Here is a 72,089-nt window from a genome sequence, read left to right as displayed (position 1 = left end):
CCCTTCCCTCTCCCAATCACTGACCCCCTTCCCTCCCCCAATCACTGACCCCCTTCCCTCTCCCAATCACTGACCCCCTTCCCTCCCCCAATCACTGATCCCCTTCCCTCCCCCAATCACTGATCCCCTTCCCTCCCCCAATCACTGACCCCCTTCCCTCCCCCAATCACTGACCCCCTTCCCTCTCCCAATCACTGATCCCCTTCCCTCCCCCAATCACTGACCCCCTTCCCTCCCCCAATCACTGACCCCCTTCCCTCTCCCAATCACTGATCCCCTTCCCTCCCCCAATCACTGACCCCCTCCCCTCCCCCAATCACTAACCACCCCCCCCCAATCACTGACCCCCTTCCCTCCCCCAATCACTGACCCCCTCCCCTCCCCCAATCACTAACCCCCCCCCCTCCCCTTCCCCCTCACTCCTGACCCCATCCCACCCTCCAATCACTGACCTCCCTCCCCCAATCACTGACCTCCCTCCCCCAATCACTGACCCCCTCCCATCCCCAATCACTGATCCCCATCCCACCCCCCAATCACCGACCCCCCTCCCCCAATCACTGACCCCCCTCCCAAACCCCAATCACTGACTCCTCTCCCCCAATCACTGACCCCCTCCCACCCCCCCAATCACTGACTCCTCTCCCCCAATCACTGACCCCCCTCCCATCCCCCAATCACTGACTCCTCTCCCCCAATCACTGACCCCCTCCCACCCCCCCAATCACTGACCCCCTCCCATCCCCCAATCACTGACCCCCTCCCATCCCCCAATCACTGACCCCCTCCCCCACGCCACAAGACACCCCCTCCCCCCCCAACCACCTAATGCAGTGGAACCCACACACTTACTACCATCTTCCCCTAGAGGCCCCAGCCAATACTTTTCCCTCCCCCACAACCTTCCCCCGCAACACGTTTATACCTCCCATCCCCCCATGCTCCCACGGCACAATCATAGATCATAAAATCCCTACAGTGCGAAAGAAGGCCATTCGGCCCATTGAACCTGCACCTACAACAATCCCACTCAAGCCCTAACCCCATTACCCCTTGTATTTACCCTGCTAATCCCCCAACCCCCTTTTAAGGGTCAATTTAGCATGGCCAATCCATCTAATCAGCACATCTTTGGACTGTGGGAGGAGACCGGAGATTCTGGAGGAAACCCACGGCAACATTGGAAGAACATGCAAACTTCGCACAGATGGTGACCCAAGCCGGGAATCAAACCCAGATCCCTGGTCCTGTGAGACAGCAGTGCTGATCACTGTTCCACCATGCCACCCCCCTTTCTTGAGGCTTCAACCGACAATCCTAAGTCCCAATCTATCAGGAATCTTGTTCAAACACACAGACTGAGCAATGTTATGAGGGCCCAGTCTTACCCTGAGCCCAGCTTGGACAGATGCCCCATGAGTAGGCCATAACTGCCCAGAGGAGGAAATGAGTGAGGGCAAGTGCGGCCTAAAGTCGTCCATTTTCTTTCTTTTCCCACAGAGGACAGGAGGCACAAGAAGGCTTTGCCAGGCCTCACGTGCAAACTTCCTCCCAAGATCCACGTTCTTTCCACCCCTACCCACTGACCTCAGTACCAATCTCCCGCCCTCTGCTTCCTGGCAACTAGCTGCCATTTTACCAGCCAAGATTCTGATTACAATTTTAAAAATTAATTCCTGGGATATGGGCACCACTGGCTGGGTCAGCATTTATTTGCCCATCCCTAGTTGCCCTTGGAGGACAGTTGAGAGTCAACCACATTGCTGTGGCTCTGGAGTCACATGTAGGCCAGTCTGGGTAAGGACGGCAGATTTCCTTCCCTGAAGAGACACTAGTGAATCATAGAAGCATAGAAACCCTACAGCACAGAACGAGGCCATTCGGCCCATCAAGTCTACACTGACCACAATCCCACCCAGGCCCTACCCGCATATCCCTACACATTTACCCACTAATCCCTCTAACCTGCGCATCTCAGGACACCAAGGGCAATTTTAGCATGGCCAATCGACCTAACCCGCACATTTTTGGAATCAGATGAGTTTTTCCGACAACGATTTCACGGTCATCATTAGATTCTTAATTCCAGATTTTTTTTTATCAAATTCAAATTTCACCATCTGTCGCGGCGGGATTTGAACCCGGGTCCCCAGAACATGAGCCGATGTTCTGGATTAATAGGTAGTACCACTAGGCCATTGCCCCACCCTTGGGGGGGGGGGTGGAAAAAACTGACTTAAAATTTGCTTTTTGGAGCCCCTTCGTCAAAATGGCAGTCGGATCCAGACCGACAGGACGGATTGACATTGGGAAATTGAGGCTTCGGGCCTAGTTCGGGACGATTTTGGCAGCCCTCTGACGTGAGTGAGGCGGCTCTGAGGCTACGCCCACCCTCCCCCAGCCGTCAGCGCGCAGGGGCATTTTAAGGGTTGAATTCAAGCTTTTAGCAGAGAGGGGTCTGCTCGTTGGGGGAAATAATAATAAAAAAAATTAAAACAGAACAGGTGAGAGCGGAGGAAAGCAGTTTAAAAAAAACACACGTATGTAGAAAGGGACACACAAAAACACACGCACGCACACGCAGACGAATATTACATATGTAGCTGCGCTGTCGAAACTGGTGGAAGGGGAGAAAAAAAAACAAAAAAAAACAAGGTTTGCCATCTGTGTGGAATACATCCAGAATCTCCTAAAAAAAAAATCTGGATTCGACTGCCGTAACAAGGCAGTCCCTAAAAGTTTGGCAAATGCAAAGTAGTGCATTATTGCGATTAAATTAGTCCCATTTATCACTAACACAGCTGAGCCATTGTTCAAAAGCTTCACGGACGTTGCCCGCATCCCCCCTCCCTCCCTCATCTTAACTCCCCCCCTCCCCCCCGCTTCCCCATTCCCCTCCCCGCCATCCCCCCCCCCCACACAACCTCCTCCCCTCCAGCTTCCCCCACCCCCCCCCCCCCCCTCTCTTCCTCACTGCCTGCTATCTGCGCTGGTGTCGCTGATATAAATGCCAAACTCATAACTTTAACAAAGGGCGACAGGGTCACCTTCACAGCAGATGTTCTGGCACTGACAGATGGCACTGGCAAACCTGATTAGCTCCTGCATACCATCTCTCGTGCCACCTGCACCCACCATCAGATCAAATACATTAGTTACCCTACAGCGCCTTGGCAAACCTGTGCCAGCCAGGCCACTAAGGCTTGCGACGCACAAGAGTGGAAAGAAAACACACACACACACACACACACAAAAAAAATTGACGCACAAATGAAACGCTGCAGACTATAGCATTCGCTCGATGCCACCGGTGCCAAGATGGCAGACATTAAGAGGTGGCATCGCAAAGCAACTGCTGCTAACTGGATCCTCTGCCCGTCCCGCGGTAGGCTCCCAGATAAAGACGCCCCCAACGGGAGACAACTTGAAGGAACCAAGCGTTTAAAATTTTTAAAAAATAAGGTGGGTGAGAGTTTCTCTGCGTGGGATTGGGGCAGTGGTGGTGGTGGGGGGTGGGGGGTGGGGGTTGGTGGGGGGGGCAGCACACTCCAAACATAAAAAGACGTGTTATCCCCACACGGGAATCTTCAATCCTCCCTCCCTCCCTCCCGTCCTCCCACCCCATCCCGGTGCTGCAGTGCCCGGAGTGTGGTCTTTGGACAAGGTGTCCATGCGGAGGCCCTCCCCTCCGACCTCACCACCCCATCACCACCACCGCCCCCCCCCCCAACCCACCGACCCTGAGCTCCGAAAAGAAGCCTTATTTCGAGGAAGGACGATGGCGGTCTGCCCCACTGGTGATATTCGACACGAGCGGGTGCGGCCCGGCCTCTGTGGGATCTTGCTGTGCCTTGCACGAGCCGCCGCGTTTCCTCCCAGCGTGACGGCGACTGAGCTTCAGACGTACTTCACTGCTCAGGCCGGTGGGGGGGGGGGGGGGGGGGGGAGTGTAGGCAGAGTCAATCAACGGCTGGGAGGCTGGGTTTGTGTGATGGGACTGGGCTATGTTCACAACCCTTTGCACTTCCTTGCGGTCTTGGGCAGAGCAGGAGCCCGTACCAGGGAGGCTTCTCAGCCTCAGGTTTTGGAATTCTCCCCGTTAATGGTGGCACAGTGGCTAGCACTGCCACCTCACTGTGCCAGGGATCCGGGTTTGATCCCCAGCTTGGGTCACTGTCTGTGCGGAGTCTGCACGTTCTCCCCGTGTCTGCGTGGGTTTCCTCCAGTTTCCACCCACAGTCCGAAAAGACATGCTGGTTAGGGTGCATTGGCCACGCTAAATTGTACCCGAACAGGTGCTGAAATGTGGCCACTTGAGGATTTTCACAGTGACTTCATTGCAGTGTTAATGTCAGCCTACTTGTGACTAATAAATAAACTTTATTGAATTTGTGAGTCTCCCTTTGCTCCTTCCTCACTTGGGGTGGGTGCTGTCCAGCCTTTGGGAACAGGCCGAATACTGTCGAACAGCCTAAGGCCTGTCTTCGGAGGCTCACCGGGCTTTAAGAGCTTCTCCCCATGAGTGGTGAGTGAGGTGCGGAGTGGGGGAAGGTGAGGGGCTTTAAGAACCCATAGGACTCTCCCTGATCTACCAGGCAAAGAGAACGTTCAGTCCTGGCAATTCACAACAGACGTTAATTTGTCATAGAATCATACAGTGCAGAAGGAGGCCATTCGGCCCATCAAGACTGCACCAGTCACAATCCCAGCCAGGCCCTACCCCCACAACCCCATGCATTTACCCTGGCTAGTCCTCCTGACACTAAGGGATAATTTCACATGGCCAATCCACCCAACCTGCACATCTTTAGACACAAGAGGAAATTTAGCATGGCCAATCCACCTAACCTGCACATTTTTGGACACTAAGGGGCAATTTAGTATGGCCAATCCATCTAGCCCGCACATCTTTGGACTGTGGGAGGAAAACGGAGCACCAGGAGGAAACCTACGCAGACATGGGAAGAACGTTAGGCAGTGACCTAAGCCAGGAATCGAACCTGCGAGGCTGCAGTGCTAACCACTGTGCCACCGCGGCCCCTGCAGAGGACGCCTGGCCTGTGTAACAGTCCAGCAGGGGCAGCACTGAGGCCAGATGAAGGAACTTCTGCTTTGTAACTGGCTGAAGATATGTGTGGGCTCCGGGATTGCTCGATGCAGACCCTGGGTGCGAACATCTCCACAAATAGCTTCGCTGGAACTCTACTGCCCCACTCGCAACGGAGCGGGATGAGGGGCGGAAAATGGGAATGCCAGTTGACTTCCGGTGGGAATTTCTTGTCTCACTTGAGCCAGGCCTTAAAATCCTGCCTATTGGGTGGTCATTCATCCCATTGCCATTTGTATGTGCTTGCTGATATAACAACATGTTTGATTATGAGATCTTACTTACAAATCGATTGTACTGGGTTAGTGGAGATTAGTTATACGTGAACAACACACAATCCTGCTCCTGTGCCCACATGTCTGTCCTTGTCCTGCTGCAATGTTCCAGTGAAACGCACCGTAAACTGGAGGAACACCATCTCACCTTCTGCCTGAGCATTTTACAGCCTTCCAGTCCCGATATCGAATTCAGATGATTTGTTCTACCCCACCCTCACCCCTCTGTTTTCATCTAATTTTTAACTGCTCTCTACCTTTTGTTTCTCGATTGTCTTCCTTTAATTTTCTTTTCCCTCAACCCTTTCTCCCTATTTTGTCTCCTCTTTTCTTACCTTTTCTCCCCCTTTGCTTCCCTTTTCCCCACCCCTTCTTCTCAGTTTTACCTCTCTCTCCCACCCATCCCCCTCCTCCTCTTCATCCGTCACAGTTTACTCTCTAATTTTAGCTTCTCTGTCATTTGGTCATTCACATCCTTTATTGTCTCTCCGGGCTGCCATTAGCAGCCTTTCCCCTTGGTTTTGTGGCTATGTGTCATCTTCCATTCCCTCCCCCTACAGTATAAATATCTCCCACTTTCTATGCCTTTTAGCTTTGACAAAGGGTCACCTGGACTCGAAACGTCAGCTCTTTTCTCTCCTTACAGATGCTGCCCAGACCTGCTGAGATTTTCCAGCGTTTTCTCTTTTGGAAGCAGACAAAAGGATTGTTAGTTAAAGGTGCCCGTGTGCCTACATATCAGTAATCTCAGAATGCAAAGAAGATTCACCAGGACGTTGCCTGGTCTTGAGGGTGTTTGCTATGGGGAGAGGTCAGATAAACTAGGATTGTCTTCGCTGGAAAGACGGAGGCTGAGGAGAGACCTGATAGAGGTCTACAAAATGATGAGAGGTGTATACAGGATGGATAGCCAGAGGCCTTTCTTCCCCAGGGTGGAAGTGTCAATCACAAAGGAGCACAGATTCAAGGTGAGAGGTGGAAAGTTTAAGGGAGATGTGTGGGGGAAGGTTTTTCGTGCAGAAAGTGGTGGATGCCTGGAACGCGAGAAGGTGGTGGAAACAGACACATTAGCAACATTTAAGAGGCATCTGCAGGCGCCATACCAAAGCGCTTTCGCAATCTCAGGTTTTGGAATTCTCCCCATTGTGGATGGCATGGTGGCACAGTGATTAGTGCTGCTGCCTCACAGCACCAGGGACCCGGGTTCGATTCCCGGCTTGGGTCACTGTCTATGCAAAGTCTGCACCTTCTCCCCGTGTCTGCATGGGTTTCACCCGGATTCTCCGTTTCCTCCCACAGTCGGAAAGATGTACTGTTTAGGGTGCATTGGCTGTGCTAAATTCTCTCTCAGTGTGCCCGAGCAGGCGCCACAGCGTGGGAACTAGGGGATTTTCAAAGTAACTTCATTGCAGTAAGCCTACTTGTGACACTAATAAATAAACTTTAATCTTCCAAACATTATGCCAGCATCCTGACCTCCTGTCCCTGTTTTCCATAGCAGAGAGAACACCCAGTGGTGATCCAGCAGAAATCCCGGGATTACGTAAGCGGGGGTTTTCATAGGATAGAGAGGGGGAAGATGTTTCGACAACAGAAAATGCTGGAAAATCTCAGCGGATCTGACAGCATCGGTGGCGAGAGAATAGAGCCAACATTTCGAGTTTGGATGACCCTTCATCAGGTATCCCTGTGGGAGCGAGGACCACATTCTCCCTCTCTCTGGCTGAAGAGGTTTCCGCTGAATGGTTTTATTCCTGGCTATCTGGTGTTGATGGCACCTGGTTCGACTAACAATGAAAAACTGTTCTGGCGAGGGGCCACCCTTTCTTGAAGCGTTGGCTCTAATCTTTCACCACAGATTTGGGGCACGAGGCGGCACAGTGGTTAGCACTATATCAAAACCTTCTCCTGGACTGTGCTGGCGACAGTGGCCTTGGAAGGTTGACCTTAACTTATGAGGTAGCTTCTGATATCGCAATTGGTTGAGAGGCCAAGAGTGGGAGGTAAAGGGAATGCTCTCTCCTTGGCAAGATCGGCAAATCATAGAATCATAGAGTGCAGAAGAAGCCTTTCGGCCCATCAAGTCTGCACTGAAAAATCTCAGCAGGTCTGACAGCCCTAGTGGATGCCCATAATGTGGAGACGTTGGCGTTGGATTGGGGTGGGTACAGTAAGAAGTCTCACAACACCAGGTTAAAGTCCAACAGGATCTATTTGGAATCACGAGCTTTCGGAGTGCTGCTCCTTCATCAAGTGAGTGGAGAGTTGGGTTCATAAACAGGGCATATATTATATATATATATATATGAGAGACACAATTGCAAGATAATGGTTGGAATGCGAGTCTTTACAGGTAATCAAGTTCCATGGATTGGAAACAAGAACTAGAGGGAACAGCCTCAATATACGGGGGAGTCAATTTAGGACAGAGTTGAGGAGGAACTTCTTCTCCCAGAGGGTAGCAAATCTTTGGAATTCTCTGCCCCTTGAAGCAGAAGCGGCTCTCGTTAAATGTGTTTAAGTCACAGATAGATAGATTTTTAACCAATAAGGGAATTAAGGGTTATGGGGAGCGGGTGGGTAAGTGGAACTGAACCACTATCAAATCAGCCATTATCTTACAGAATGGCGGGGCAGGCTCGAGGGGCTAGATGGCCTACTCCTGCTCCTATTTCTTACGTTCTTATGTTCTTTCCAGGTACAGACAGTGCAAGTGGAGAGAGGGATAATCTCTGGTTAAAGAGGTGTGAATTGTCTGAAGTCAGGATAGTTAGTCAGATTTTGAAAGCCCAGGCAAGCTATGGGGGGATGACATGAACCCAAGATCCTGGTTGAGGCCGTCCTCATGTGTGCGGGACTTGACTATCAGTTTCTGCTCGGCAATTCTGCGTTGTTGTGTGTCTTGAAGGCCGCTTATCTGAAGATCGGAGCTCCGAAAGCTCGTGATTCCAAATAAACCTGTTAGATTTTGAAACCGAATGCTGGAAAATCTCAGCAGGTCTGGCAGCATCTGTAAGGAGAGAGAAGAGCTGGTGTTTCGCGTCCAGACAGCCCTTTGTCAAAGCTATTGGATTTTAGCCTGGTGTTGTCAGACTTCTTACTCTACAGCATCCGTGGAGAGAGAATAGAGCCAATGTTTCGAGTCAGAAGAATGCAGGGACACTGACAAACTAAAGATGTGGGTGAAACTGTGGGGCAGATGGAATTCCTTTTGGCTGATACATAGTCATCCAGGTCAAAATTTTCCCCTCCCGCCCGTCACAGGAATTGTAGCAGGCGGGGCACGGACCGTGCAAAGGTTCATTGGCCTCGGGCAGGATCTCCTGGCCTTGAGAGTGAGCGCAGCTGGAAAATCCCACCCACCGGGGTTTTACACAAGGAATATTGCATTTGAGATCAAAGTTCCATCAACAAGCTACACATACACCACAGGAAAAGACTGGGATCGTCTAACTTAGACCCACGTGAAATAAATTGGACTAAATTTCTCAGTAGGGTGGGGCACAGGAAGAACATTCCCTTCTGTGGAGGAGGGAGACAGAGAAGGATCACAAGGACAATAGCAGAAACGTGTGGGTGTACAGATCGAGGAAGGGTTGACAGCCTGGGTCAGAGGGAGGGGCCTTAATTGAGGTGTTAAATTCGGAGAGGTTTTGATAAGGGTGGATACGGAGAGAATGTTTCCTCTTATGGAGAAACATAGAGAACAGGAGCAGGAGGAGGCCATTTGGCCCTTCGAACCTGCTCCGCCATTCATCACAATCATAGCTGATCATCCAACTCAATAGCCTAATTCTGCTTTCTCCCCATAACCTTTGGTCCCTAAGTGCTATATCCAGCCACCTCTTGAATACATTCAATGTTTTGGCATCAACTCCTTCCTGTGGCAATGAATTCCACAGGCTCACCATTCTTTGGGTGAAGAAACATCTCCCTATCTCTGTCCTGAATGGTCTATCCCAAATCCTCAGACTGTGGGGAAAGACTAACTAGGAGCCATCAATTTAAGAAATCTAAAGGGGAATTTCGAAGGAATTTCTTCACCAAACAGTGATGAGAATGTGGAACTTTATACCCCAGGGAATGGTCAAAGTGATTAGTATGGACATGTTTAAGGTGAGACTATACAGGCGTACGACGGAGAGGTGAATAGATGGCAGGGTGGAGGATTATATTGAAAAACTTGGGCCTGAACCTTCTAGCCTTTCATGCCAGCGGGATCTTCCGGGCTGGGTGTAGGAGGTCAGTGCCATGCAGATTGGTCAGAAATAGAATGAGATTTAAAAGACGGCACAGTGACCCAGTGGTTAGCATTGGTGCCTCATGGGGCCAGCAGCCAGTGTTTGACTCCAGTCTCGGATAACTGTCTGTGTGGAGTTTGTAATTTTCCCTCTCTTGACTGCTTGGGTTTCCTCTGGGTGCTCTGGTTTCCTTCCCAGTCCAAAAAATGCACAGGTTAGGTGGATTGGCCATGCTAAATTGCCCTTTAGTGTCCAAAGATGTGCAGGTTAGGTGGATTGGCCATGCTAAATTGCCCCTTAGTGTCCAAAGATGTGCAGGTTAGGTGGATTGGCCATGCTAAATTGCCCCTTAGTGTCCAAAGATGTGCAGGTTAGGTGGATTGGCCATGCTAAATTGCCCCTTAGTGTCCAAAGATGTGCAGGTTAGGTGGACTGGCCATGCTAAATTGCCCTTTAGTGTCCAAGCATGTGTAGGGTAAGGTGGATTGACCATGCTAAATTGTCTCCTAATCTCCAAAGATGTGAAGGTTAAGTGGATTGGCCATGCCAAATTGCCCCTTAGTATCCAAAGATGTGAAGGTTAGGTGGATTGGCCATGCCAAATTGCCCCTTAGTATCCAAAGACGTGAAGGTTAGGTGGATTGGCCATGCCAAATTGCCCCTTAGTATCCAAAGACGTGAAGGTTAGGTGGATTGGCCATACCAAATTGCCCCTTAGTATCCAAAGACGTGAAGGTTAGGTGGATTGGCCATGATAAATTGCCCTTAGTGTTCCGAGGTGTGATCCCAGGGGCCTCTGCCTCAGAGGCGAGATTGCTGCTCACTGTTCCAGGGCTGGCATCAAAAAAAAAAGCAGACGCAGAGAAATTATTTCTTCTGGTTGAGGCTTCCAGAGCGAGGTGCCATAATGCTGTTAAAACGGGAATCGGGCCAACAGGAGTGAGTGAAATCAGGAAGCATTTGGGTAGCAATAGATCTCAAACTCCATCGCACGAAAGGTTGTCGAGGTTGGGTGTCAACTGAAATTTCAAACATCGTGTTTGTCAGATTTTTGTCGAATATTAAAATATTTGGAGCGAAGGTGGCTGAAGTTGGAGTTGAAGTACAAATCAGCGCGGATGAATGGATCAGCAAGCAGCAGAAGGCCTTAAAATGGCTGCCTCCTCTTGCTGCTTTCCAATGATTTCATAGAACCCCCACAGTGCAGAAGGAGGCCAATCGGCCCATCGAGTCTGCACCTAACACAGTCCCACTCATCCCTATCCCCGTAGCCCCATATATTTACCCTGATAATCCCCCAGATGCTAGGCTCAATTTAGCATAGCTAATCCATCGAACCTGAACTTCTTTGGACACTAAAGGACAATTTAGCATGGCCAACCTATCTAACCTGCACATCTTTGGACACTAAGGGGCAATTTAGCATGGCCAATCCACCTAACCTGCACATCTTTGCATACTAAATGACAATTTAGCATGGCCAACCCATCTAACCTGCACATCATTTGGACTGTGGGAAGATACTGGAGCACCCGGAGGAAACCCACGCAGACACAGGGAGAACATGCAAACTCCACACAGACAATGACTCGAGCAGGGGATCGAAGCCAGGTTCCTGGCGCTATGAGGCAGCAGTGCTAACCACTGTGCCACCATGCCAACCTTTGATTTGATTCATTACTGTCACATGTATTAGGATACCGTGCAAAGTGTTGTTTCTTGCGCGCTATACAGACAAAACATACCAGTCATCGAGAAGGAAAGGAGAGGGTGCAGAATGTAGTGTTACAGTCATAGCTAGGGTGTAGAGAAAGATCAACTTAATGTGAGGTAGGTCCATTCAAAAGTCTGACAGCAGCAGGGAAGAAGCTGTTCTTGAGTCGGTTGGTACGTGACCTCAGACTTTTGTATCTCTTACCCGACGGAAGAATGAGGCCAAGTTGAGAAATAGGCGACATTGAGAAAGAAATAGAGAGAGAGAGGGAGAAGGAGAGAGCAAACAAACAGAGAGAAAATGGCAGGCAGAGATCAATATCATCGCTTAGCAGCCAGCCTGCTGGCGTCCTGAAGGGTGGACATTCATGAAGGCATGGCAACCACTGAACTGCTAACACTCTTGGATGTTGTCAGCACAATGTGAGCCAAGCAAGGTGAGATAATCTATCCACTCACTCACAACGTGAGAAAGCTGTTCACCTCAAATTCTCTTTCAAAGCAGACTTGTTTACTGACTTCCCTTCCTTGCAGGCCACCTCGCCCACTCGGTTACAGACTAATGCTTTGATTTGATTATTTAAATCCTTTGCTGGGATGTAGGCACCCATGCACCTTCATTGTCACCGGGCAGCACGGTGGCACAGTGGTTAGCACTCCTGCCTCACGGCGCCAGGGACCCGGGTTCGATTCCTGGCTTGGGTCACTGTCTGTGCGGAGTTTGCACGTTCTCCCCGTGTCTGCGTGGGTTTCCTCCGGGTGCTCCGGTTTCCATCCACAGTCCAAAGATGTGCAGGTTAGGTGGATTGGCTATGCTAAATTGCCCCTTCATGTCTAATATCTTGACCACAGTGAGATGAGAAGACCACTTATTAAAGAGAAACATCAGATGAATGCAGAATTCCCCTGATAGGTGGGAAGCTCATGTCTTGATTATTGGAATATTCTGATACTCGCTGCCCCTTTCATACCATTATTTTGTAAATTCTAGCTTTGGGTCCCTGAATGGCACAGCTATGCATCAGAACCATGAGCAATGCCACCGGGGATTTGCTAAAACACAGCTCTTTGATGTAGTTAGTCAGGTGAACCCAACTGATGTGCAGATTAGGTGGATTGGCCAAGCTAAATTGCCCCTTAGTGTTCAAAAATGTGCATGTCAGTTGGGTTGGCCACGCTAAATTGCCCCTTAGTGTCCAAAGATGTGTAGATTAGGTGGATTGGCCATGCTAAATTGCCCCTTAGTGTCCCCTTATATCTACCTCGCTAAATAGTAGATAGGTTTTTGGTAGACAAGGGAATTAAGGGTTATGGGGAGAAAGCGGGAAAGTGGAACTGATCCACTTCAGATCAGCCATGATCTTATTGAATGGCGGGGCAGGCTCGAAGGGCTAGATGGCCTACTCCTGCTCCTATTTCTTATGTTCTTATGTCCAAAGAGGTGCGGGTTAACTGGATTAGCGGGGTAAATGTGTGGGGTCACGTTGATGGGGGTGAGTAAAATGATGGTTCGCAGAGTCGGTGCAGACCCGATGGGCCGGATGCGGCCTCCTTCTGCACTGTAGGCAACTCTACGACCCTGCTTAGCGCCTCAGAGCTGGCTGCAGGCAGCGAGGTGCCAGGCGAAAGGAAGGAAAGTGGGCTATTCGTTGAAACACTCCCCACAAAAGTTGACTGGGAAGGGAATCAACTGAAAGAGGAAGGATTCAATGGCGGGGTTGTGAGGTGGGAGTTTGGAGTGGCAGTGGTTGTGGGGGGGTGGTGGGGAGCAGGGTGGATAGATAAATAGCTGCCCAGACGATAAAGAGCTGGCAGCAGAAAACGCACGATACCTTTCCCCGATTGTTGCAGTTTCGTTCTGCTGGCTGCAACTGAAAGCTTTTTCTTTCTTTCGCTTTTTCTACGTGCCTTCCCCCTATTGGTAACAGGGATGACATCTGTTATGTGAAGTGGTGTTTCAAGTACGCACCATTTAATAGCACTCAGCAGATAATGAGAAAACGCTTCATATTTTTTCAAATGTTTTGTCCTGTGATGTTTACTGGTGCCTCCTGTTTTTAGCAAGTGCCAGAACCTGCAACAACATTCTCTCCGCCGCCACTAACCAAACCCACCACCAGCCATTCCACCTCCACCCCCCCCCCCACCAGACCCCCCACCCCCACCTCCGTCTCCCCTTCCCCTTCACTACCCTCCTCCCTGTCCCAAATGCTGGTTAGATGCAGCTCCAGATGATTCAATAAATGAGTTCCCTTGGCATTGCTTGCCGCTCCTTTCCAAATGACAATTTGCGCATTGCAATCTGTCTGTTATTTTTACAAGGCAAACAGGCAGTTCTGTTGATGTGCTCGACATATTAAACCCTAGCCAAGCTAAATTGCTCTCTGCCTTGCTGAACAGACCTCAGAATTAAAACAGTGCGCGTCGTCTCGAAACCGTGGTGGCCCCCCGCCGGGGCACCCTTTGGGTTAAGTGGGCGACGGTCAGGGTGTGGACACTTGCTCAGGAGAAGTATTGTGCTCTTGATTGTGGCGGGAAGGTCAGCCATCATCACCTCCAGAGAAATGTAGCAAAACTATTTTGCAGCAAAGGATTCAAGGGCTAATCCAGCAGTACCATTTATTGAATAGAATAGAACAGAATCCCTGCAGTGCAGAAGGAGGCCATTCAGCCCATCAAGGTCTGCACTGACCACAATTCCACCCAAGCCCTATCCTCATAACTCCATGCATTTACCCTAGCTAGTGTGGGCGGCATGCTGGTACTGTAGTTAGCACTGCTGTCTCACAGCACCAGAGACCAGGGTTTGTTTTCCAGCCTAGGTCACTGTCTGTGTGGAGTTTGCACGTTCTCCCCGTATCTACATGGGTTTCCTTCGGGTGCTCCAGTTTCCTCTGAAAGATGTGCTGGTTAGGTACATTGACCCGAACAGGCGCGGGAGTGTGGCGACAAGGGGAATTTTCACAGTAAATTCATTGCAGTGTTAATATAAGTCTACTTGTGACTAATAAAATAAGCTTTAAGTGTCCTCCTGACACTAAGGGGCAATTTAGCATGGCCAATCAACCTAACCTGTATATCTGTGGACACTAAGGGGCAATTTACCATGGCCAATCCACTCAGCCTGCGCATCTTTTCCAAAGGTGTGAGAGAAAACCGGAGGAAACCCACGCAGACATGGGGAGAATGTGCAGATTCCACACAGTCACCCAAGGCCAGAATCAAATCCGGAAATATGGCACTGTGAGGCAGCAGGGCTAAACCACTGTACCAGCGTGCCACAGTGCTGTGAGGGTTTGACATAGGTCTCCGCTACACTTGCCATTCTCTTCAGTCTCATATTGCCCCAGAACATGCTCGGCTTGGAATTTTCTGATATCGCCCACAACCGGGCTTTTCCAGTCCCCAGTCGATTTTTGGCGGCCTCTCCAAATTTTCTGCTCCTGCTCAAGTCAGTCCCCGTCGCAGGCACAAGTGAAAATATCTAACATATATGCGTGGAGTTTGCACATTCTCCCCGTGTCTGTGTGGGTTTCCTCGGGGTGCTCCAGTTTCCTCCCACAGTCCAAAGATGTGCAGGTTAGATGGATTGGCCATGCTAAATTGCCCCTTAGTGTCCAAAGGTGTGTAGGTTAGGTGGATTGGCCATGCTAAATTGCCCCTTAGTGTCCAAAGATGTGCAGGTTTTTTTATTCATTCGTGAGACATGGGCATCGCTGGCTGGCCAGCATTTATTGCTCATCTTGAGTTGCCTGAGGGTAGTTCTGGAGTCACAAGTAGGCCAGACTAGGTAAGGATTGCAGATTTCCTCCCCTTAAGGACATTAGTGAGCCAGATGGGTTTTTCTAACAATCCACAATGGTTTCATGGTCATCTGTAGATTTTTAATTCCAGACATTTTTTTATTGAATTCAAATTCCACCGTTGGCCATGCTAAATCCATAGAACCCTACAGTGCAGAAAGAGGCCCTTCAGCCCATCGAGTCTGCACCGAACACAATCCCAGCCTGGCCCTACCCCCATATCCCTACATATTATACCCACTACTCCCTCTAACCTACACATCCCTGGACACTAAGGGGCAATTTCTTAGAAATGATTTCTTTGAAATTATCCCTTAATGTCCAAAGATGTGTAGGTTAGGTGGATTGGCCATGCTAAATTGCCTCTTGGTGAATTTCATTATGATTTTCTAACAAAGTTCCACAAAATAGCATCAGTTTTAGCACTTTTTAGCCGATAAGAGAGAACATGCCAGTTAAAGCACCTTAGAGTTTGGCATGCACTTGCAACCAATAACATCGTTTCAATCCCTTGCATACAAGATGATCGAAGGAGTGGATAGGGTGGACAGTGAGAGCCTTTTACCTCAGATGGTGATGGCTAACACAAGGGGACATAGCTTTAAATTAAGGGGTGGTAATTATAGGACGGATGTCAGAGGTAGGTTCTTTACTCAGAGGGTAGTAAGGGCGTGGAATGCCCTGCCTGCAGCAGTCGTGGACTCGCCAACTTTAAGGGCGTTCAAATGGTCAGTGGATAGGCTTATGAATAACATTGGAATAACCTAAAGAGGGTCATTAGATTGGTTCCACTGGTTGGCGCAACATTGAGGGCCGAAGGGCCTGTACTGCGCTCTAATGTTCTATGTTCTATGTTTGTGTGCATCCTTATTACCTATATACACAGTTGTGCAGAATCCTTGACATCTTTAGCAGGCAATGTTCAGTAAACATCCTGATCTCCCTTAACCACAGTCAGCACTTGGAATGGCTATTTTCCCATGGACCCAGTCATGCTGCTAAACAGAACTCAGTCCCTTCACCTGCTGACGGCTGGTTCCAACTTCCACAAGTGTCCAAAAATGTACAGCTTGGGTTGATTGGCCATGACAAATCACCCCTTCCTGTCAGGGGGATGAGCTAGGGGTAAATTACGTGAGGTTACGCAGGTAGGGCCTGAGTGGGATTGTGGTCGGCGCAGGCTCGATGGGCCAAATGGCCTCCCGCGGGGACTCTACGATTCAATGCAAAGGTCAGGTTGCTTTAAAAAAAAATTACTCGGATTAATTTTTTTTTTGCCATCTTTCCTCATCGGGTCATTAATTAGACACCAAAGATGATCGGGGGCAAGCTGGCTAAGGCAAAACAAACAAGCAGAGAAAAAAAACCATGGCTTCGCCCATTGCGAATGAGGATTCAATGGTTCCGTTCCAGCGGAATCGTTTAAACAAGGTTGATGGTGTCGTAGTTTAATAACCTGATCTTTAAAATGATTGATGCATTGCCTATAATCTACGGTGAAGGCAGCAGAGCTCCGAACTCACGAGGTGACTTTGAACGCTCGCGTTCTATCGTGACATTATTTTATTTTAAATTGAAGATTTTGTGAAGGCCTCATCTGAACGAGCGGACAGGTCACCACAATGGAATGAGCACTTCCCTTCTCCGTCCCCACCCACACTCACCGGTAAATCGTAGAATTTGGGCGGCGCGGCTGAAGTGGAAATTTTCCTGCTTCTTGACTGCGGCAGAAAGACCCAACAAAGTGCGTTCCAACAAAATAACTCGTCTTTATTCACAAAACGCTGCATGCAGTGTTGGCAAAAACTTGAGCCCAGAGAGCTGTCGTTACGACTTGCTAATTCTTCCTCAAGTCCGCCCTAACATAAAAAAAAGCTCAGTATTCAGTACATAATCATTATTAGTTTGTGTGACCAGACCTTACTGAGGAATTCGATAAGTAATAGCGTCATAAATCATGGTACAACTTGCAGACCTCCTAAAACTCTTTGCCTCATCAGTCATACCTTTATCTTGTCCTTTGATAGAACAGAGGAAGGTCGGTGACTCCTTCATCCCTGACCTTATCTCGTCTTACTCATACAGCACTAGGTTATGCGGAGTCAGCTTTGTCAGGTCTTGACCTTCTCCGGTCTTATTCATGTCTCAGGTTGTGCAGTTTTCCTTATTTTGTACCAGATACTTGACCAATTTTCCCATCATGCCACTAGTTCATTCGTATAACTTCACAGCAAGGTGGTCAACACCGCTGCCTCACAGCGCCAGGGGACCCAGATTCCCGGCTTGGGTCACAGTCTGTGCTGGAGCCCTGAATGTTCTCTGCGTGGGTTTTCTCCCACAGTCTGAAAGACGTGCTGACACCCCCACACCGACACTATAGTTAAGAAAACCAACCAACGCCTCTACTTTCTCAGAAGGCTAAGGAAATTTGGCATGTCAGCTATGACTCTCGCCAACTTTTACAGACACACCATAGAAAGCATTCTTTCTGGTTGTATCACAGCTTGGTATGGGCTCCTGCTCTGCCCAAGACTGCAAGGAACTACAAAAGACAGGCCAATCCAACATGCAACCAGTCTCCGATCCACTGACTCTGTCTACACTTCCCACTGCCTCGGCAAAGCAGCCAGCATAATTAAGGATCCCCACGCACCCCGGGCATTCTCCCTTCCACCTTCTTCCTTTGGGAAAAAGATACAAAAATCTGACGTCACGTACCAACCGACCCAAGAACAGCTTCTCCCCTGCTGCCATCAGACTTTTCAATGGACCTACCTTGTATTAAATTGATCTTTCTCTACACCCTAGCTATGACTGTAACATTACATTTTGCCCTCTCTCCTTTCCTTCTCTATGAACGATTTGCTTTGTCTGTATAACATGCAAGAAACAACAATAATAAATCAAATCAAATCAAATCTGGTTAGGTGCATTCTAAACTCTTCCTCAGTGTACCCAAGTAGGCATCAGAGTGTGGCGACTAGGGGATTTTCACAATAATGTCATTGCAGTGTTAATGTGAATCTAACTGTGACACGAATAAATAAACTTAAACTAGAATCATAGAATCCTTACAGGGCAGAAGGAGGCCATTTGGCCCATTGAGTCTGCACTGACCGCAATCCCACAATCCCTACCCCCGTAACCTATGCATTTACCCTAGCTAGTCCGCCTGACACGAAGAGGAAATTTAGTGCGGCCAATCCACCTAAGCTGCACATCTTTGGAAGTGTGGGAGGAAACCGGAGCACGCGGATGAAATCCACAGGGAGAATGTGCAAACTCCACACAGACAGTGACCCAAACGGGAATCGAACCCGGGTCCCTGACGCTGTGATGTAGCAGTGCTAACCACTGTGCTACCGTCATGCATCTTTTAACTTTGTGAAGTTTTGTGGTGAGATTCTCCGGCCTCTCTGCTGTGTGTCTCCCATTAGCAGGAGGTGGCACATTGTTTGCCAGCGGTGGCGTTCTCCAGTCCCGCCGCTGTCAATGCGAATTCCCGCCGGTGTGAAACCCATGGGCGGAGGCGCCTTGCCGGCAGGACTGGAGAACCCCGCTGGCGTGAACGACTGGAGGATTCCAACCTTGGGGCAGAACTACACTGCCTCGTTCGTCCCGAAACCGTGAAATCCCTCCTGAGTTCAATGGACCTTTCCACGTTGGTCTGGGTCTGGAGTCACATGAAGGCTCGGCCAAGGAAAGGGCATTAGTGAACCAGATGGGTTTTTGCTACAATCATAGAATCTACAGTGCAGAAGGAGGCCATTCGGCCCATCGAGTCTGCACCGACCACAATCTCACCCAGGCCCTATCCCTATAACGCCATGCATCTACCCTAGCTAGTCCCCCTGACACTAAGGGTCAATTTAACATGGCCAATCCACCTAACCAGCATGTCTTTTGGACAGTGGGAGGAAACTGGAGCACCCGGAGGAAACCCACGCAGACACAGCGGGAATGTGCAAATCCAAGACAGTGACCCAGACAGTGACCCAAGCTGGGAATTGAACCCGGGTCCCTGGCGCTGTGAGGCCACAGTGTTGACCACTGTGCCACCGTGCAGTGGTTCTCACTGGACTTTTTCCCAGATTTTTATTGAACTGAAATGTCACCGTGATGGGATTCGAATGGATACCCAGAGCATTATCCTGTCTCTCTGGACTAATAGTCCAAGTGACAATGCCACTCTGCCACCGCCTCTCACTCTCTCTTCCTCTCTCTCTCTCTCTCTATCTATCTCTCTGACTCTCTCTCTCTCTTTCTCTCTTTCTCATTCGCTCTCTCTCTCCTCCTTAGAACCCTCCTTTTTCTACCAAAACATCGCTCTCTTGCCCGTCACATTGAGAGGAATTTTCCCATCCCACCTGCCACGGGAAGGGGGCTGGGCGGACTAACTATGCAAATGTCCGTTGACCGCAGAAGGGGTTTTGGAGCGAGCTCGGTTGGAAAATCCACCCACTGTGTCTGATGAAACTGAAGCATCTTGGGATATTCCTACCTCGGGAAGGGCGCTATATAAATTCAAGTTAATGTTTTCGTTGAATTTTTATCACTTGATGCAAAATCCAGGGTGTGTAATTACTGGGTACTTCTTCTGGGTAGTTATTGCCCCTTGTAAATCTGTCACTATCCAGTCCATGTCCGATTCCCTTCGAAAGCACTTATTAAGTCTGCTTCTATCTCCCTGTTAGTCAATGCACACCAGATAACAACTTGCTGCATAACATCGCTCTGTCCTCAATGGAACCATTCCTTCATTCATGGGACATGGGCGTTCCTGGCTAGGTCAGCATTTATTGCCTGCCCCTAGTTGCCCTTGGAGGGCAGTTGAGAGTCAACCACATTGCTGTGGCTCTGGAGTCACATGTAGACCAGACCGGGTAAGGACGGCAGATTTCCTTCCCAAAAGGACATTAGTGAACCAGATGGGTTTTCCGACAATGGTTTCATGATCATCAGTAGATTCTTAATTCCAGATTTTTTAAATTGAGTTCAAATTCCACCATCTGCCGTGGCGGGATTCGAACCCAGGTCCCCAGAATATTAACCAAGTTTCTGGATTGATAGTCTAGCAATAATACTAGCAGACCATTGCCTCCTCCTGACCGTACTATAAAGCGGTTGGCTTTCTACACTTCTGTCTGGGGCTCAGTGCATGGTGGCACAGTGGTTAGCACCACTGCCTCACAGCGCCAGGGATCCGGGTTCGATTCCCAGTTTGGGTGACTGTCTGTGCAGAGCTTACACGTTTACCCCGTGTCTGCGTGGGTTCTTCCGGGTGCTCCGATTTCCTCCGACAGTCGGAAAGGTGTGCAGGTTAGATGGATCGGCCATGGTAAATTGCCCCCTTAGCGTCCAAAGACGTGCTGGTTAGGCCGTGCTAAATTCTCCCCCAGCGTACCCAAACAGGCGCCGGAGTGTGGGGGGGGGGTGGGATCCAGGGGATTTTCCACGTTGCAGTGTTAATGTAAGCCTACTTGCGGAACTCACAATAAATAAATAAAACGAAACGCGAGTCAGCCGCGAGTTAAAAAGGGCGAGAGGTGCAGTGTGACTCAGCTCCCTCACTGTAGGAACCGTGTGAAAATTCTGCTTCAATACCCCCCCACCCACCCACCACGCACCCCCCCCTCCCCCTCCCCACCTTCCCCCACATCCCCCCCCCGCACACCGCCACAGCATTACTGCGAGCGGGTTAGTGAGGGAGCCTGAATCACTGTGAATCCACTCGATCTTGCCCACACACAACAGGCTGGGGAGACGGGCGTTTAGCTTCCTGCTAATTACCCCCAGTGTGCATGCAAAGCGTCTGGCAGGCGCAAAGGGCAACAGGCGAGCGGCTGCTTTCTGCGAGGCAGGTACACCGCGCGCTCACAGAGCCCATTTGTTCCTTCAGGTTAATTGACCCGTCACCCTCCTAATGAGGACAAATTCATCAGTGGGACTATAAGGGAGCCTTCAGCAGTTACAGCTGTGTCACAAACACTCCGCTCACCCGTCAACTGGCTCCGAGACAGGGACGGAACCAGGCAAAACACTTCACTGACTCCCTTCCCCACCTCTGACGCCGGCAATTTTCTTTCATTCATTCACAAGATGCGGACGTTTCTGGCAGCTTTCAGTGCTTAGCCCTAATTGTAACTCTTGCTGAGTTTCCCCTCCTGAGCCGTTCTCCGGTACAAGCATATCCGCGATGCTCTTACTCATTCGGGAGAGAGCTCCGGGGTTTTGACCCGCCGATAGTGACACCGATGTTGTTCCAAGTCAGGATGGCGTGTGGCTCGGAGAGGAACTTACAGGGGCTGGTGTCCCCGTGCGTCCACTACCCTTGTCCTTCGAGGAGGGAGAGACCACCTAGAATCTGCGAGAAGGGAAAATCTGGCGTTCGGACCAAAACTCCTTTCACTTCCACTGGCATCCCAGCTGTGATCGAGAAGGAAGGATTTAGGCGCAGGGGTTTGGAAGGTGGTGTTGAAGGACCTTCCCTAACAGCACTGTGGATGCACCTACACCACATGGACAGCAGGCGCACCTATACCACATGGACTGTGGGCGCACCTATACCACATGGACTGTGGGCGCACCTATACCACATGGACTGTGGGCATACATACACCACATGGACTGTGGGCGCACCTATACCACATGGACTGTGGGCATACATACACCACATGGACTGTGGGCGCACCTATACCACATGGACTGTGGGCATACATACACCACATGGACTGTGGGCACACCTATACCACATGGACTGTGGGCATACATACACCACATGGACTGTGGGCGCACCTATACCACATGGACTGTGGGCATACATACACCACATGGACTGTGGGCACACCTATACCACATGGATTGTGGGCATACATACACCACATGGACTGTGGGCGCACCTATACCACATGGACTGTGGGCGTTCATACACCACATGGACTGTGGGCACACCTATACCACATGGACTGTGGGCGTACATACACCACACGGACTTTGGGCACACCTATACCACATGGACTGTGGGCACACCTATACCACATGGACTGTGGGCGTACATACACCACATGGACTGTGGGCACACCTATACCACATGGACTGTGGGCGTACATACACCGCATGGACTGTGGGCACACCTATACCGCATGGACTGTGGGCGTACATACACCGCATGGACTGTGGGCACACCTATACCGCATGGACTGTGGGCGTACATACACCGCATGGACTGCAGGCGCACCTATACCACATGGACTGTGGGCATACATACACCGCATGGACTGCAGGCGCACCTATACCACATGGACTGTGGGCGTACATACACCGCATGGACTGTGGGCACACCTATACCACATGGACTGTGGGCGTACATACACCGCATGGACTGTGGGCACACCTATACCACATGGACTGCGGGCGTACATACACCACATGGACTGCGGGCGCACATACACCACATGGACTGTGGGCACACCTACACTACAACAGTTCATGATGCCCGCCCACCACCACCTTCTCAAGGGCTACTAGAATCATAGAATCCCTGCTGTGCACAAGGAGGCCATTCAGCCCATTGAGTCTGCACCCACCCAGGCCCTATTCCCATAATGCCACATATTTACCCTGTTAATTCCCTAACACTAGCACGGCCAATCAAACTAACCCGCGCATCTTTCCAACTCTGGGGGGAAACTGGAGCACCCGGAGGAAACCCACGCAGACACGGGGAGAATGTACAATCTCCATGCAGACAGGGACCAGAGGCTGGATTTGAGCCCAGGTCCTTAGTGCTGTGAGGCAGCAGTGCTAACCACTGTGCCACCGTGCGCATCAACTAGGTACAGTCAACAAAACAAAAGGGAAAATGCTGGAAAATCTCAGCAGGTCTGGCATCATCTGTAAGGAGAGAAAAGAGCTGACATTTCAAGTCCAAATGAGCTTTGACAAAGGGTCGCCTGGACTCGAAACATCAGCTCTTTTCTCTCCTTACGGATGCTGCCAGACCTGCTGAGTTTTTCCAGCGTTTTCTCTTTTGGTTTCAGATTCCACAGTAATTTGCTTTTATATGGACAACCAGTGCTGGGCCTAGCCAGCAACACCCACATCCCATAAGTGAGAAACAAAAAAAAGGTCCAGAAGCTCTGCCATCCTTACCCGGTTTGGCCTACATGTGACTCCAGAGTCACAGCAATGTGATTCACTCTCAACTGCTCTTGGGCAACTAAGGTGGGCAATAAACACTGGCCCAGCCAGCCACACCCATGTCCTACAAATGAATAAAACAAAACTGGGGGAAAAAGACGGTCGCAAAAGGTGCAAGTGAGCACCATTTGAAAAGGACAACAAGAAAGGAAACTTAGTCTAGCATGAATTAGGCCCAAGATCCAGGAGGTCTCTTGGAAAGTCCTCACGTGACAGAGAGGTCTAGGTGCCCTCTGCTCTATTTCATGGGATCTCATGTCCCACCCCATCTCCTGAGAAGGGCTTAAGGTGCCCATCTCCACCTTGGTGCCATCCTGAATCATGCCCCCCCACCCACCTCTGACCTCTACTTCTCCCTGAAATTTAGACAGTTCATGATGTCTAATTAATATCCCAAGTAAATTCTGTACTTGTAAAAGCAAGCCCAAAATGGAACGATCCCAGATTCAATCCCCAGTCCAAGTCCAGATATAGAAACGTAGAAACTAAGACCATAAGACATAGGAGCAGAATTAGGCCACTCAGCCCTTCGAACCTGCTCCACCATTCATTTTGATCTTGGCTGATTATCAAATCCAATGCCCTGATCCCCTCCTTCCCTCCACATCCCTTCATCCCTTTATCCCCAAGAGCTATATCTAATTTCTTATGAAATCACACAACGTTTTGGCCTCAACTACTTTCTGTGGGAGTGAATTCCACACATTCTCCACCCTCTGGGTGAAGAGATTCCTCCTCACATCAGTTTTAAAAGGTTTACTCCTTATCCTCAAAAATGACCCCCTAGTTCTGGGCTCCCTCACCATCGGGAACATTCTTTCTGAATCTACCCTGTCTAATCCTGTTAGAATTTTATAAGTTTCTATGAGATCCCCTCTCACTCTTCTAAACTCCAGTAAATATAATTCTAACTGACTAAGTCTCCCCTCATGTGACAGACCTGCCACAAAGGAGAAGGAAAGGAGAGAGTGCAGATTGTAGTGTTATAGTCCTAGCTAGGGTGTAGAGAAAGATCAACTTAATATAAGGTAGATCCATTTAAAAGTCTGACAGCAGCAGGGAAGAAGCTATTGTTGAGTTGGTTGGTACGTGACCTCAGACTTTTGTATCTTTTTCCCAATGGAGGAAGGTGGAAGAGAGAATGTCCGGGGTGTGTGGGGTCCTTAATTATGCTGGCTGCTTTGCCAAGGCAGTGGGAAGTGTAGACAGAGTCAATGGATGGGAGGCTGGTTTGCGTGATGGATTAGACTACGTTCATGACCCCTTGTAGTTTCTTGCAGTCTTGGGCAGAGCAGGAGCCATACCAAGCTTTGATACAACCAGAAAGAATACTTTCTGTGGTACATGTGTTTGCAAAAGTCATTCAGCAACAATTTAACAGGTCATTTCTACAAACACCACTACAAGGAGAATTGCGCACAGTTCTGGTTGCCACACTACCAGAAGGAGTGCAAGATTTGGAGAGAGTGCAAAGAAGGTTCATGGCGATGTTGTCTGGTCTCGAGTGTGTCGGCTATGAGGAGAGGTTGAATAAACCAGGATTGCTTTCATTGGAAAGACGGAAGCTGAGGGGAGACCTGATAGAGGTACAAAATAATGGGAGTCAGACAGAGTGGGTAGTCAGAGACTTTTTCCCCAGAGTGGAAGTGTCAATTACAAGGTTCTAGGTGAGACGGGGAAAGTGTAAGGGAGATGGGTGGGGGGGAAGTTTTTCACGCAGAGACTGGTGGGTGCCTGGAACGCGCTGCCAGAGGAGGTGGTGGAAACAGGCACATTAGTAACATTTAACAGGCATCTGGATGGACACATGAATAGGGAGGGAGTAGAGGGATCGAGTAAAGGCAGAAGTTTGATTTTAGTTCAGTTAGGCCATCATGATCAGTGCAGGCTTGGAGGGCCGAAGGGCCTGTTCCTGTGCTATACTTTTCTTTGTACTTTGAGGAGTGATGGGTGATTGGTGAGACTGGGTGGGGGAAATGTTATGGAATCCCTACAGTGCAGAAGGAGGCCATTCAGCCCATCGGGTCTGCACCGATCACAATCCTACCCAGGCCCTATCCCCACAACCCCACGCATTTACCCTAGCTAATCCCCCTGAAACTAAGGGTCAATTTAGCACGGCCAATCCACCTAACTCGCACATCTTTCAGACTGTGGAAAGGAAACCGGAGCACCTGGAGGAAACCCACGCAGACACGGGGAGAACGTGCAAACTCCACACAGACAGTGACTCAAGCCGGGAATCGAACCTGGGTCCCTGGCGCTGTGAGGCAGCAGTGCTGACCCACTATGCCACCCTGCTGAAGCTTCACCGGTGTGTTTCAAAGGGCTTGGCTATGTCTCTTAAGGCATGAATGAAAAGTTGGTAAAAAGAATTGTAAGGCGGTATGATGCAAGGTGACTGTTATGAATGGCCAGGTGTGTGTGGGTGGGGTGTGTGTGTGTGTGTGTGTGTGCGTGCGTGAGGAAAAAAAGAAATCAAATTATTGGCAATTGAGGAAGCAGGGTTTGTTAGCAGTTGTGAATGAGAGCGAGATTTCTTGTGTGGGAGTTAACTTTCAGATGGAAAAATATTGGTTTAATCATTGAAATAATTAACGGGGGCACAGACAGAGAGAGAATGTTTGTTTTTTCCGAAGCCATTATTGTCCCCAAGAAATCCAATCGGGAATTCGGAAGAAAACTCATAACCCGGAGAGCCTGGAGCGAAGGAGGATTAGGAGGCGACCTTTACAGAGGTTTATAAAATCGTAAGGGGTGTAGATAAGGTGAATAGCCAAGGTCTTTTCCCCAGGGTAGGGGGAGTCCAAAACTGGAGGGCAGAGGGTTAAAGGTGAGAGGAGGAAAGATTTCAAAGGGCAAATTTTTCACACAGAAGGTGGTGGATGGAATGAACTGCCAGAGGAGGTGGTAGAGGCAGAGACAACTACAACATTTAAAAGACATTTGGACAGGTATGTGGATGGGAAAGGTTTAGAGGGATATGGGCCCAAACACAGGCAAATGGGACTAGTTCAGTTTAGGGATCTTGGTCAGCATGGACGGATTGGGCCGAAGGGCCTGTTTCCGGGCGGTAGGTCACTATGATTCTAACCCGTTGCCACAGGGAGAGTTTACTTATCTCAAGTGGGCATCTATCCCTCGTTGCCCTTGAACTGACCATCCTTCTCAGCCTTTTCAGAGGAGCAGTTAAGAGTCAACTACATTCGCTGTGGGCCTGTAGGCCAGACCTGGTAAGAATGGCAGATTTCCTCCCCTAACGGACACTAGAATCTTAACAGGAGGCTGTTAAGAGGCTGTTTGGCCCATCAAACCTGCACCGACAACAATCCCACCCAAGGCTTATCCCCATAGCCCCACGTATTTGCCCTGCTGATCCCCTGACACTTAGGGGCATGGCCAATCCATCTAACACGCACACCTTTGGATTGCAGGAGGGACGTGGACAGGGTGGAGAATGAACGGCTGTTCTCCCTAGTTGAAGGGTCAGTTACGAGGGGACACAAGTTAAAAGTGAGGGGTGGGAGGCTTTGGGGGGACGCTGCCTGGGAGGGTGGTGGAGACGGGATGCCACACATCGTTTAAAAAGGTACCTGGATGAGTACTTGGCACACCATAACATTCAGGGCTGTGGGCCAAGTGCTGGCAAGTGGGGTTAGGTGGGCCTTTTATGCATCGGTGCAGACTCGATGGGTTGAAGGGCCTCTTCTGCACTGTAAGAATCTGAAATTCTGTGAAACCAGAGGAAACCCACGCAGACACGGGGAGAGTGTGCAGACTCCACGCAGACAGTGACCCGAGCCGGGAATCGAACCCGGATCCCTGGTGCTGCGAGGTAGCAGTGCTAACCCACTGTGCCACTGTGCTGCCCAAACGTGAACCAGACGGGTATTTGACGATGGTCACCATTAGATTTTTAATTCCAGATTTGTATTCAAGTCAAATCGAATACAATTTGACTCAGATACAAGTCGAGTATGGTGAGGTTTTGAACCTGGGCCCCCAAAGCATTCCCCTGGTGCCTGGGCTACTAGCCCAGTGACAATACCACTGCGCCACTACCTCCCACATTGCATGAAGTGATACATCTAAGGGAAAGCATATGAAGAAGGGGATAGGTGAAGACAATAGAGATTATGATGAGAAAGGTTAGGAGGAGACTTGAGTGGCGCATGAACTCTGGCATGGATTGGTTGGGCCGAATGGCCTGTTTCTGTGCCATATATCCTTTGTAAGCCTAGGTAAGGGATGAGGAGATTCAGTGGACAAGGGGGATTGAGGAAGAACTTTTCCTGTTGTAATCTGTCTGATATCACGGGCAGTAGAGGCAGAGAAGATCAATGTTGAGTTCGAGAGGATATTGGATAGGAACTTTGTAATGATTAAGCAGGGGAACAGGGAGGACTAGATCGCTCTACCAAGCCAGCATGGACTCCTTGAGCCAAATGGCCTCCTCCTGTTCCACGATGACTCAATGAGTCCATGCTGTTAGCTGATTGAGTTGGACTCCACACAAAGTGCAAAAGAGAAGTCACTAATTGACAATAATGGAAAAGTTCACAACGGCCATATTGTTTGTGGGTTGTATTAAGTAACAACTAATCCAAAGGTTGTGATCCATGGAATCCTTCCAGACTCAACATTGAATTTAACAATTTCAGACAATAGCTTGCGTCTCCGTGTGTTTGATTAGCAATTGTCAGCGATGATTCCAGCTTATCCCAACTCCCACTAAGCCCGGAATTTGCCCCTTTACCATACGGTGGCACACTGGTTAGTGCAGCTGCCTCACAGCTCCTGGGACCCGGGTTCGATTCCAGGCTTGGGTCACTATCTGTGCAGAGTCTGCACATTCTTTCCGTGTCTGCATGGGTTCCCTCCAGGTGCTCCGGTTTCCTCCCACAGTCCGAAAGACTTGCCTGTTAGATGCATTGGCTGTGCTAAATTCTCCCTCAGTGTACCCGAACAGGCACTGGAGGATTTTCACAGTAACTTCATTACAGTGTTAAGTGGAGTGAAGGTATGAGATTGACAGGACATCACGATGGTTTGGCTGGACCAATACGACCTATTTAAATCTAAATGCACAAAATTAAAGTGTAGAAATTTAGGAGGTGTCTAGATGGAGTGGATAGAATCAAAGGATCAGGAGGAGGCCATTTGGCCCACCTGCACTGACTCTCTCTGACAAGGTATCTTATCCAGGCCCTTTCCCCCACCCTATCTCCATACCCAACACACTTACCATGGCCAATCTGCATAACTTGCACATCTTTGGAAAGTAAGGGGCAATTTAGCAGGACAAATCCACCTAACCTGCACATCTTTGGATACTAAGGGACAATTTACCATGGCCAAACTATCTAACCTGTACTACTTTGGACATTAAGGGACAATTTAGCAATTTCCAAACCACCTAATCTGCACATCTTTGGACACTAAAGCAATTTAGCATGGCCAATCCACCTTACCTGCACATCTTTGGACACCAAGGGGCAATTTAGCATGGCCACACCACCTAACTGCACATCTTTGGACACTAAGGGGCAATTTAGCATGGCCAAACCACCTAACCTGCACATCTTTGGACACTAAAGGACAAATTAGCATGGCCAATCCACCTAACCTGCACTACTTTGGACACTAAGGGACAAATTAGCATGGCCAATCCACCTAACCTGCACTACTTTGGACACTAAGGGACAAATTAGCATGGCCAATCCACCTAATCTGCGCAGCATTAGATCTAAGCGGCAATTTAGCATGGCAAAACCATCTAACCTGTACATCTTTGGACGTGGACTCAGAGGAAACCCATGCAGACATGGGAAGAATGTGCAAATTCTACGCAGACCATCTCCCAAGGCCAGAATCGAACCTGGGTGACTTGGCACTGAGGGGCAATTTTAGCATGGCCAATCTACCTAACCCGTACTTGCAGTAAAGGGGCGGAAACCCTCTCACATTTATACAGTACTTGGGTATACACTTGAAGCCTCTACCAAGGTTGCAAAGCAAGGGGCCGGAAAGTAAGATGAAGTTGGATGGCTACTTGTCAAACACGAGGTGCCAAATGGCCTTCTTCCGAGCTGTAAATTTCTCCCACGCAGTCTGTCATTTTTCACATGTCGGCACTTCCTGGGGAAAGGAAAGCATCCGCAACTTAAAGAACAACAGCAGACGACAGACAAAGTCGGCAATTTGAATATTTATTAGGCAGCTTCCGAGTGAAGTTACAGGCCCAAAAAGCCTGGGCGCACAGTAGCCCGTGTCCACCGCGCTAACACACTGAGAGCGTCCCGTTACGGACGGCGAGGAAATGAAGAAGGATTCCCGCACCCGGGAGGGAAAAAAAAGAAACTTTCCTTCACTCCAGCCAGACACAAAAAAAAGGGATTCTCAGCACGGCTTTGGAGAATTTATCAAGTAGGCCATCTCCCATTGAGAGATTAGTCAAGCTCATTTTCTGTGCAGTTCATTAATATGCGGCTGCTAGTTATACATTTTCTGGGCGAACTGCCCATCGTCGACAGAGACACACTTCTCAATAAACAGGCAGAACACAAACACTGCTTAAATCCCACTTCCTGGAACAATGCTGGGGAGGACGGAGAGGAGACCTCTGCAAACTCACCGAGGCCTGCTCCCACAAGCCGGGGGGAGGGGGTTGTCCAAATTCTGACCCCCCCCCCCCCCCCCAACGTTGTCTCCCTCCCTCTCAATCCTAGCAACCCAGCCCCCAGGCCGGGCAACCCAGTCCAACATGCCTTCGTATCTGCCAGGTATCGATTGTCGAATGATGATCCGCATCACAAAACCCACTCAAACCGAGAGGGGGTCCGCGATTTAACGTTCGTCCTGTGTCGCGCTCGGGGCCAACTATCGGCGTAAGTGCTTTCAGAAACAAAATGTGCAGGGGTTTAGGGGCCAAAAGGCAGGGGCAGGGGCACCAAGTCACGGTGCCCGTCCGGAGTTCCGGCGCAGACACGATGGGCCGAACGGCCTCGTCCTGTGCAGTGGCAATTTGACGAAGACCCTCTCAAGCTCGGCTACAAGAGGGCACAAAGTTTATCGGGAAGGTTTCAGGGAGATGCGTGGGGAACGTTCTCCACACAGAGGGTGGGGGGTGCCTGGAAGGCGCTGCCGGTGGAGTTGGTGGGAGCAGGCACGTCAACAACATTCAAGGTTTGTCTTGATGGGCTCACAAACAGGAGGCCAACAGAGGGATAGAAATCGCATATCAGTGCAGGCTTGGTGGATCGAAGGGCCAGTTCCTGTCCTGCATTGTTATAGAATCATAGAATCCCTACAGTGCAGAAAAAGGCCATTCAGCCCATCAAGTCTGCACCAACCACAATCCCACCCAGGCCCTATCCCCATAACCCCACGTAGTTACCTAGCCAGTCCCTCTAACCTATGCATCAGGGGACGCTAGGGAGCAATTTAGCATGGCCAATGCACACCTTTGAACTGCAGGAGGAACCAGAACACCCAGAGGAAACCCATGTAGACACGTGGAAGTCAATCACCCGATCTCTAAGGTCAGGTGGCACAGTGGTTAGCACTGCTGCCTTACAGCGCCAGGGACCTGGGTTCATATTCCGGCCTCAGGTGACCGTCTGTGTGGGGTTTGCACATTCTCCCCGTGTCTGCGTGGGTTTCCTCCGGGCGCTCCGGTTTCCTCCCACAGTCCAAAGATGCGCAGGTTAGGTGGATTGGCCGTGCTAAATTACCCCTTGGTGTCCCAAGATGGTTAGATTAGGTGGATTAGTGGGGTAAATACATAGGGATTGGACCTGAGTAAGATGCTCTGTCAGAGAATTGATGCAGTCTAGACGGGCCAAAAGGCCTCCTTCTACACTGTAGGGATTCCTCCCCAATCGCTCCACGTCCCAACTCATCCTTCTCCTTTCCGGCCTTCCTTTGACCAAGCATCTGACCTAACTCCTCCCCGTACGGCTGCCTATACTTTGCTACCTAAGGCTCCGGTGATGCACCCTGGGAGGTTTCATTACGTGAGACGTGTTATATCGATGTAAGCTGCTGCAGTTGTGATAATCTCCAGGACGTACAGGGTTGGGTACGGTGCAGAAATCCCCAGCCCTACATCTTTATCTCATTAAATGAGCAAGCATTATAGCGATGGCCCACCTCCAAACAGCGACACCTGAGACGTTCCATTATTCAGGAGCAGGGAGGTGCGTTTCCTCTGCGGGCTTTTCCAGGTGTGCTGAAATGCCAACCTGGCAGAGGAACAATAGCCAGACAAGCCAATTCCTCATCTCCACCAGGGCCCAGAGCTGTGAGCACGGGACATATGTAGTGAGGCATGTTAGGCAGTCTGTCACTAAGCTTCTCCCAGATAAATCGTTATTCAGGTGAGTGTCAAAAGATGGCTGAAGGAGCTTAATTCATTTAGCACTGGGCAAAAGTCAAAAGCGACTTGTCTCTCTCTCTCTCTCTTGATTCCTGGTTCATCAATTAAATGCTCACTGATTTGAGTTATAAACCTGGGGTTTCAAGTTCGAGACTTGTTTAAAACGCCTGATAAGGGCAGCATGGTGGCACAGTGTGTTAACACTGCTGCCTCACAATGCCAGGGACCCGGGTTCAATTCCTGGCTTGGGTCACCGCCTGTGCAGAGTTTGTACATTCTCCCCGTGTCTGCATGGGTTTCCTCCGGGTGCTCTGGTTTCTGCCCACAGTCCAAAGATGTGCAGATTAGGTGGATTGGCCATGCTAAATTGCACCTTAGTATCCAAAAATGTGCAGTTAGGTGGAGTGGCCATGCTAAATTGTCCCTTAGTGTCCAAAGATGTGCAGGTTAGGTGGATTGGCCATGCTAAATTGCCCCTTAGTGTCTAAAAATGTGCAGGTTAGGTGGATTGGCCATGCTAAATTGCCCCTTAGCGTCCAAAGATGTGCAGGTTAGGTGGATTGGCCATGCTAAATTGTCCCTTAGTGTCCAAAGATGTGTAGGTTAGGTGGATTGGCCATGCTAAATTGCACCTTAGTGTCCAAAGATGTGTAGGTCAGGTGGATTGGCCATGCTAAATTGCACCTTAGTGTCCAAAGATGTGCAGATTAGGTGGATTGGCCATGCTAAATTGCCCTTTAGTGTCCAAAGATGTGCAGGTTAGGTGGATGGGCGATGGTAAAATGGGTCACAGGGATAGGGCAAGGAGGGGCCCTGGGTGAGATCCACGGTCGGAGAGTCAGTGCAGGCATGACAGGCCGAATGGCCTCCTTCTATACTGTTGGGTGTGGGCTTTGTTGAATCTGAGGGAACAAAGAGAGAGGGGGGTGGGTCACCAACCTCGAACCAAGGCATTGCCCCTAAGCGTGAAGTGGGGTGGGGGCACGGCCGTGAAATAAGAAGCCAAGAGGTGTCGAGAGAGCGGGTGGAAGGGGTAAGTTCCACAAGAGAGGGTTAGGCCGATGGATATTTTGACAGGCTGTTTGCCCGCTGTCGGAAACCATGGCTGAATCATGCCTGATCATTGTTCATTCTACCTCGCAAAATTATGCATCAGCTCTGTGATGACAGAGAGCTATTAAAAGGCCAATTCATCCCTTCAGGAAAAGACAAGCTCTCCTCGCAATCTGCTTGTTGGCTGTGTATCGCCTTCGCATCTTAACAATAAATCCCCAGTCAGGATATAAAATGCCACAACCTTAATTAGGATTCTCGACTCCTCTCACTAAAATCTAAAAATGTGCTTCCAACCCACTCTTATTTTTTTTCGCTCTCTCTCTCTCTCCGATCCACGTAGAAACGAATTCAAGCAACGACAGCCTCTCCTACGTCCCTCTCAACCGTGTCTCTCCGCACTGATTAAAGTTCAATTATTCAATATTCCTTACGCCTGCCCAAGCCCATTCCCTTTCCTGTACGGCACGACTTCAAGTCCAGATTTTCGGTCCTCCCGAACGACCCTTGGCTTTACCTTCCTTTCCTTCTGCCCTCCTCTGTCACCCCCCCCCCCCCCCGCCCCCCCCCCCCCCCACCCCTTCCCACTCTCCCCCTGTGGATTGGGAGGCTCTACTGGATTTTTACAGCCTCGCTCATCCCGAAACTCGTAAAATCCCGCCCCAGGTTCATGCTCTGTCCCACGCTCGCTCCGGGTCCCATGGCGAGCGAGACGGTAAAGTTCTGGCCAATGTGTCACAGGCCCGATGCAACTCAGTCACTAATAGAATCCCTCCAGTGCAGAAGGAGGCCGTTCAGCCCATCTGCACCAACTCCCTGACAGCACGTCTTACCCAGGCCCCATCCTCGTAGCCCACAAATTTACCCTATCAATCCCCCTAACCAGACATCTTTTGGACACTAAGAGGCAATTTAGCATGGCCAATCCCCCCAACCTGCACATCTTTGGACACCAAAGCAAAATGTAGCATGGCCAATCCACCTTACCGACACATTTTTGGACTCTAAGGGGCAATTTAGCATGGCCAATCCACCTAATCTACATATGCTTACACACTGAGGGGCAATTTAGCATGGCCAATCCACCTAACCTGCACATCTTTGGACACTAAGGGGCAATTTAGCATGGCCAATCCACCTAACCTGCACATCTTTCGACTGTGAGAGGAAATTAGAGCACCTGGAGGAAACTCACGCAGACACGGGGAGAATGTGCAAACTCCACACAGACAGTGACCCAAGGCCGGAACCGAACCCTGGTCCTTGGAGCTGTGAGGCAGCAGTGCTAACCACTGTGCTGCCGTGCTGTCCCATGTGAAATTGTCATCGCTGGCTGACCAGCATTTATTGCCCACTCCTAGTCGCCCTTGGGAAGGTGGTGATGAGCTGCCTTCTTGAAACACTGATAGCCTTCCAACTGAGTGGCTTGTTAGCCCATTTCACAGGGCAGTTGGGAGTCAACCACATCGCTGTGGCTCTGGAGTCACATGTAGGCCAGACTGGGTAAAGACGGCAGTTTCCTTCCCTAAAGGACATTAGTGAGCCAGGTAGGTTTTTCCGGCAATGGTTTCAAGGTCATTAGTAGATTCTTAATTCCAGATTTTTTTTATTGAATTCAAATTCTACCATCTGCCGTGGCGGGATTCGAACCCGGGTCCCTGGAACATGAGCTGAGTTTCTGGATTAATAATCTAGTGATAAAACCACTGGGCCATCGCCTCCCCAAGTGTCCCATTAACTCAAATTTGTCTAAGCACTCCTCTCCCCCTTAAAGTGATCTAGCAATGGAGTAACGTTCCGGACAGGTTATGTGGTTCAAATTCGTTCAGGGCCTGGAGTTATACCACCGGCTGTGTATCCCCTCTCCAGGTTGCAGTGAGACCAGCCACAAAAGATCTGTGCTTGCCCGGATCTCAGAAATAGACATCATAGCGTCATGGAATCCCTACAGTTCAAAAGGAGGCCATTTGGCCCATCGAGGCTGCACCAACCAGGCCCTATTCCTGTCACCCCACATATCTACCCTATTAATCCCCCCTTACACTAGGGGGCAATTTCGCACGGCCAATCCACCTAACCCACATATCTTTGCACTATGGGAGAAAACCCATGCAGACACGGGGAGAATGTGCAAACTCCCCTGACAGTGACCCAAGCCGGGAATCGAACCCGGGTCCCTGGTGCTGTGAGGCAGCAGTGCTAACCACTGGGCCACCCCAAAGGACTCAGAGGCAGATGTTGGAGATGGGTGGGGGGTGGGGGGATACCAAAAATGGGGAGGAGAAAATGGTGGACAAGATTGAGAGAAATGGACACCAACTCAATGATGTTCTGGAAAATATCCCAATTTGACTTATTCCTCTCTCTATCGACCGACCGCCAATGGCCGTGACCGGCAACGGGATTGGAAAAGGGGACGCTGGCTCAGTTTCCCGCTTTCTCCAGGTCGCACCGACATTGCTCCACCAGCGTCACCTCTTTGTTCACCAGCAGGCCCCCTTCGCAGTCCAGCCGGACCGTGTCCCTCCTCAGCTGGCTGGGGAAACACCTGGAACAGGAGCGGTACAGTCGCTGCTCGGCGCCCGGGATGAAGAAGGAGCTACACTGCCCGAAACACAGTCGGTTTTGGAACGCGGACGTCTTGCAGTTTGGGTGGGAGATGTTCTAAAAGAAGCAGAGAGAGAGAGAGGATTAAACGTGTTGTGAGTGAGCAGGCAAGCGAGGGAGGGTCCCGCAGGCTGTGCAGACGGACTAAAGACCCCAAGGTGACCACCTTAATAGTGTTCTGCATTTTTAATCACCAGTGGTTAGCACTGCTGCCTCACAGCACCAGAGACCCGGGTTCGATTCCCGGCTTGGGTCACTGTCTGTGCGGAGTCTGCATGTTCTCCCCGTGTCTGCATGGGTTCCCTCCGGGTGCTCCGGTTTCCTCCCACAATCCGAAAGATGCGCTGGTTAGGTGCTAAATTCTCCCTCAGTGTATGCAAACAGCCGCCAGAGCATGGCGACTAGGGGATTTTCATTGCAGTGTTAATGTAAGCCTACTTGTGACACTAATAAATAAACTTTACTTTGCAACCAACTCAAGAACAGCTTCTTCCCTGCTGCTGTCAGACTTATGAATGGACCTGCCTCGCATTAAGTTGATCTTTCTCTACACCCTGGCTATGACTGTAACACTACATTCTGCAGTCTCTCATTTCCTTCTCTATGAACAGCATACTTTGTCTGTATAGCGCGCAAGGATCATAGAACCCTACAGAGCAGAGAGAGGCCCTTTGGCCCATCAAGTCTGTACTGACCACAATCCCACTCAGGCCCTACCCCCAAATCCCTACATATTTTACTCGCTAATCCCTCTAATCCCTCATGTCAGGGCACTAAGGGGCAATTTTAAGCATGGCCAATCAACCTAACCCGCACACCTTTGGACTGTGGCAGGATATCAGAGCACCAGGAGGAAACCCATGCAGACATGGGGAGAATGTGCAAATTCCACACAGACAGTGACCCAAGCCAAGAATCGAACCCAGGACCCTGGAGCTGTGAAGCAGCAGTGCTGACCACTATGCTACCGTGTCGGTACAAACAATACTTTTCGCTGCATATCAATACTTGTGATAACAATAAATCAAATCAAATCAAATCAGTGTGCCAGATTGCTTCCTTTCCTGAAATCAGCACGATCAATACTGTTCTCGTTAATGAGTCAGAATGCTGTGGGTTCAAATCTCACTCCAGCCTGCACCATCTAGACCACAACCTGCAGCTCCCAGGGTCACACATGGCCCTTCTGGGTTCCCAGTGTGACCCCCACGAGACATTTTTTTGACCGTTGCCCCAGCGCAGGATCGCCACATCCGCTGATTCCCGCCAGGGTAGTTTTTTCCCTACTGGTGTGACCGAAACGATTCGAACATAAAGCGAGGGCGAGTGAAGTGAGGTGTGTGCTGGTTGTTCACAACATTGACTGTGAGAGCCGTGCCCTCCCTCTGTGTCCAAAACATCAATATTTCTTCTGTTTTTTTACCATTTGGAGTTGATGAGAGTTCTGTCAATATATAAATGATGAAGCATTTTCCACAACTCATTATGGAATATTCAGTATGTATTAAATGTATTTAATCTGATGTCAGTGTTGGACTGGGGTGGGCACAGTAAGAAATCTCACAACACCAGGTTAAAATCCAACAGGTTTATCTGGAATCACGAGTTTTTGGAACTCTGCTCCTTCTCACTCCTCAGCTTCTCCATCCCTCACTCTACTTTCACATCTCTCTCTCTCCCTCTCTCTCTGCTCCTTCCCCCTCTCCATCTCTTTCCCTCGCACAGAATCATAGAATCCCTACAGTGTGGAAGGAGGCCATTTGGTCCATCGAATCTGCACCAAAAGAGCAGCCCATCCAGACCCCACCCTCCGCCTATCCCTGTAACCCCATGCATTTAGCATGGCCAACCCACCTAGCCTCAAAGTTTTGGACACTAAGGGGCAATTTAGCTTGGCCAATCCATCTAACTTGCACATCTTTGAACACCAAAGGGCAACTGAGCATAGCCAATCCACCTGACCCACACACCTTCGGACACTAAGGGGCAATTTAGCACGGCCAATCCACCTAACCCACACATCTTCGGACACTAAGGGACAATTTAGCATGGCCAATCCACCTGACCCACGCATCTTTGGACACTAAGGTGCAATTTAGCATGACCGATCACCCTAACCTACACATCTACAGACACTAAGGGGCAATTTAGCATGGCCAATCCCCCTAACCTGCACATCTTTGGACACTAAAGGGCAATTTAGCATGGCCAATCCACCCTAACCTGCACATCTTTGGACACTAAGGGGCAATTTAGCATGGCCAATCCCCCTAACCTACACATCTACAGACACTAAGGGACGATTTAGCATGGCCAATCCCCCTAACCTGCACATCTTTGGACACTAAAGGGCAATTTAGCATGGCCAATCCACCCTAACCTGCACATCTTTGGACACTACGGGGCAATTTAGCATGGCCAATCCACCTAACCTGCACATCTTTGGACACTAAGGGGCAATTTAGCATGGCCAATCCACCTAACCTGCACATCTTTGGACACTAAGGGGCAATTTAGCATGGCCAATCCACCTAACCTGCACATCTTTGGACACTAAGGGGCAATTTAGCATGGCCAATCCCCCTAACCTGCACATCTTTGGACACTACGGGGCAATTTAGCATGGCCAATCCCCCTAACCTGCACATCTTTGGACACTAAAGGGCAATTTAGCATGGCCAATCCCCCTAACCTGCACATCTTTGGACACTACGGGGCAATTTAGCATGGCCAATCCCCCTAACCTGCACATCTTTGGACACTAAAGGGCAATTTAGCATGGCCAATCCCCCTAACCTGCACATCTTTGGACACTACGGGGCAATTTAGCATGGCCAATCCCCCTAACCTGCACATCTTTGGACACTAAAGGACAATTTAGCATGGCCAATCCACCCTAACCTGCACATCTTTGGACACTAAAGGGCAATTTAGCATGGCCAATCCCCCTAACCTGCACATCTTTGGACACTAAGGGGCAATTTAGCATGGCCAATCCCCCTAACCTGCACCTCTTTGGACACTAAAGGGCAATTTAGCATGGCCAATCCCCCTAACCTGCACCTCTTTGGACACTAAGGGGCAATTTAGCATGGCCAATCCCCCTAACCTGCACCTCTTTGGACACTAAGGGGCAATTTAGCATGGCCAATCCCCCTAACCTGCACCTCTTTGGACACTAAGGGGCAATTTAGCATGGCCAATCCACCTAACCTGCACATCTTTGGACACTAAGGGGCAATTTAGCATGGCCAATCCCCCTAACCTGCACCTCTTTGGACACTAAGGGGCAATTTAGCATGGCCAATCCACCTAACCTGCACATCTTTGGACACTAAGGGGCAATTTAGCATGGCCAATCCACCCTAACCTGCACATCTTTGGACACTAAAGGGCAATTTAGCATGGCCGATCCCCCTAATCTGTATCACTTGGACTGTGAGAGGAACATGCAGAATCCGCACAGGCAGTGACCTGAGCCGGGAATTGAACCTGGGTCCCTGGCACTGTGAGGCAGCAGCGCTAACCACTGTGCCGCAATTTCTTCCCCTCTCAATTCTTCCCTCTCTATTCCTCCCCTTGTCCCTCGCTTTGTGTGGAAATCCTACCCTCGCCCTCTCGCTCAGAGCCTCCAACCTACACTGTGCCAGCTCCCTGCAGCCCAGTGCCAGGGTGCGGCCTTGCTATTACCAGCTTGACTTCATCCCATCTGCTCTGCGGTTTGCACCTTGAGGCGCCACGAGTAAACACCACCCCCCCCCGACCCCCCCCATCGTGCCAAAACACAAGCACAAAGAAGCTTTCTCTCAGAGGGGGCGCGATGGGATCTCACACTGCTGAGTCCAGCCCAGACGCCAGCCGTAAGTTCGGCAAACCGGGGTTGCTCGCAACCCTTTAAACGGTGTCAACTTCCCCCAAATCTTCCAGAAGCCGCAGCCATAAGGATGGTCTGGGCTACGCTGCCGCAAATGGCAGCCAACAGGATGCAGTCATTGCAAGAGAACCAACGCCAAACCTTTCACCCACACACACACACACACACACACACACACACACACTGCACCGTGCCACAGCAGCACCCTCTGGTGGCCATGCCAACCGCACACCAAAGTCCCACTTCCAGCTCCCCGCCCCCACCCTCCCCCCCCCCCCGGCAGCTTGGGTTCAAGGCAGGAATCGGGCCAAGGGGGACACGACCCACGGCTGTATGGAGCACTCAACTGCTTCCATCACCCGTCTGACCCTCCCCCCTCCACTCTCCCAGTCTTCGCCCCGCCACTCTCACCGTGCCAGCCTGTCCCTTACCAGCCTTTTGCGAGCAGATTTCAGCTGGCTTGGGGGAGAGAGAGATGGTTTTAAAAAAACTAATGGCTGTCACTTGGTAATCACTGAGCCGTCTCCCTCTCCCCTCCTGTCTTTCTCTTTCTCTCTCTCTCCTTCTCTCTCCTGTACTCCCTTGTTTCATCCCACCTTTCCACCCTCTCTCTCTCTCTCATTCAATCTCTCTGTACCTTTCCTCCTTCTTTCTCTATTCCTTCCCTCTCTTACTCTCTCTCTATATTCCCTCTTTATTCCTTTCCACCCTCTCTCTCTCTCTCACACCCTCCCTGTAGCTTTCCTCCCTCTTTCTCTATTCCTTCCCTCTCTTTCTCTCTCTCTCTCTATTCCCTCTTTATTCCTTTCCACCCTCTCTCTCTCTCTCACTCTCCCTCTACTCCCTCGCTTTCTCCCTCTCTGTATTCCCTCTTTCTCTGTTCCTTCCCACCCTCTCTCTCTGTGATTCTTTCCTCCTTCTCTCTAATTCTTCCTTCTCTCTCCTCTACCTTCCCTTTCTTCTCTGAGACTTCCTACCCTCCCTCTTTTTGTACCTTTCCTCCCGTTCTCTCTAATTCTTCCTTCATTCTCTCTCTCTACGCTCTCTCTTTTTTTTCTCTGTTCCTTCTCATTCTCTCTCCTGTACATTTTTCTGCGCTCTCTCTCTTTCTCCCTTCTCTCCCACTACCTTCCCTTTTTTCTCTGTCCCTTCCCACCCTCCCTCTCTGTACATCTTTCCTCCCTCTCCAATGCTTCCTTCTCTCTCTCGCTCTACCTCTCCTCCTTTTTCTCTCTTCCTTCCCCCTCTCCCTAGCTGTTTCATCCCTTCCTCTTTCTCTTCCCTCTCTTTTGCTCACATTTTCTCTCTCTCTCTCTCCTGGTTTCCTTGCACCTGAATTGAGGGAATAATTTGAGTAATTCAGATTATGTGGTCTGTTATTCTGTGAGTTGAACAGACTGAAATGGAGTTGTTAACCTGTCATTATGCGCCTTGTCTCATATCTACTGCACTGTTCACTGCGACAGTGATGAGGCCAGTCACTTTATACTTTTTGATTTGATTTGATTTATTATTGCCACATGTATTAACAGACAGTGGAAAGTATTGTTGCTTGCATGCTATACAAAGCATACCGTTCATAGAGAAGGAAAGGAGAAAGTTTTAAAGTTTATTTATTAGTGTCACAAGTAGGCTTACATTAACACTGCAATGAAGTTACTGTGAAAATCCCCTAGTCGCCACACTCCGGCTCCTGTTCGGGTAACACTGAGGGAGAATTTAGCACGGCCAATGCACCCTAACCAGCACGTCTTTCAGACTGTGGGACAAAAGTGGAGGAAACCCACACAGACACGGGGAGATTGTGCAAACTCCGCACAGACAGTGACCCACGTTGGGAATCGAACCCAGGCCCCTGGTGCTGTGAGGCAGCAGTGCTAACCGCTGTGCCGCACAGTAAATGTTAATAGTTAATGTAGACAGAGGACCATGATCTCCCATATTGACAATTCTTCTTAAAAAGTTGAAGGACGTTTCTCCACGCCAGTTATTATGCTCCAGATGAAATTCCTTCTACCATAATTTATCTCGCTCCTTTATCATAGCCTCCTATTCCCTTACCCCTCATCAACCACCTAACTTCCCCTTCATAATTATCCAGATTAATAAATAACAACCAGTCTTTCACCAATCGCAAATGGCGGCAGCCTGAACATTTACTCATTCAACTTAAGAAATAGGACCAGGAGTAGGCCATTCAGCCCCTCGAGCCTGCTCCACCATTCAATACCGTTATGATTGATCTCATCCTGGCCTCATAGAATCCCTACAGTGCAGAAGGAGGCCATTCGGCCCATCGGGACAGCATCGATCACAATCCCACCCAGGCCCTATTCCCGTAACCCCACATATTTACCCTCCTAATCACCCTGGCACCAGGGTCAATTTAGCATGGCCAATCCACCTAACCCGCGCGTCTTTGGAGGGTTGGGAGGAAACCGGAGTGCCCGGAGGAAACCCACGCAGGCACGGGGAGAAGGTGCAAACCCTCACACAGACAGTGACCCGAGGCCGGAATTGAACCTGGGTCCCTGGAGCTGTGAGGCAGCAGTGCCACCCACCGTGCCACTCCGACTCCAATTTCCTGCCCATTCTAGTAGTAATTAAAAATCTGCCCACCTCCTCAAATTTACTCAGTGTCCCGGCATCCACTGCGCTCTGGGTTAGCAAATTCCACAGATTCACCACCCTCTGAGAGAAGCAGTTTCTCCGGTATCTCTGCCACCCATTACCTGGGGTTAGGGGGACAGGGCCTGGGTGGGATTGTTTTCGGTGGGCCGAATGGCCTCCTTCTGCACTGTGGCGATAATATGATTCTATAGATCCCAATACATGGGACAATAGTAAATCAATTCAAACGATAATTCCCATTTGGTTTTCGGGTTACCTACCTGTGTGAAAGGTACCGTTCTGCAGTTTGATCTTGTGGTTTCGTGCTCCGTCAGAGGAAGGGCAATCACCTCAGTGACCCCTCGTCCTTTCTCAGTCAATCTCCTCCAAGCCTCTTCAGCTGTCCTCTGCCTGGTTTCCGCGTCATGTCTCGTAAGAGGTGCGGACGGATCCCAACCCCTGGTTTCGCTCTTTCGCTTTGTCTCAAGGTTGTCGTCCATGTGGCCTGAGCCAGAACCCCAAACCTCATCACCTCCCCCCTGCCCAGTCAGGAGATCTTCGGCACTCTGTCGAAATGGCCTTTGGTGGCCGAACTTTTCAAGGTCCGGTGACCCCTGCCTTGTGCGAAGACCTCCCCTTTTGGTCAAGTTTGGCTCCCAAAGGCCCAAAGCCATTGCCTTACGGATCTGAAGACCGCCTCCTCCCTTCCGATTTCGCCAAGGACCCCCCGGAGAAACCGGAGCTGGGGCTCCCTCCCCCCGGCCCTCGGGCCTGCTCCGCCTCGGGAAGCCTGCAGCCGGAGCGACGGGACGGGCCCAAGCCGGGAAGCCCGGGCTCCGCCAGGGGAGATCCGCCCCGAGGGACTCCCGCCTCCTCTGCAGCCCTAGGAAGGTCGCCCACTGGTGGCTCGCGGTCTCTGAGGACGGGGGACGGCGGCTGTGTCCGAAGGGGAAGCGGGCGGCCAGGCGGTTGGGGAGCGTGGCCACCGGGTTGGGGGTCCCCCCGCGGTCCGGCGTGCCGATCCCCAGCGGAGAGTGTGCAGAAGAGGTTGTTTCTTCGTTGTCATCTGGGTGGGACTGCGCTCGCCTGGGGAGGGAGCTGAGACTCGATGCAGCGAGGGAGAGACTGAGTATGAGCTCTGTCCAGAAGGCCAACATTTTCGCAGGACCTCTCTGCGCTTGTAAATCCCAGTTCAAGGCTCACACAACAGAGCCTTGCAGTCAATTTTGGATTCTCTCCTACAGCAGTTGCCTCTTTATATCTCACCGGTTTTCCAGGCTGTAGAGATTTCCACAGGAAGCTGCCATCTCACATCCCCACGCGTCATTGAAATCATTCACTTTATTGATTCAATAAATCATTGACTAGAAGGAGGGGGAGGGAGAGGAGATGCTCCCCACCTTTTTAAGAATTCGGCGCTAACACCTGTTGTTTGAGCTTGTTGGTGTTGACTCTGAAGACATCTGCATCTATAATAGGCAGGGCGAACAGATTTTGTGTATTAGCAACCACGGAAAGCAAGATCTATTTGCAGAAATTAATAATGACTAAATATAAACCCAAGCTCCGGCTTGTGATCCTGTCCCGCTTTACAAAGAACAAAGAGAATTACAGCACAGGAACAGGCCCTTTGGCCCTCCTGCACCCATCATGCTGCCCGTCTCAACTAAAACCCCACCCCCCACCCTTCCGTGGACCGTATCCCTCTCTTCCCATCCTGTTCATGTCCAGGAGCCGCTTAAAAGTCACCTCCTTGTCAAAAATACCTGAATTCACCAACTGGGGGCTACACTCCTCCATCAACCTCCTCACCTTTGAGCCTTCCCCCTCCCGCTCTCTCTAAACTTGTGATCGTCCAAATCTCTGCCTTCCCCACTGGCATCCCATCCACGGTGCCACAGTGGTTAGCACTGCGGCCTCACAGCTCCAGGGACCCGGGTTCGGCTCCCGGCTCGGGTCACTGTCTGTGTGGAGTTTGCACGTTCTCCCCCGTGTCTGCGTGGGTTTCCTCCGGGTGCTCCGGTTTCCTCCCACAGTCCGAAAGATGTGCGGGTTAGGGTGCATTGGCCGTCCTAAATTCTCCCTCAGTGTACCCAAACAGGCACCAGAGTTTGGCGGCTAGGGGATTTTCACAGTAATTTCATTGCAGTTAATGTAAGCCTGCTTGTGACACTAATAAATAAACTGCACATTTTTGGACACTAAGGACAATTTCGCATGGCCAATGCACCTAACCCTCACATCTTTGGACTGTGGGAGGAAACCGGGGCAACCGGAAGAAACACACACAGATACGGGGAGAATGTGCAGACTCCAGTGACCCAAGACGGGAATTGAACCCAGGTCCCCGGGGCTGTGAGGCAGCAGTGCTAACCCCTGTGCCATCCAAGGATGCAGTATGATGGTTAGTGCTGCTGCCTCACAGCTGCAGGGATCTCTCTGCCTCAGAAGGTGTTAGAGGTGGGAATCACTGAATATTTTTAAGGTGGAGGTAGATAGAGTCTTCTTAGGCCAGGGAAAAAGCAACGTTTATGAGAATGTAGAACTCAAAACACAAACAGATTAGCCACAATCTTACTGAATGGTGGAGCAGACCCGATGGGCTGAGTGGCCTACTCCTGCTCCTAATTCGTATGTTCGGAACTGACTGGCCTTCAAAGCAGCAGACAGGTAACCATTGATATGGAAACACAGGCACGAGATACTTTCTTCAACAGCAGTGTGCTGGTGCCAGTGGGTGCAGTCTGTGCCCCTGTCACTGAACGGTACACCGACAATAATCTCTCCCTCAATGTCAGTAAAATGAAGAAGATTGTCATCAGGAGGTGTAGTGGAGAACATGCTCCCGTCTACATCAACGGGGACTCAGGTATTTAGGAGCTTCAAGATTTTTAGGTGCCCAGATCATCAACAACCTGTCCCCGCCCCCCCCATGCCAACAAGGAAACCCACCAATGCCTCTACTTTCTCAGGAGGCTAAGAAAATTTGGCATGTCAGCTATGACTCACCAATTTTTACAGATGCACCATAGAAAGCGTTCTTTCTGGCTGTATCACAGCTTGGTATGGGCTCCTGCTCTGCCCAAGACCGCAAGGAAGTACAAAGGGCTGTGAATAAAACCCAGTCCATCACTCAAACTATCCATCCACTTCGTCTACGCTCCCCCCTTACCTTGGAAAAGCAGCCAGCATAATTAAAGATCTCACGCAACCCGAACATTCTCTCTTCCGCCTTCTTCCATCGGGAAAAAGATGCAAAAGTCTGAGGTCACGTACCAACCGACTCAAGAACAGCTTCTTCCCTGCTGCCGTCAGACTTTTGAATGGACCTACCATACACTAAGTTGATCTTTCTCTACACCAAAGCTATGACTGTAACACTATATTCTGCACCCTCTCGTTTCCTTCTCCCCTGTGTACTCTATGAACGGTATGCTTTGACTGTATAGTACACAAGAAACAATACTTTTCACTGTATCCAAATACACGTGACAATAATAAATCAAATCAAAAATCAAATCTGTTTCATTTTGTTCTGGGTAACAAGAGTCTGTCAGAATCAAGGGACCAACCGGGGGGTTCTCCACTGAGGTGGTCTCGGGATGAGGATTCGGCTGTGGATTCGAACGCACCTGCCGGGTATCCTCTTGCTTTCAGATGCGAAATCCAGCGGGGGAGAAGGAGTCACCGTGTTAGAGGAAGGGTGACTGGAGACAAATGGACTTCCCACCAAGCGGAAAATAGGGCTGTCAGATCAATAACTCAAACCATTCAAGGTCAAATTCGGAGGAAGGTGCGAACTCTGGTATCAAGCTCTCCAGGAAAGGTCATCATCACTTGTCAAGTGGTTTAGAAGCCCCCTGCCCCCAACCCTCCACCACCCACTCTCCCACAGTGAAATGTATGAAGTCCTGGCAAGGTTTAATAGGCTGTTTTATCACAAAGCTTCCATTTGACCCAGCTATTCCTGGAGCAAACATTCAATGGCAAGGGGATGTTGCATATTAAAGCCTTTGCAGTCTGCACGTTAAGGATTTTAGCAGTAGGATCTTTGCCTCTCTGACTCACAAAGGTTGTGTGTCCTATTTCCCACTCCAGAGATTTGAAAGCCACCATAGAAAGAGAGCCAAAGGATGCTTTCTAAGGTGCATCCTTGGCAGTACCTGAAGGAGGCGCTCTTTTTCAGATGGGGAAGTTAAATCAAGTCCTGGTTTATCCTCGGGGGATGGGAGGGTGGTGAGAATGCTGCGACTAAAAGATTTTCCAATGTATTGTTTTCTTTTTTAAGTAGACCAGGGAAGCACTCCCAGTTGTTCTGGTCAATAGCTTTAGGTTTTTGGTGTCCAGATCACCAGCAATCGTCAGGAAAAAGATACGAAAGTCTGCGGTCACGTACCAACCAACTCAAGAACAGCTTCTTCCCTGCTGCTGCCAGACTTTTGAATGGACTTACCTCGCATTAAGTTGATCTTTCTCTACACCCTAGCTATGACTGTAACACTACATTCTGCACTCTCTCATTTCCTTCTCTATTGTTCTTCATAACCAAGACATTGGTTATGCAACTGTGTCTTTGTCTGTATAACGTGCAAGAAACAATAACGGAAGCATAATATCCTTACTTTTATGTTCAATTCCTCTCCTAATAAAGAATAGCATTCCATTCCAATGTTAGAACAGAATAGAATCCCTACGTGCAGAGGAGGCCATTTGGCCCATCAGGTCTGTGTGGGTTTCCTGTAGGTGCTCTGGCTTCCTCCCACAGTTCAAAAGACATGCTGATTAGGTGCATTGGTCATGCTAAATTCTCCCTCAGTGTACCTGAACAGGCGCCGGAGTGTGGTGACTGGGGGATTTTCACAGCAACTTCATCACAGTGTTAATGTAAGCCAACTTGTGACACTAATAAGTGAACTTTAAAGTGAATAGGGTGGGTGGCACTGGGAAAGATCGTTCTTTCTGAGATTCAGTCCAGACTTGATGGGACAAATGGCCTCCTGCTGTACTGTAGGGATTATATGTTATGGAGTTTCAAGTGATAAACTATTTCTTGAGTAGCCATGATGTGGAGATGCTGGAGTTGGTCTGCAGTAGGCACAGTAAGGAGTCTCACAACACCAAATTAAAGTCCAACAGGTTTATTTGGAATCACGAGCTTTCAGAGCGCTGCTCCTTCATCAGGTGAGTGGAGGTAGGTTTACAAACACAGCATATATAGACACAGACACAATTACAAGATAATGGTTATGCAATTGTGTCTCTGTCTATATATGCCCCTATTCTACATATGCCCCTTCGTCAGGTGAGGACTCACCTGACGAAGGGGCAGAGCCCCGAAAGCTAGTGGTGTTCGCTACCAAATAAACCTGTTGGACTTTAACCTGGTGTTATGAGACTTCTTACTGTGTTTAGCCCAATCCAAAGCCAGCATCTCCACATCATGACTTATAGATGCTGCCTGACCTGATGAGTTTTTCCAGCATTCTCTCTTTGGATTCGAAATAAACCCGTTGGACTTAATTTGGTGTTGTCAGATTTCTTGAGTGGCAGCAAATGAAGGCTAGATGTTGTAATGTGAAGAGGTGTCACTTGCACACTTATCTGTGTCTGAGTGCAGCTACTTTTTAAGAAGTTATGGAAAACTTTTCAGCAGGCGCTTTGAGGGCCACCTCAGGAGGCGGGAGGACCCCCGCGGATCCAAGATGGCGGCGCCCATGTTGGCGGCTCTGGGGCGGCGGTTTTTGCAGCGGCTCCCGGCCCCGCTGTGGGAGGTCCGGGCCTGCTACAATGCCCGGCGCCTGGGCCTGGACTTGAGCGGCTTCTACCTGCCGCATGACGGCAGCCCCGAGTGGCAGCGCAGCCCGCAGGCCCTGCGCAAGCGGTACGGCCGCTGGGGCAGCGCCTCGGGGGTGGAGGCCGCCTCGCTGTGGCCCCAGGCCGCGGACCTGGCCGCCCACCAGGCCGAATGGGAGCCCAGCCTACAGCAGATGCTGAGCAACCTCCGCGCCCAGGAGCTGGAGCAGCAGAAGAAGCAGCGGGAGAGGTGAGAAGGACTGAGTTACATTGCCATAGCGCCTGTCCCATCCACAGCACAGGGTTGCCAACTCCTCCCGGATTGGCCTGGAGTCTCCCAGAATTGAAAATCAGTGTGTGACTTTAGGCAGAAATTGAGATTTTTTTTTAGAAAAAATTGATCAATCCATCCTTCCAGGTGCTGCCAGACCTGCTGAGATTTTCCAGCGGTTTCTTTTTTGGTCTCTGTTTTTTTCACTAGATAGCAAACTGTTGAAAATTGGGAAAGCTCTTTTGGCTGATCACCAAGTGTCAGTGCGGGGATAAGGCCAGGGTGGGTTCATAGTCGGTGCAGATTCGATGGGCTGAATGGCCATCTCCTGCCCTGTAGAGATTCTACCATTCTGTAGTTCTGTTCTTAGCACTGCTGCCTCACAGCGCCAGGGACCCAGTTTCAATTCCCAGTTTGGATCACTGTCTACGTGGAGTTTGCAAGTTCTCCCCGTGTCTATGTGGGTTTCCTCCCACAGTCCGAAAGACATGCTGGTTGAGGTGAATTGGCTGTGCTGAATTCTCCCTCACTGTACCTGAACAGGTGCTGGAGTGTGACAACTAGGGGATTTTCACAGTAACTTCATTGCAGTGTTAATGTAAGCCTACTTGTGACTCTAATAAATAAGCTTTAAACTTAATTGGTTAATGAATCGTATTTTTCTTGCCTACTGGCGTAGGAAGACAGTGCGCCAACACAGCGAGACATGTGGTCGACTGATGGCTGGAGTGTGGTGAGGGGTGGGGAGTGGGAGCAAGTACATTTGGGTGGCATGGTGGCACAGTGATTAGCATTGCTGCCTCACAATGCCAGGGACCTGGGTTCGATTCCTGGCTTGGGTCACTGTGCGGAATCTGCATGTTCTCCCTGCGTCTGTGTGTGTTTCCTCTGAGTGCTCCAGTTTCCTCCCACGGTCCAAAGGTGTATAGGTTAGGTAGATTGCTATGCTAAAGTGCCCTTTAGTGTCAGAGCACTAGCTAAGGTAAATGCAAGGGGTTATGGGGATAGGGCCTGGTTGAGATTGTGGCCGGTTCAGGTTCAATGGGCTAAATGGCCTCCTGCACTGCAGGGATTCTATGAAGTAATGTACTGAAATATCCAGGGATTCATTTAATTACAGTTGGCAACCCGAGTCACAAAGTACAGTACAGCACTCTGTCTGTGTCTGTCTTGTCGTTGAGGGCTTGGCCGAACTATCTTTATCCACTAATTTCTATCCTTCATTGCCAGTCCACATTCCGATATGATCCATCTTGGGTTTTATCCTGTGCACTTTTTCCAAGTGTTTTACCTTGTGTCACCTCTTTTGTTATTCTAAACGCGCCACTCCAGCACGGATCACCCATCCAAAATACGTGACCTTCCTCGGCGTCCGAAAAGTTCCTCTTGAACACCAGCTTTCTCGGACATCCACTCATTTGTCTGTCTGGCCGAACATAAAGCATATATGTCTAAGTGCTTTCATTTCAAATGCTCTATTCGAGCCTCATCACTCTGGTTTTTCAGAGAAAAATCATAGGATCTCTGTAGTGCAGAAGGAGGCTATTCAGCCCATCAAGTCTGCAACAACAACAATTCCATTCAGGCCCTATCCCCATAGTCCCACATATTTACCCTGCTAATCCCCCTGACAGTAAGGGGCTATTTAGCAATGGCCAATCCACCTAACTTGCACTTCTTTGTACAGTGGGAGGAAACTGGAGCACCTGGAGGAAACCCACACAGCCACGGGGAGAATGTGCAAACTCTATAAAAATAGTGACCCAAGGCTGGAATCGAACCTGGTTTTTGGCGCTGTGAGGCAGCAGCACTAACGACTGCCACTGTGCAACTGTCCACATTATCACCAGTCACACAATGGCTTTCAGAAGACAAATTTTCATTATAATCGAGATGATGTGGCTATTCCATACTGTTTTTAAGTGAAATCTTCATTTAAAGTCTTCATTTCGTTTCTGAAGTGCAGTCACTGCAATCTCTCCAGTTAAATAATTCTGCTTTTCTTCCTCCCAAAGTTCACATTTTCCCACATTGTACTGGATCTGCCAAATTTGTGCCCACTTATTTAGGCCTCTCCATATCCCTTTGTGTCCTTTAGTCCTCCGCACAGCCTACCCTCCTATCTATCTTTGTGACATCAGCAAATTTAGCAGCTATACATTTCATTTGAATCATTGACCTAGATTTTTTAAATTCATTCATGGGACATGAGTGTCGCTGGCTGGCCATTTATTGCCCATCCCTAATTGCCCTTGGAGATTAGCTGAGAGTCAACCATATTGCTGTGGCTCTGGAGTCGCACGTAGGCTAGACCAGGTAAGGACAGTAGATTTTTTTCCATATGGTGACACAGTGGTTAACACTGCTGCCTCTCATCGCCAGGGACCTGCATTCGATTCCCGGCTTGGGTCACTGTCTGTGTAGAGTCTGCACGTTCTCCCCGTGTCTGCGTGGGTTTCTTCCAGGTGTTCCAGTTTCTCCCACAATCCAACGATGTGCAGATTAGGTGGATTGGCTATTCTCAGTTGCCCCTTCATGTTAGGGGAATTAGTTAGGGTAAATACATGGGGTTATGGGGATAGGGTCTGGTTGGGATTGTGGTCAGTACAGACAATCCAACAATCATTTCATGGTCTTCATTCGACATTTAATTCCAGATTTTTATTGAATTCAAACTCCTCCATCTACTGTGGCGGGATTTGAACCTGGGTCTTCAGAACGTTAGCTGAGTTTCTAGATTAATAGTCTAGCGATAATACCACCAGGCCATCGCCTCCCCCAGTCAATAGATGAGGCCCCGACATTGATCTTTGTGGCATTCCACTAGTTCCAGCTTGCCCACCCAAAAATATCAATTTATCCCAGCTCTCTGCTCGCTAACCAACCCTCTATCCCTGTGAGTATGTTTCCCTCCCACGTCACGAGCTCTTATCTTGTGTAGTGGCCTTTGAAGTGGCACTTTGGGAAGCAGACAGCATCTGCAAATTTCCCATTATCCACCCTGCTTGTTACTTCCCCAAAGAACTCGAATAAATTAGTCAAACGTGATTTCCCTTTCACAAGATCACATTGACTCTGCTTGATTGTAATGTGAAAAACAAAGCAGCCACTTTGAGCACATTTAACTGCATTTGGCGACCTGAAATCTTCAAGGGTACATTTAGACAAGTAGAAAATAGGTGCAGGGTTAGGCCATTCGGCCCACTGAGCACCATTCAATATGGTCATGGTTGATCATGAACTTTCGGTACCCACTCCCACTTTCTCTCCATACCCCTTGATCCCTTTAGCCACAAGGGCCATGTCCAGCTCCCACTTGAATATATCTAACTGAACCAACAGCTTTCTATGATAGAACAAAGAAAATTACAGCACAGGAACAGGCCCTTCAGCCCTCCAAGCTTGCGTCAACCATGCTGCCTGAATGAACTAAAACCCCCTACCCTTTCAGGGACCATATCCCTCTATTCCCATCCCATTCATGTGTTTGTCAAGACGCCCCTTAAAAATCACTATTGTATCTGCTTCCACTACCTTCCCCGGCAGCGAGTTCCAGACACTCACCGCCCTCTGTCTGAATTCCACAGGTTCACAATTTTCTGTGAGAAGAAGTTCTTCCTCATCTGAGTCCTGAGATTACAGTTGGCAACCCAAGTGATTTACAATCGCTATGTCCGTGTCTTGTCGTTCCGAGTGTTGACTGCGTTGTGAACTGTCTTTTTCCACTGATTTCTATTCCTTGCTGCCCGTCCCCTAGCAAGCTCGGGGCTGCACGATAGCACAGTGGTTAGCAGTGCTGCTTCACAGCTCCAGGGATCTGGGTTCGTTTCCCAGCTTGGGTCACTGTCTGTGTGGAGTTTGCAAATTCTCCCCGTGTCTGCGTGGGTTTCCTGCGGGTGCTCCGGTTTCCTCCCACGGTCCAAAAATGTATGGGTTAGGTTGATTGGCTGTGCTAAAAATTGTCCTTAGTGTCCTGAGATGCATAGGTTAGAGGGATTAATGGGTAAATATATGGGGAGAGGGCCTGGGTTTAATTGTGGTCAGTGCAGACTCGATGGGTCAAATGGCCTCTTTCTTTAGAGTAGGGTTTCTATAATTTCTATAAGCTCCAGTATGGAACGTGGGTTTTCAGTGGTGATTGTGGGATAAATGTTGACCAGGACATTGGGAAGAGTTCCCTTTTCGAGGATCACTTTCTGTCTCCTTCCCGATGAGTGCCATGGGATCTTTTGAATTGACCTCATTGGGCGTTGGTTTAATGATTCTTCTGGAAGAAGGCACGTCTTGGCAGTGCAGCATGTACCGTGCTGGGAGGGTCAGCTTGGGCTGTTCTTCAGAGGTCTGTGGAGTGAGACTTTTTTTATTCATTCGTGGGACATGGGAATCCCTGGCTGGGCCAGCATTTATTGCCCATCCCTAGTTGCCCTAGAGAACGTGGTGGCGAGCTGCCTTCTCTAACCATTGCTGTCCCTGAGGTATAGGTACATCCGCAATGCTGTTAGGGAGGGAGTTCCAGGATTTTGACCCAGCGACAGTGAAGGATCGGCCGACATAATTCCCGAGTGGCAACAACGGTTAGCATTGCTGCCTCTCAGGAAGCCAGGATTGATTCCCAGCTCGGGTCACTGTCTGTGTGGAGTCTGCAGGTTCTCTGCGTGGGTTTCTTCTGGGTGCTCTGGTTTCCTCCCACAGTCTGAAAGACATGTCGGTTAGGGTGCATTGGCCATGCTAAATTCTCCCTCAGCGTACCCGAACAGGCACTGGAGTGTGGCGACTAGGAGATTTTCACAGTAACTTCATTGCAGTGTTAATGTAAGCCTACTTATTTGATTTATTAATGTCACATCTATTAGTATAGAATGAAAAGTATTGTTTCTTGTGCACTGTATTATGTGACGCTAATAATCAAACTTTTAAGCTGGGGCCAAAGCCTGCAGTCGGGACGTGATCCTTGGTGTACTCGACCTTCTGAGCTGTCAAGCGCTCAATGTGAGTTGTGACACTGTCCTCGCCCCCTTCACAGCTGCTCAACGAGGTGCTAATGCAGGGTTTTAGCAGCAGGCGTGAAAACGTAGATCAGTAGCAGGTCATGTAATCAAAGGCGAGAAAGCTCTGTGTGGTTTACGGCCAATGCACCCTAACCAGCACCTCTTTCGGACTTTGGGAGGAAACCGGAGCACCTGGAGGAAATCCACGCAGACACGGGGAGAACGTACAAACTCCACACAGACAGTGACCCAAGCCAGGAATCAAACCCAGGTCCCTGGTGCTGTGAAGCAACAGAGCTAACCACTGTGTCACCATGCTGCCCCACTTTCTCACTGATGGATGAGAACTTTGTGCTGGTTAGGGTGCATTGGCCATGCTAAATTCTCCCTCAATGTACAAGAACGAGTGCCAGAGTGTGGCAACTAGAGGATTTTCACAGTAACTTCATTGCAGTGTTCATGTAAGTCTACTTATTTGATTTATTATTGTCACATGTATTAGTATAGAGTGAAAAATGTTGTTTCTTGTGCACTATACAGGCACAATGTGACAGTAATAATTAAACTTGTAAACTGGGACCAAAGCCCGCACTCGGGACCTGACCCTTGGTGTACTCGACCTTCTGAGCTGTCAAGCGCTCGATGTGAGTTGTGACAATGTCCTCGCCCCCTTCACAGCTGCTCAACGAGGTGCTAATGCAGGGTTTTAGCAGCAGGCGTGAAAATGTAGATCAGTAGCAGGTCATATAATCAAAGGCGAGAAAACTCTGTGTGGTTTACGGCCACTGAGATGATGGTGGGCTCCTCCTAAATGACCTTTGTTCAAACTTCAAGGCAGCATTCCCTGCACTTAGGTGCTAACATCAGGCCCATTCGAAAATCTGCACTGTCTTGCTAAAGCGGCTAAGGAAAGCTTTAACCCCTCTAACCAATACTTTTCAAATCCTTCCATCACTCACAAGCAAAAGAAGTGGGCACTTTTAATTTTCTTTTGGATTTTGTTGTGATCTGCATTCTGGGTGAAGGAGGAGGCAGATTCAGTAACTTCCAGATGGTGATAGGAACATAGGAGCAGCCTGTTCTGTCCCGCAAACCTGTTCTGCTATTTAACTAGAACATAGTTCATTTTTCTACCTCAGCACTACCTTCCATGGCACAATGGTTAGCATTGCTGTCTCACAACTCCAGGGACCCAGGTTCGAATCCAACTTGGGTGACTGTCTATGTGGAGTCTGCACATTCACCCTGTGTCTGTGTGGGTTTCCTCCAAGTGCATCAGTTTCCTCCCACAGTCCAAAGATGTGCAGGTTAGGTGGACTGGCCGTGCTAAATTGCCTGTGTGGAGACTGCATGTTCTCCCCGTGTCTGCGTGGATTTCCTCCGGATGCTCCAGTTTCCTCCCACAGTCTGAAAGACGTGCTGGTTAGGGTGCATTGGCTGTGCTAAATTTTCCCTCAGTGTACCCGAATAGGCACCAGAGTAGGGCAATTAAAAGATTTTCACAGTAACTTCATTGTCGTGTTAATGTAAGCATACTTGTGACTAATAAGTAAACTTTAAACTGGGACCAAAGCTTGCATTTGGGACCTAGCCCTTTGTGCCCAAAGATGTGCAGGTTAGGGTGGATTGGCCATGCTAAATTGTCCCTTAGTATCCAAAGATGTGCAGGTTAGGGGGATTAGCCACACTTAATGCACGGGGGTGGGGGGACCTGGGCGGGATGGTGTTTTGAAAGGTCAGTGCAGACTCGATAGGGCAAATGGCCTCTTTCTGAACTTTAGGAATTCTGTGATTCCCTCACTATCCCCATAGCCCTTGATATCATTGACCTCTGCTGTGAATGCACCCCAAGCCAGAGCCACCAAAATTCCCTCTGAGGCAGGGAGTTCCAAAGATTCACCACTCTCTGAGTGACAAGTTCCTCTGTATCTCGGTTCTAAACGATCTGCCCTGGGACTGTGTTGTGAGCTCTAAGTTCTTGAAAAATGTGGAGAGGATTGCAGCAAAGTGAGTTTAATTGGATCACTCTTCCATAGGTATGAAGACTGAGTGGGGGTGGCGGGGTCTTGGTTGGTAGGGGTCAGTGGATCTCTGACGCCTGACCTGGATGAAATCTCTTCTCTCTCTCCATCCCCTCCCCACCCACTCTATCCTCAGGGAAAAGCTGATTGCCGCCAACATGGCCAAGATGCCCCAGATGGTGGCAGACTGGCGACGGGAGAAGCGGGAGCTGAAGGCAAAGCAGAGGGAGGAGAAGGCCAGGAGGGAGCGGCTGCTGTCCGAGGCCCGGGAGCGTTTCGGTTACAGCATCGACCCGCGCAGCTCCAAGTTCCAGGAGATGGTGAAGGAGCTGGAGAAAGAGGAGAAGAGGAAGCGCAAACTGCTGAAGAGGCGGCAGAGGGGAGAGAGCGCCGGGAGCGAGGCTACAGCAGCGACAACAGGCGCCCCTTAAACCGATTGCATTCACGTTACCGGGGTAGGACCCTGCAAAGACATTTCATTCACCTGATTTGAACAGGTTCACTGGAATGACTTTAACACGCGTGTGAACTGTTTCAATCCTAAACCACCCGGCTATTTTTAATTCAGTACGTGACACAGTCACAGTTACCGTCTGCCTTCCCCGAGACCCAGTTCTGGGAGCTGTCTTTGTGCTGATTTATATTTGTACAGCTAAATGTTTGTACAGCTAATAAAAGCAGATTACATGCAGGCGCTGGAATCTGAAACCAAAAGAGAAAATCTCAGCAGGTCTGGCAGCATCTGTGAGGAGAGATGAGAGCTGACGTTTGGAGCCCGCATCACCCTGGGTCAAAGCCAAGTATAGCTGTTGGGCTTGTAACACAGTCTCAGAGGCAAGTAAAGAATCGAATATTAGACCAGGGTCAAGTTGAGTCGGAGCCAACAAAGATGGTCGACTCCCCTCCACTCATAAAGCCATAAGATATAGTTGCAGAATTAGGCCACTCAGCCCATCAAGTCTGCTCCGCCATTCGATTGTGGCTGGTATGTTTCTCAACCCCATTCTCCTGCCTCTTCCCCATAACCCTTGATCCCCACACCAGTGGGTCATCTGTGAAGCCGGTGATTATTGCACGCGCGCTATCTTTCTCAGACGCCCCACTGCCCAACAAATTTCCAGATTTATTCCCAGATCTGAATTCCGCGCTGGGATTCAAACTCTCTACCCTCTCATCCAGCAGCACGGTGGTTTTCACAGGGGATTTTCCCAATAACTTCATTGCGGTAAGCCTACTTGCCACATTAGTAGAGAAACTTTAAACTGGTCAGCCCTGCTGCCTCACAGTGCCAGGGACCCGGGTTCGATTCCCGTCTTGGGGTCACTGTCATCAAGGTTTACAGCATGGAAACAGGCCCTTCGGCCCAACTTGTCCATGCCTCCCCGTTTTTTAACTGTTAAGCTAGTTCCAATTGCCTGCCTTTGGCCCATATCCCTCCATACGCGTCTTATCCATGTGACTGACTCTTGAAAAGACAAAATTGTACCCGCCTCTACTACTACCTCTGGCAGCTCATTCCAGACACTCACCACCCACTGTGTGAAAAAATTGCCCCTCTGGGCACTTTTGTATCTCTCCCCTCTCACCTTAAACCTATGCCCTCTAGTTTTAGATTCTCTTACCTTTGGGAAAAGATGTTGACCATCTAGCTAATCTATGCCCCTCATTATTTTATAGACCTCTATAAGATCACCCCTCAGCCTCCTACACTCCAGAGAGACAAATTCCAGTCTATCCAGCCTCTCCTTATAATTCAAACCATCAAGTCCCAGTAGTATCCTAGGAAATCCTTTCTGCACTCTTTCTAGTTTAATAATATCCTTTCTATAATAGGGTGAACAGAACTGCGCACAGTATTCCAAGTGTGGCCTTACCCATGTCTTGTACAACCTTTGGGATGGTACAGTGATTAGCACTGCTCCTTCACACCACCAGGGACCTGGGTTCAATTCCAAGCTTGGGTCACTGACTGTGTGGAGTTTGCATGTTCTCCCCGTGTCTGCATGGGTTTCCTCCGGCTGCTACTGTTTCCTCTCACAGTCCAAAAGACGTGCTGGTTAGGGCGCATTGACCATGCTAAATTCTCCCTCAGTGTTACCCAAACAGGCAACTAAGGGATTTACACAGTCACTTCACTGCAGTGTTAATGTAAGCCTACTTATGACACTAATAAATCAATAAACCTTTCAACAAGATGTCCCCAACTCCTCTATTCAATTCTCTGACCAATGAAACCAAGCGTGCCGAATGCTGCCTTCACCACTCTGTGCAGAATGTGCACATTCTCCCTGTGTCTGCGTGGGTTTCCTCCCATAGGACAAAAGATGTGCTGGTTAAGGTGCATTATTCATGCTAAATTCTCCCTCAATGTATCCGAACAGGCGCCAGAGTGCACAGTAACTTTATTGCAACGTTAAAGTCGACACCAATAAATAAACTTAAACTTAAGATTGTAAGTGTTCAAATGGTTTTAAATGACAAAATCCAAAGAGATCTTTAGCCAAATTTCTATTTTATTCTGAAAGTTAATTGACATAAATTAAAATGATTTGCTTCTAATCCATTTTGAAATAATGCGGTACAAAATTCTTGTGCTCAGTACGCGCAGCACTTAATTAAATCACCTGTAAATTTGCAGTTTTGCAGCGTCTCAAGTAAGATGAAATGAAGTTTTTTTTTAAATATGAATGTTCAGTCTTTGAACAGATGGGGGATAGAACCAGATCAGTACGGGGCTCTGCATGATTGCTCACCAGGGTGGGGTTCAGAGGCCGTTTGAGCTTAAGATCAGGCAAGGCACCCGGGATACAGTTGTGAGTTCTGCACGGCCTCCCCCCTACACTGCCATAGTGATCTCCCTGGGTTAAATGCAAGGATTTGACACTCCTCATTAAAAGAGCAGTTTTAAACACTGAACAAAAGCAAGTTACGGCGGATGCTGGAATCTGAAACCAAAAGAGAAAATGCTGGAAAATCTCAGCAGGTCTGGCAGCGTGTGTAAGGGGAGAAAAGAGCTGATGTTTCGAGACCAGACGATCCTTTGCCCCACAGCCCAAATGGGCTTTGACAAGGGTTTTCTCTCTTGTCGTTTTAAATACGGGAGTTTTGGGAGTGTAGCGGGAGAGTTGCCAGAGTCTCTCTGGATTTGAAATGCCAGAATTGGTGCTCTTGACCATTACCGGACTTGGGAATCGTGGATTGAATTGCAAACAAAAATAGACTTCTAAAATCCTAGGCAGTACAGTGGGTTAATACTGCTGCCTCACAGCGCCAGGGACTTGGGTTCAAATTCCAGCCTTGGGTCATTGTCGGTATGGAGTCTGCAAGTTCTCCCCATGTCTGCAAGGGTTTCTTCACGCTCTGCTTTCCCCCCCACGGTACAAAGATGTGCGGATTAGATTGACCGTACTAAATTTCCTCTTAATGTCAAGGGAGATTAGAAGGTTAAATATGTGGGGTTACAGGAACAGGGCCTGGCTGGGATTTGCTCAGTGCAGATTCGATGGACCAAATGGCCTCCTGCTGCACTGTAGAGATTCTATGAACCTGCAACCCCGAACAGAAGTGGGAATGCAGAAACTGACTATTCAATTAATTAATTACTTCCGGTTTAGATTTTGGAAATGGCTGTGCTATCCAGGGGAAATCTACCTTAGATTGGAGCTCAGTAAGGGTGGGAGGATAGGGGGTCATCTTATTCTTTTCTTATGGCATGTGGGCCATTTATTGCCCATCCCTAGTCACCCCTTGAGAAGGTGGTGGTGAGCTGCCATCTTGAATCGCTGTGGTCCACGTGCTGTGGGTTGACCCACGACGCCGTTAGGGAGGGAATTCCAAGATTTTGACCCAGCGACTGTGAAGGAACGGCCGATATATTTCCAAGTCAGGATTGTTGGCTAGGCCAGCATTTATTCTCCATCCCTAATTGCCCCTTGAGAAGGTGGAGCCACCTTCTTGAACCATCACAGTCCACATGATGTAGATACACCAGTGCCAATTGGGAGGGAATTCAGAGTCGCTGGGTCAAACTCAGCGACTGTGGAGGAACAGCCGATATATTTCCAAATCAGTGGCTTGGAGGGGAACTTGCAAGAGGTGGTGTTCCCACGTGTCTGCTGCCCTCGTCCTTCTAGCTAGTAGAGGTCGAGATTTGGAAGGTGCTGCCGAAGGAGCCTCGGTGAGTCACGCGGTGCATCTTGGAGATGGTACACACTGCTGCCACTGTGTGTGTGTCGATGGTGGAGGGAGTGGATGTTGGAGATGGCAGATGGGATGTCAATCAAGCGGGGCTGCTCTGTCCCAGATGGTGTCGATGGTTCTCAAGTGTTGGAGCCAGGCAAGGAGAGCCTGCTGCCTCTCTTGTCCAAAGGTGAGTGAAGTCACCTCAACTGGAATGGGGCCTGAATGATTTGGTATGGCATAGCAAAATGATTCTATAAACCAGTTTCTTCAAATTAAGCAGCAAAGCTTCTACCCGTTGTATCAAATCAAAGTACCAGCCAGAACCAAACCACTCGTGTTTGTAAAACTGGTTGATGTACAGGGGGAGAAAAAGAGTGAGTCAATGCAAGATGTAAAGCCCATTAAGAGTGTTGAATGTAAAGGAACTTGTGTGGGAAAGTTTATTAATTGTCTCAATCTCCCATTACTTCAAGGAACTACTGATCTCACAGATCCCAGCTTCTTTCTAAAATGCATTGTCGATTATATACAGTGAATTAAATATTAAACAAAGTTATACGAACAAGTTTTTTTTAATTCATTTGTAGGACGTGGGTGTCGCTGGCTGGCCAGCATTTGTTGCCCATCCCTAGTTGCCCCTTGAGAAGGTGGTGGTGAACTGCCTTCTTGAATCACTGCTATCCATGTGCTGTGGGTCGATGCCGTTAGGGAGGGAATTCCAGGATTTTGACCCAGCGACTGTGAAGGAACGGCCGATATATTCCCAAATCAGGATGGTGAGTGGTTTGGAGGTGAACTTCCCGTGTATCTGCTGCCCTTGTCCCTCTAGATGGAAGTGGTCATGAGTTTGGAAAGTGCTGTCTAAGGATCTTTGGTGAGTCGCTGCAGTGCACTCGTAGATGTACACACTGCTGCTACTGAGCGTCGGTGGTGGAGGGAGTGAATGTTTATAGACGTGGTGTCAAACAGGGCTGCTTTGTCCCGGATAGTATCGAGCTTCTTGAGTGTTGTTGGAGCTGCACCCATCCAGGCAAGTGTGGAGTATTCATCACACTCCTGACTTGTGTCTTGTAGGTGTGGACAGGCTTTGGGGAAATCAGGAAGTCAGTTACTCGCTGCAATATTCCTACCCCTTGGCCTGCTGTTGTATGCAGTGTTTATGTGGCGACTCCAATTGAGTTTCTGGTCAGTGGTAACCCCAAGGATGTTGATAGTTGGGGATTCAGTGAAGGTAACACCATTGAATGTCAATGGTTGGAGTGTCTCTTATTGGTGATGGTCATTGTCTTATTGGTGATGGTCATTGTCTTATTGGTGATGGTGCGAATGTTACTTGCCAGCCCAAGCTGGGATATTGTCCAGATTTTGTTGCATTTGAACATGGACTGCTTCAGAATCTGAGGAATGGCAAATGATGCTGAACTTTGTGTGCAATCATCGGCGAACATCCCCACTTCTGAACTTGACCTCTGAACCCTTGCGGCCTACACTGACAGGCCTCCATTCCTCCAAAAAGAAATAATGGCTGGTTTGCGTCAAAGCATAAAGCTCTTTTCATAAAGTCGTCCAGGAGCCAGCGCAATTAGATGTCTCGAGGTAAGGGAAGCATTTCATATTCCATTAGTGTGACGGTAATGATGATCTGTATACCTTTTACCCCAAGAGAAGATAATCGCGAGGAAAACAGGCCCTGTGGTTCGAAATAGGGCAGCTCCATCACCATGACAACACTGCCCTTTTGCATTTGAGGGCAGGAGGTGCAAAGGGACAATTTCTTTTATTCATTCGTGGGACATGGGCGTCGCTGGCTGGGCCAGCATTTATTACCCATCCCTAGTTGCCTGAGGGCAATTGAAAGTCAACCACATTGCTGTGGCTCTGGAGTCACATGTAGGCCAGACCGGGTAAGGACGGCAGATTTCCTTCCCTAAAAGACATTAATGAACCAGATGGGTTTTTCCAACAATGGTTTCGTGGTCATCAGTAGTTTCTTAATTCAATTTTTTTTAAAAAAAATCTGGAATTAAAATTCCACCAGGTGCCATGGCAGGATTCGAACCTGGGTCTCCAGTTCAGTTTCTGGATTAGTAGTCTAGCGAGAATATCACTGGTCTTATTGCCTTCCCTGACTGAGTCTGAGATTAAGCCTGGGCACACCAGCTTCCCTCAAGCTCTCGCATATCCCACCATGTAAAAATTAATATTCTCCCCCTTCCCCCACCTGCACTCCCGGACCCTCAGGTATTCTCGGGCGGAAGCATTTCCATTTATTTCTAACTCTGCTCCCACCAACCTCAAGCCACTTTTTACATCTGTTAAGTCCTCTGTTGTTTTTGCATCGGGTTCTCCCCCACCTCTCCCACTAAAGGGCGGTCACCTCAAACCCATTCTCGTCCTTTTCCGCCTTTAGTTTGGAAAGAGCAGCGTGTATTCGGAAAAGCGTCCTGGATTCCATGGAGTAGTCTTTGTAGTTTTGCCTGAGAATGAGAGAGAGAGAGAGTAAGAGTTACAGGGAAGCAGAACAGGCCCTTCCATCAGTCAAACCCAGAAACAGGCCAATAACTCCATCCTTGATCCCCAGTCAAAGAGTGGCACAGTGGTTAGCACTGCTGCCTCACAGCACCAGAGACCTGGGTTCGATTCCCGGCTTGGGTCACTGTCTATGCAGAGCCTGCACGTTCTCCCCGTATCTGCGTGGGTTTCCCCCAGGGGCTCTGACTTCTTCCCACACTCCAAAGATGATGGAGGTTAGGTGGATTGGCTATGCTAAATTGACCCTGGTGTCAGGGGCATTAGCAGGGTAAATATGTGGGGTTACGGGAATAGGGCCTGAGTGGGATTGTTGTCAGTGCAGACTCAATGGGCTGAATGGCCTCCTGCACTGTAAGGATTCTATGATTCTAACTCCTATAGTCTTACAGTGCAGAAAAAGGCCCACTGAGTCTGCACCAACAATAACTATCACTAAAGTCGCACTAATCCCATTTTCCTGCACTTGTCCCAGATCCTTGAGAGTTATGATATTCCAAGTGCTCATCCAAATATTTTTTAAAGGCTTCCAGCTTCCACTACCTTCCCCAAGCAGTGCATTCCAGATTTCCACCACCGTCTGCTTTTCCTTTTTTCAAATCCCCTCTGAATCTCCTGCCCCCTCATGACTGACCACTCAACCAAGGGGACAGCTGCTCCAACTCACCCTTTCCATACCCCTCAGAATCTGATCCACCTCAATCATGTCCCCCCCTCAGCCTTCTCTGCTCCAGAGAAAACAATCCCAGCCTATCCTGTCTCTCCTTGTAGCTCCATCCTGGTGAATCTCCTCTGTGCCCCCTCCAGTGCAATCCTTCCTACAGGTGAGGTGACTAGAACTGCACCCACTACAGCTGTGACCTAACCTATGCCCTGTACAGCTCCAACATTACCCCTTGCTCTTATACTCTATACCCTGACTGATTAAAAAAGTGTCCCATATGCCTTCGTAACTGACCTGCTCTGCTGCCTCTGTCCAGTTTGAGAGTCCCAGCCATGTCTCAGTGGGCAGGACCTTGGCCCTGTGAGCAGGAAGGTTGTAGGGTTCAAACACTACCCCATCGGCTCCAGGGCTAAAATCAGAAGCAGCTGCACCTCTATAGGGAGTGTCTGCACTGTCAGAGGGGTCACCTTTTTGGATGAGAGGCTGAACCTAGACCCCATCCGCCCACTCAGATGGACATTTGATGGCATTGCTTCAAACACAAATTTTCCTCATTAACCTCACTAGAAACTCACTTAGCCGGTCATCAGAGAAGAACAGAATCCCGACAGTATACGAGGAGACCATTCAGCCCGTCGAGTCTTCACCGACAACAATCCCACGCAGACCCTATCCCCATAACCCCACATATTTACCCTGCTAATCCCCCAACATTCCTCTAAGACTAAGGAGCAATTTAGCTTGGCCAAGCAACCTAACCTACACTACACAGAAATCATAGAAACCCGACAGTGCAGAAGGCGGCCGTTCGGCCCATCAAGTCAGCACTCACCACAATCCCACCCAGGCCTTACCCCCATATCCCTACATATTTACCCACTAATCCCTCTAATTTATGAATTTCACAACTCTTAAGGGGCAATTTTTAGCACAGCCAGTCTAACCCGCACATCTTTGGAGTGTGGGAGGAAACCGGAGCACCCAGAGGAAACCCACACAGACACGGGGAGACCGTGCAAACTCCACATAGTGACCCAAGCCGGGAATCAAACCCAGGTCCGTGGAGCTACGAAGCAGTAAAATTTTTTTTTTGAAGTTTACCAGTTTCGCAAGTAGGCTTACATTAACACTGCAATGAAGTTACTGTGAAAATCCCTTAGTCGCCACACTCCGGCACCTGTTCGGGTTCACTGAGGGAGAAGTTAGCATGGCCAATGTACCCTAACCAGCTCATCTTTCAGACAGTGGGAGGAAATTGGAGCACCCGGAGGAAACCCACGCAGACACAGGGAGAATGTGCAGACTGTGACCCAAGCCAGGAATCGACGAACTCGGGTCCCTGGTGCTGTGAGGCAGCAGTGCTAACCACTGTGCCATTCATGGGAGCTTGCTGTGTGCAAAATTGGCTTGGACTTTTTAATGTCCTACTGAGTTTTTAGCAGCAGGGTCTGTTTGCTGTTTCCGAATCTGCTTCAATTGGCCATAAATTCAGCAGCACAAGGTAGTGTTGGGATAGATTAGCAAACAGCACCACCTAGTGTAAAACCACCTTAAATGCAATCATTGTCCTCATTTTATCCCTTTCCCTGCATTTGACCTGCCCCACTCTGCTGGGCGGTGTTTCCATGGATAAGTTATGGAAATATCTGTAAGACAGTACAATGGTTAGTACTGCTGCCTCACTGTGCCAGAGACCCAGGTTCAATTCCAGCCTCGGGTCACTGTCTGTGTGGAGTTTGTGCGTTTTCCTGTGTTTGCATGGGTTTCCTCCGGGCACTCCGGTTTTCTCTCTCAGTCCAAAGATGTGTGGGTTAGGTGGATTGGCCATGCTAATTTGCATCTTAGTGTCAAAAAGATGTGCAGGTTATCATTTATGATTATGAATGTTCTTGAAGTGGATGACTTCAAGAAGTGTAAAGGAGAACATGTCCCTGTCTACATCAACAGGGATGAAGTAGAAAGGGTCGAGAGCTTTGTTTTTAGGTGTCCAGATCACCAACAACTTGTCCTGGTCCCCCCCCCATGCCAACACTATAGTTAAGAAAGCCCACCAATGCTCTACTTTCTCAGAAGACTAAGGAAATTTGGCATGTCCTCTACAACTTTCACCAACTTTTACAGATGCACCATAGAAAGCATTCTTTCGGGTTGTATCACAGCTTAGTATGACTCCTGCTCTGCCCAAGACCGCAAGGAACTACAAAAGATCGTGAATGTAGCCCAATCCATCAGGCAAACCAGCCTCCCATCCACTGACTCTGTCTACACTTCCTGCTGCCTTGGCAAAGCAGCCAACATAATCAAGGACCCCACGCACCCCGGACATTCTCTCATCCACCTTCTTCCAGCGGGAAAAAGATACAAAAGTCAGGTCATGTACCAACCGACACAAAACAGCTTCTTCCTTACTGCCATCAGATTTTTGAATGGACCTACCTTGCATTAAATAGATCTTTCTCTACACCCTAGCTATGACTGTAACACTACATTCTGCATTCTCTCATTTCCTTCTCCATGAACAGTTTGCTTTGTCTGTAGCGCGCAAGAAACAGTACTTTTCACTATACTGATACGTGACAATAAGAAATCAAATCAAAACAAATGCTGGCGTGTGGCGATTAGAGGAGTTTTACAGTAACTTCATTGTGGTGTTAATGTAAGCCTTACTTGTGACACTAATAAAAATCAAAATAATTAAGGAAAAAAGTACTCACTTTGCTCGCCTCAGCCACTTAATGGCTTCTTCTTTTCTCGCCTGTTGTATAAAAAGCAGACTGAGTTCCAGAAGTGCGTTTGGAATCAAGTAGTGGTCATATTTAATGTTCTTCTCGCTGTCAACAAAGGGTTGGAAAGGTTAGCCCAGTCTCTGTAGCTGCCGCGTTCACCCCCTGCTCCCCGAGACGCTTGCTGGTACTTACTTATGATAAACGTAGACAAAGCATTGCTCCGCTTCTAGAATCTTCCCCAAATGCCTCAGGCACAAGCCTTTCAAGAGTTTAACCACGCACTTGTCGTCAGTCAGGTATTCGTTAGCTGGGGTGGGAAGGGGATAAGAACAGGCAATTAGTCTGATGGAACGGGACCCAAAGCGAAAGTTGCAGAGGTGAGGACCGGGGGATCGCCTTGCACTGATCGCTCCTAGTGTTAACCTCCCTCTGACAAGAGCGAGAGTTAAGAGTCAACCACTTTGCTGTGGGTCTGGAGTCACATGGAATCCAGAGATGAAAGAGTTGACATACGAGGAGAGATTAAACAGTTTCAAAGTTCATATACAAGTGTCACGAGTAGGTTTACACTAACACTGCAATGAAGTTATTGTGGTGGCACAGTGGTTAGCGCTGCTGTCTCAGTACCAGGGACCCGGGTTCCATTCCCAGCTTGAGTCTCTGTCTTAAGTTTACACATTCTCCCCATGTCTGTGTGGGTTTCCTCCAGGTGTCCCTGTTTCTTCCCACAGTTCGAAAGACGTGCTGTTTAGGGTGCATTGGCCGTGCTAAATTCTCCCTCAGTGTACCCAAACAGGTGCCAGAGTGTGGCGATCAGAGGATTTTCACAGTAACTTCATTGCAGTGTTAATGTAGCCTGCTTGTGACCCTAATAAATAAACTTTAAACTAAAAATCCCGTAGCCGCCACTCTCTGGCGCCTGTTCGGGTACAGTGAGGGAGAATTTAGCATGGCCAATGCACCCTAACCAGCACGTCTTTCAGACTGTGGGAGGAAATTGGAGCACCCGGAGGAAACCCATGCAGACACGGGGAGAACTTGTAGACTCCACACAGACAGTGCTGGGAATTGAACCTGGGTCCCTGGCACTGAGAGGCAGCGGTGCTAACTGTTGTGCCACCATGCCAGCCTGTTTTGTGCTTGTACTCGCTGGAGTTTAGAAAGATGAGAGGGCATCTGATCAAGGTATATAAATTTTAAAAGGGATTGATAGAGTAAACATAAACCAAATGTTTCCCCTTGTGGACAATCCAGAACAAGAGGTCACAGGTATAGGTTGAGAGGCGGTAGATTTAACATTGAGATGAGGAGGAACGATTTCTCGCAGAGGGTGGTGAATTTGTGGAAATTGCTGCCCCGTAACGCGGTGGAGTCTGAATCATTGAATGGGTTCAAGAAGGAGATATAGATGTTTGTGATATTGAACGGGATAAGGGGAGCAGGTGGGGAGGTGGATTTGAGACCAGGGAGAGATCGGCCATGATCTGATCGAATGGCGGAGCAGGCTCGAAGGGCTGAATTTGCCTAATTCCTATGGAGGCCAGACCGGGTAAAGACAGCAGATTTCCTTCCCCAAAAGGACGTTAGTGAACCAAATGGGTTTTGAGGGCACCCTTTTCCCTTATTTGGAAAGCATGAAACCAGGTAATATTTGCAGCCTGCAGTGCAGAAGGAGGCCATTCGGCCCATCGAGTCTGCACCAACAATCCCATGCATTTACCCTAGCTAGTCCCCCTGACACTAAGGGAGAATTTAGCACAGCCAGAGGAAACTGGAGGAAATGCGCACACACACGATGGAAAACAGTGCAGACTCCACACACCGTGACCCAAGCCAGGAATCGAACCCGGGTCCCTGGCGCTGTGAGGCAGCCGTGTGGTCATGCTAAATCGTCCCTTAGTGTCAGGGGGATTAGCAGGGTAAATACTTGGGGTTACAGGGATAGGGTTAGATCGTTGTCGGTGCAGGCTCATTGGGCCAAATGATCTAGAGATTCTACAAAAGGAGAGCAGGGCTAACTAGAATATTCTTCAAAAGCTCTAGCACAGACTCAACGGGCCAAATGACCTCCTTTGACAATCCATGGTTGGAAATTCAACTCCTGTTCTTGGTCCGGAGCACTGATAATTCAGTACTGGAAGAATTTTGTGAGGATTTTTCTCCTTGTGGGGAAGCTTAGAACAATGATAAGGGGTGTCTTTTTTAAAAACAAACTTCAGGTTTACCTGACGGTAACAGAAAGCTTTACCAGGCTGATTCCTGGGATGGCAGGTCTCATATGAGGAAAGACTAAGTCCATTAGGGTTATATTCACTGGAGTTTAGAAGAGCGAGAGGGGATCTCAGAGAAACTTATAAAATTCTAACAGGGTTAGATAGGGTAGATTCAGAAAGAATGTTCCCGATGGGGGGGTGGAATCCAGAACTAGGGGGTCATAGTTTGAGGATAAGGGGTAAACCTTTTAGAACTGAGGTGAGGAGAAATTTCTTCACCCAGAGGGTGGTGAATGTGTGGAATTCACTCCCACAGAAAGTAGTTGAGGCCAAAACATTCTGTGATTTCAAGAAGAAATTAGATATAGCTCTTGGGGCTAAAGGGATACAGAGGGGGAAGGGGAGATCAGAATATTGAATTTGATGATCAGCCATGATCAAAACGCAGAGCAGGCTCGAAGGGCCGAATGGCCTACTCCTGCTTCTAAGTTTCTATTTCCTCACCCAGAGGGTCATTAGTCTTCGGAATTCACCTCCCCAGTGAGTAGGGGAGGCTGTGGGTCACTCAGCACATTCAAAGGTGAGTTAGACAAATATTTAAATTACTAAAGGGAGTCAATGGCTGTGGAGTACAGGCAGGAATAAGATCAGCCATAACGGGGAGGAAGGCTCGAGGGGCTGAATGGCCTAATCCTGCTATTATTTCTTACATCTTATGGACACGGCCCAGTTGGACTTTCCACCAATGGTGCAGCCAGTGTCATGGGGCTGAATGGCCTAGTCCATCAGCTGGCTCTTTATTCCATTTGGGATCTTGCTGTGCATACCTTGGCAGCCACGCTTGCCAAAAATAAGAGAAAGGAAAACTCGAAAAATTCACCGAGTGCGAAATCCTTCCCAGCATCTTAGAGAGAGAGAGAGAGAGAGAGACATAGCAAGGCGTTCTGTGTAAGGTGCCCTTTGGCGATTAGGTTAAGTACATACATGCGGTCTGCTCCAGTACTGCCTCAGCTTCACTGATTGTTTGTAACATCTCCTCCGTCAGCTCCCGCTGCTTACCAATTACTGCAAAGCCATTCCACATGTACATCATCTCCTATTTGCAGAGAGAGAGAGGGACATTTGTTAAAGAAAATCTCCTGGTCAATTTTTAATAGGCTTCTTGCTCCTGTAGTGTTCAATCATTTTGTGTTCGATTGAGCGTGTCTGATCTATGTTCACTGTGCTCCATTGATTAGGCCCGGGTGCGGATTCAGAGCAAAGGAAGCAGACACCACAAAGGTTGCTAGAAACTAAGCTGTGAGCATGAGTGCTAACATTTTGTAGTTACAAAAGATATTCTAAAACCTTTGTAAACCTTTAAAAAATTAGTGTCAACTACGCATTGCTCTGAAACAGAAACAGAAAATGCTGGAAAATCTCAGCAAGTCTGACAGTATCTGTGGAGAGAGAATTCAACCAGTGTTTCAGCTCTGACTAAGGGTCACCCAGGGTCGAAACGTTGGCTCTGTTCTCTCCCCACAGATGCTGTCAGACCTGCTGAGATTTTCTATTTTCTGTTTCAGATTCCAGCATTCACAGAATTTCACTATTATCTTAAGACACATATCCATCTGACAGTGCAATTATTTTAAAACCCATTGATGGGCTCTATAACCATAGAATCATAAAATCCCTACAGTGCAGAAGGTGGCCATTGGACCCATTGAGTCTGCACCGACTTTCCAACAGAGGATCTTACCTAGGCCCTATCCCCGTAATCTCACACATTTATCCCATTAATCCATCTAACCTACATATCTTTGGACACCAAGGGGCAATTTAGCATAGCCAATCCACTAACTTGCACATCTTTCGACTGTAAGAGGAAACCCACGCAGACACGGGGAGAAAGTGCAAACTCCACACAGACAGTGACCCAAAGCCGGGAATCGAACTCAGGTCCCTGACACTGTGAGGCAGCAGTGCTAACAACTGGGCCATCGTGCTGTCCCTAATAGTCACAGGGAGAGGGCGACAATGGTCAATCTCGCCACAGCTGCGTGCCTCTGATAGGGTTAGACTGATGTCTCAGGCTGGATAGTGAACCATCTCTTGGTGCTCGGAGCCACAGCTGAGAAAGCCATTGACCGAACGGAGCTGACTCACACCCATCGTCCTCCTTCCCCCCCGCCTCCCAATCCTCACTTTGTCAAAGTGAAGCCTGAACAAAGTGCACCCTTCCCCAGTTCTTCCTGCCTACAAAACGGAGGTTGACTCGCGAGATGGCTGATGACAGTGAGTGATTCAGGTCACCTCAGAGGGAGCAGTATGCAGGGTTACTCAGGCGTTCTTCAATAGGAGTAAAGGATTAAAACCGAGTGAAGTACTCAACCCAGGGCACCAGGGCGGGACCACCCAGCCTGGTCGACCCTGCAAAGTCCACCACCTGGGGAATGTTGCCAAAACTGGGAGAGCGGACCTGGAGACAAGTCAAGCAATAACCTGAAATAGTCAACTCGCTGTAAGGCCCTAACTATGTTAGCGCAAAGAGCAAAGAAAAGTCCAGAATAGCAACAGGCCCTTCAGTCCTCCAAGCCCATGCAGATCATGATGCCCAAACTTAACTAAAAAAAATTGTTTCTGCCCTTCCTCCGTCAGTATTCCTCTATTCCCTCCCTATTCATCCACCCATCCAGATACCTCAAGTTTTCCTAATGCTCCTGCTGCCACCACTTTCTCTGGCAGCACGTTCCAGGCACCCACCGCTCCCTGCGTAAAAATCTTCCTCTGCACATCTCCCTTAAACTTAGGAGTGTGGGTTCCACACGAAAAGAAAATATGCAGTTTGCACACGTGGATTCAAAGTAGCACACAACAGGTTTATTGGAGAGCTGCTCTTTCTGCTCCGAGAGCGCAAGACTGAAAGTAAAACAGCAGCCCCTTCCAGCACCCTAATGATATTGCGATCAAAGCACGTGAACAGTTCTTGAAGCAATCTGCAACCCTTTTAAATATATAACACTCAGCAAATCATACTTTATAGCCAGTGTCCCAGCTGGCTCCATCACATCCCATACACAAAAATATTTCAGAAAAATACTTTAGCCTCTCCCAGTCTTCCTCTGTTCTGACCGTCAACCTGATCTAAAGCACTTGCTCCCCTATCCTGCTCTTTCCTCCTGACTTTTTAAATCTAGAATATGACAGACGGATGGTTTTCTGTTGAAGAGGTGGCCTCTTTATTATCAAAACTCCTTATTCAGGCCATAGTCGCTGCAGTATTACAGAGGATTTATGTGGAACTTACTAGTGCTGGCACAGGTAGCCTCATGGCATCATTGGATTTGTACCTCCTGGCTTTTCTTATGGCAAATTTCTCAGTGGGAGGAGACTTTCCTGCGATCTTCTGTTTCAGCAGGGGAACTTGTCTACAAGAGAGTAAGAAAAACAGAGAGCAGTTCTCAGTTAAAAAAAACATACACGGATATTCAGATTGGATAGTGATTAATAACAAACTTGCATTTATTACTGTCTGTATTCACTCTGCACTGGTTTTAAACTAGGTAATCGTAACATGAATACCGCTGAAAAGAGACATGCTGTCGAAACTTTTCATCTGCTACTCATCAGGCCAAACACCAAATTTCAAATAATCACAATTTATATTATTTTGCTGATTGGTTGACAAGTCAACTATAATTGGCCAGGATTTTGCCACGGGGAGGTGATGGCCTAGTGGTATTATCACTAGACTATTAATCCAGAAACTCAGCTAATGTTCTGGGGACCTGGGTTCAAATCCCATCACGGCAGATGGTGGAATTTGAATTCGATAAAAGCAAACATTTGGAATTAAGAATCTACTGATGACCATGAAACCATTGTCAATTATAGATGTACGTTACTTCCAGCAAGTGTAAATAAGTCATATTACAATTGAATATCTTAAAATTGGGAGCTATGAACCTACTCAGAAGTGTTTGCTGATGATAGCATAATGTTCAGGACTATTTGCTTCTCATATAATGAAACAGTTCATGTCCAAATGCAGCAAGATCTGGACACTACCCAGGCTTGGGCTAAATGGCAAATAGCATTTACACCGCGCAAGTGCCAGGCAAGCAGGAATTGCCCCTTGACATTCGATTACATTACCATTGCTGAATCCACCACTATCAACATCCTGGGGTGTGCTTACCATTGACCAGAAAGTGAACTGGACCCAGCCATAGAAATCTGTGGCTACAAGAGCAGGTCAAAGGCTAGGAATTGTGTGACAGGTAACTCCCGCCCTGACTCCCCAAAGCCTGTCCACCACCTACAAGGCACAAGTCGGCAATGTGATGGGATACTCCCCACTTGCCTGGATGGGTGCAGCTCCAATAACACTCAAAACTCGACACCATCCAGGACAAAGCAGCACGCTTGACTGGCACCACATCTACAAACATTCATTTCCTGTATCATCAACGCTCAGTAGCAGCAGTCTGTACTATCTACAAGATGCACTGCAGCAACTCACCAAGGCTCCTTAGGCAGCATCTTCCAAACCTGCTACCATCTAGAAGGACAAAGGCAGCAGATACCTGGGAACACCTCCATGTGGAGTGTTCCCCTCTGAGTCACGCACCATCCTGACTTGGAAATATATCACCATTCTTTCACTGTCGCTGGGTCAAAATCCTGGGGCTTCATCTCCAACAGCCCTGTGGATGTACCTATAACTCAGGAACTGCAATGTTTCAAGAAGGCAGTTCACCACCACCTATGCTGGCCTAGCCCGCGACATCCACATCCCACAAATGAATAGAAAACTCAGGATTATTCAGCAAGTGCTGCTCAATCAGGGGATCACATGCAA

General features: G+C 49.1%; 2 protein-coding genes across 2 annotated transcripts in view; one reads left to right on the top strand and one right to left on the bottom strand.

The window, feature by feature from the left end:
• Nucleotides 1–47,551: 47,551 nt before the first annotated feature.
• On the top strand, nt 47,552–57,491 carry gadd45gip1 (growth arrest and DNA-damage-inducible, gamma interacting protein 1). The gene is made up of 2 exons (XM_080216738.1): nt 47,552–47,902; nt 55,069–57,491. Exons 1-2 carry the CDS (start codon nt 47,562–47,564, stop codon nt 55,361–55,363), a joined length of 636 nt encoding a protein of 211 aa, XP_080072864.1. The 5' UTR covers nt 47,552–47,561; the 3' UTR covers nt 55,364–57,491.
• A 2,914-nt stretch (nt 57,492–60,405) lies between these two features.
• The window catches only part of LOC145361121 (tetratricopeptide repeat protein 39A), a 69,432-nt gene continuing 57,748 nt past the window's right edge, over nt 60,406–72,089 (bottom strand). Inside the window, exons 14-18 of the mRNA XM_080216739.1 lie at nt 70,536–70,656; nt 68,231–68,342; nt 65,226–65,340; nt 65,022–65,138; nt 60,406–61,591 (exon numbers count right to left, since the gene is read on the bottom strand). Coding sequence (XP_080072865.1) covers nt 61,477–61,591; nt 65,022–65,138; nt 65,226–65,340; nt 68,231–68,342; nt 70,536–70,656 — 580 coding nt within the window. The 3' untranslated portion in view covers nt 60,406–61,476. The remainder of the gene's footprint in view (nt 61,592–65,021; nt 65,139–65,225; nt 65,341–68,230; nt 68,343–70,535; nt 70,657–72,089) is intronic.

Source organism: Carcharhinus amblyrhynchos, chromosome 33 (genome assembly GCF_965287045.1).
Source record: "Carcharhinus amblyrhynchos chromosome 33, sCarAmb.v2.hapA, whole genome shotgun sequence".
NCBI lineage: Eukaryota > Metazoa > Chordata > Chondrichthyes > Carcharhiniformes > Carcharhinidae > Carcharhinus > Carcharhinus amblyrhynchos.
The sequence above is the reverse complement of the archived record's forward strand: the minus strand, read 5'-3'. Positions and strand labels throughout refer to the sequence as shown.

Coding starts and splice junctions, on each gene's coding strand:
- gadd45gip1 (XM_080216738.1), top strand. CDS start 47,562: ATGGCGGCGCCCATGTTGGCGGCTCTGGGGCGGCGGTTTTTGCAGCGG. Junction 47,903..55,068: donor CAGAAGAAGCAGCGGGAGAG/GTGAGAAGGACT, acceptor CTCTATCCTCAG/GGAAAAGCTGATTGCCGCCA.